The sequence below is a fragment of the Sander lucioperca genome, chromosome 16, assembly GCF_008315115.2.
Source record: "Sander lucioperca isolate FBNREF2018 chromosome 16, SLUC_FBN_1.2, whole genome shotgun sequence".
Classification (NCBI taxonomy): domain Eukaryota; kingdom Metazoa; phylum Chordata; class Actinopteri; order Perciformes; family Percidae; genus Sander; species Sander lucioperca.
Window position 1 is genome coordinate 3270183 of NC_050188.1, and position 72089 is coordinate 3342271.

At 41.2% G+C, this 72089-nt stretch overlaps 4 protein-coding genes across 9 annotated transcripts in view; 2 read left to right on the plus strand and 2 right to left on the minus strand.

Moving 5' to 3' along the window:
• Window positions 1-27345: 27345 nt before the first annotated feature.
• On the minus strand, window positions 27346-40720 carry e2f3 (E2F transcription factor 3). 4 transcript variants are annotated; one of them, XM_035992835.1, is made up of 8 exons: window positions 38882-39040; window positions 38605-38735; window positions 38350-38461; window positions 37056-37296; window positions 36511-36642; window positions 36096-36210; window positions 35639-35834; window positions 31968-32731 (listed from the first exon to the last, which is right to left on the minus strand). In XM_035992835.1, the coding sequence occupies exons 2-8, from the start codon at window positions 38605-38607 to the stop codon at window positions 32451-32453; spliced, it is 1080 nt and encodes a 359-aa protein (XP_035848728.1). In that variant the 5' UTR covers window positions 38608-38735; window positions 38882-39040; the 3' UTR covers window positions 31968-32450. The 4 variants fall into 4 exon arrangements, with proteins under 4 accessions (XP_035848727.1, XP_035848728.1, XP_031143075.1 ...); XM_035992834.1 differs by lacking the exons at window positions 31968-32731; window positions 38605-38735; window positions 38882-39040 and adding exons at window positions 27346-27434; window positions 40250-40720; XM_031287215.2 differs by lacking the exon at window positions 38605-38735 and having other exon boundaries at window positions 38882-39039.
• A 66-nt stretch (window positions 40721-40786) lies between these two features.
• Window positions 40787-45633, minus strand: srfbp1 (serum response factor binding protein 1). Its single transcript, XM_031287213.2, has 3 exons — window positions 45510-45633; window positions 44675-45151; window positions 40787-42803 (listed from the first exon to the last, which is right to left on the minus strand). The coding sequence occupies exons 2-3, from the start codon at window positions 45137-45139 to the stop codon at window positions 41550-41552; spliced, it is 1719 nt and encodes a 572-aa protein (XP_031143073.1). The 5' UTR covers window positions 45140-45151; window positions 45510-45633; the 3' UTR covers window positions 40787-41549.
• Window positions 45634-45643: 10 nt separating this feature from the next.
• Window positions 45644-58127, plus strand: maco1a (macoilin 1a). Its single transcript, XM_031287212.2, has 11 exons — window positions 45644-45893; window positions 46939-47080; window positions 47841-47967; window positions 48532-48655; window positions 48839-49017; window positions 49971-50520; window positions 51986-52144; window positions 54230-54412; window positions 54955-55075; window positions 55429-55603; window positions 57136-58127. Exons 1-11 carry the CDS (start codon window positions 45814-45816, stop codon window positions 57336-57338), a joined length of 2043 nt encoding a protein of 680 aa, XP_031143072.2. The 5' UTR covers window positions 45644-45813; the 3' UTR covers window positions 57339-58127.
• Window positions 58128-61600: 3473 nt separating this feature from the next.
• ldlrap1a (low density lipoprotein receptor adaptor protein 1a) overlaps window positions 61601-72089 on the plus strand; it is a 17507-nt gene continuing 7018 nt past the window's right edge. For 2 of the 3 annotated variants that reach the window (XM_031287219.2, XM_031287217.2), the window contains exons 1-4: window positions 61601-61844; window positions 67855-67997; window positions 69259-69371; window positions 70286-70400. In XM_031287219.2, the coding sequence (XP_031143079.1) occupies window positions 61760-61844; window positions 67855-67997; window positions 69259-69371; window positions 70286-70400 (456 nt within the window). In that variant the 5' untranslated portion in view covers window positions 61601-61759. Of the gene's footprint in view, window positions 61845-63711; window positions 63830-67854; window positions 67998-69258; window positions 69372-70285; window positions 70401-72089 lie in introns of all 3 variants that reach the window. The other variant, XM_031287218.2, reaches the window with a different exon arrangement.

Here is a 72089-nt window from a genome sequence, read left to right on the forward strand (position 1 = left end):
ACTTTCCCCCTCGCGGCTATAAAACTCTTGGGGTGAATGTGAGGTCACCTGGGCTGGATCATCGACCTTTTGATGAGTGTGTATCCTGAGCCGACCTTGGCTCTGTCCCTATGCCGGTTCTGTCTCTCCCTGCTCAACACTGCCCTGGGCTCAGTCCTATCTGTCTGGAATGGCAATGAGCCCAGCTATTTTTGAGCTTTGTTATGTATCTGCAGGCAGACCTATAGACCTCTGCTCTGATACATACAGGCACGGACATTATTCTGCACTGAAAGAGCCAGATACCTCAGATGGGATGAAAGCGCTTTTATCTACAGTAAAAGGGGTTAGGAAGTCTGTGCTTTAAAACTGCATTAGCTGGAGAGAGAATGGTAAAGTCTGTTTTTAAAGCGGCGGCTCCAGTGCAAGCAGGGCCAAGTGTTGATTAAACACACCAAAAACACAGCGGGAATAAGCGATGAAACAGATAAGAGCCTTCCAAATATAACAACACACACATACAGTACACTTCACACAAGGACACCGGCAGAGCAGACAATATCTACTTCTGCAGCATTTACAGGGTTTTCAAGCCAATGGAATTACAAATTATATCTATTTAACTCTCAGGGCCACAGAGAGTCTTTGTCGAGCCAACAGAGTTCAAACAGAATGCAGCGAGGAACAACAGGCAAGGCTGATTATTCACCACCGACTTTATCAATGTGAGGTCACAGTATTTCCTTCACATGCAGCAGCACTATTATAGAAATTGAATGGGAAATCTGTTTGACAATAAAGTCAAGAATACACAACAGAGAGGCAGGGAACGCGTAGAAAATACATTGGTCGAGGGGTGAGTGAGGGCAAATCAGCCTTCATAGAGAATTATTTTGTAATTATTCAATCTTTTGAAGAATTCTAACATTTACCCGGGCCACGTTAATGTGTGCGTCCTCCACTAGGACAGTTCCAACAATGCCTGCCTGTGTTGTGTTGATAAATACTCTTTGCTTCTCGGGCCATACAGCCTTGAAGTACACCATGTGAGAGCGTCAGTGCTGACGCTCCGAGCCGCATTCCCAGAAACAGCATTGCATTCCACACAAGTCACCCGGGATCAGTGTGTGCTCTGCGTTTCTCCGTAGCGAATTTGACATAGCTCAGTTTATTTATTTATTGCTCGAGTCAGTTTAGCCTGTTGCTGGTATATTGAAGTGACAGGCCTGGGTCACATCGGGGTGAACTATGGCATCGAGAGGGCGACGGGGGTAAATTCTCCATATGGCTTTTTGCAGAATTGCTTGATACGCAGCGCGGCATCATGCCATCTCATCTCCACATCGTCCCGTTGAAGGTGATTAGGTTAGACAATTGTGTGAGCAAACGACGCACGGTGGGCTAAAGAATGGTTTATCATTTTCCATTGGAGCGGACGAAGCAGAGAGGAGCATTTTTTACTTGAAAGTGGCTTGTTGCAATATTTAGACTTAAGTAAGTACTACTGAGCCTAAAAAAATAATGTTCGTGGCCATCCACTACATTTATGTTCCATTTAATTCTACACAATCTGTGGTGCATCAAAGCAGTCACATTGGTTTGTTAGTTGCTAAAGGCAGACAGTACAGATCACTCACTATGTTGATCTAAAAACGATATGCATTTGCAAAACACAGATTGCAAAAGACTAATTACCTTGAGTACATCTCCGTTTATTAAACAGACAGCTGGCTTCCAAATAACCCCATGTTTGTGTAAGTGTATAGGACTTAAACACCTATTTGTTTGTCTCTGTCTTCCTGTTTGTCTGTGTGCATGTTTACTCAACATCTTATTTGTTAAACTCTACTCACTTTATTCAAATGCCCTATTAATGCACATTTATGCAATGCACTATGCAAAACTCAATCCAATTAACCCAAACCCAAATAACGAACGAAGAGGAAGGTTAAAGAAAGTTACGTTCCATGAAGCTTCTTATTGGCTCTCCTACATTTTTCTCATACATTACCAGGAAGCAATGGTATTTGGCCAATCTTGACTTTTGCATTCACTTCAGACTATGACCATCAATGCCAAATGATGACGCCCGGCATGATTGTGGTTACACTGGACAGCTCTGTGGTGTGAATGTGTGGAGAGAGACAGCAATGCTCATTTGATATCTTGTCAACTTACCAAACCTCATTCGGTAAACGTCAACTATGTGTATGGTTTGAAAATGTGTGACTTTGGCGACTAGTGTTGTATTATCAGAAAGCAATGGATGCTAAATGGCAAGCTGTGTCATTTGACCATCAAAACGGAGGATATGTAGAACACTGTATTAAAGATGGTAGTACCATTAAAGTTAATACGTGATTGGGTTATGTGATTGTCTATATAAACACATGCAGGGAAAAGGAAAGAACAAATGATGATTTTGTATAAATGGCTGTCCCTTTAAAAGGTCCCACATTGTAAAAAGTGAGATTTCTGTCTTTTTTGATTATAAAGCAGTTCCAGGTGCTATATAAATACTGTGAAAGTATCAAAACGCTCAATCCACAGAGAAATGCAAACAGCCCATATTCAGAAACTGAGCCTTAAAAAACAAGCCGCCAGTACATTGAGTGCGGTTGTGATGTCACAACTATACTATATATTCCCCGGCCGCAATGACAGTGCAGAGACTCAGTGTGCAGAGATGCGGAAGACCTTGAAACGCTGACCAATCAGAGCAGACTGGGCTTCTTTTGGGAGGGGGGGGGCTTGAAGCGACAGGCCCTAAAACGGAACGTTCCAAACAGAGGGTGAATACAGATCTATTCATACAGACAGTATGAGTAAAAATAATAATAAGTTTTTTGAACATTGAAGCATGTAAACATGTTCTAGTAGAAACCCAAAATACAAGTATGAACCTCAAAATGAGCATGATATGGGAGCTTCAAGAATCAGTGTGTAAATGCTAAATAGCGAGTACAGTTTGTCACAATAGGCTGTTTTAGGGCGAGTAAACCATGGCCGGTAAAATCTGCACGAATAGCGTGAGGGGAACATTTGCTTTGAATTTGGTTTAAATACTCCTTACAAACAAACCAACCACACCATTTTGCAAAACCTAATTCACACAGCTGTTATGCTAGTCCAGCTAACAGTTGGAGCAGCTATTGACTAAACATGCAAAACCACACATAGAATATTGATTCAGCATCATTATTTTGATACTGATTCCATTACAGCTCAATGATACCATACATTTCACAATGTGTTCACTTTGTGTAGCAACTTCTGCTCAGAGCACATTGCAATAAGCTACATTTGAACTTAAATCATTTCTGCACCAGTAACAACAGCTCTACCCATGAAAAGTTTCCCCACAGAATTGCTTTAGGACATATTTGTACTCTCTCCAGCCCTGAATGACACACACACACACACACACACACACACACACACACCCCAAACGAGGAGAATGCAAACTAGAAACTGCCTTTTAAATCCCAGCAACACGTTGAGATGAAAAACAGTGATAAACACACAGAGACAAATAAAAGATTAATCTAATAAATCTGACTTATTGGTGGCTTAGGCCACCACACACAGAAGACCACTGCTGTACAAACAGGCAGCGGTAATTGTGTCTGTTTGTGTGTGTGTCATGGCCTGACAGGCAGAGAGAGAGAGCTGTGGAGCACCAAAGCTGCCCTCACCATCTGGCCTTGGCAAAATGAACAGTGGTGTCTCTCTCTCTCTCTCTCTCTCGCTCTCTCTCTCTCTCTCACTGGGGGATTTGATACTCATCCACCCAGAGAGATTAAGCTCTTCCATATTCCAGTCATATTCCCCCGGTTGTTTTGCTTTCTAAAAACGGTGTTTGTATGCCAACATGTTTGTGGGATATGTGGGTGGGTTAGTAGCCGGGCAAAAAAGAGAGAGTGAGGATTGGGTGGTAAAAAGGAAGAGAGTGGGAGGGAGAGAGGGGATGGGAAACGGCATGAATAAACATCTCAAAAATGGGTGTAGCGCAGAAACCGCATGATCAAGGTAAAAAAAGTAGGTAGGCTGTGGGTCATGTTTCTATAATGTGTATTAAAGGTGAATATAGTAAGTGTACACATTCATGGCTCCACGGGATACCTGCAGGGAGCCTTAGGGGTGTTAAAAGTGTGTGTGTGTATTCATTTGTGTGCTTTGTGCCTCAGGGTCTGAGGTTAGACTGAGAGTTCACAAGTTCAGGGACTGACATCAATGAAGGAAACATTTGTATCTACTGTATACCTGAGGACATTTCACTGACTAAGTAATTTCTGATCAAAATCCTTCACTCCAAATCCGAGTCATAGCCCTTTAATAAATCATTTTAGTACAAATCCAAAGGATTTTCCTCATCTTTGTTTCTTTGCAAGAACATTTCAAAGAAAACAAAAAACAAGCACAAAACCCCAAATCACTTGACAGGATAGTAAACACATAGCACTATAAGAGGCTTTACCAGAAAAGATCTGTCTTTTTCATATACTCCTCTAACACCCCCCTCTTTTCTATTTGCTTTTTTTTTTCCTTCTGTCAAATTCAGAGAAACTGACAACAGGATTAAAGAGTGCAAAGTGAAGCCAAATGAGCTTTTGGTTAATCTCACTGGACTGAGTCCTTTTGATGTACATCTGTACATCCTCTTTCCGTAAACTGTGACTCATATAGACGAACTGTTGAACCATACTGTATGTGTTTCTACATTCTATGAAAATATAAGACAAGAACACGCACGCTGATAAAAAAGCAGTGCACTCTGCTCTGCGGTCTCCCGTGATAGCCGGGGTTAGCGTTCACTCTCAAATTCCCCCATGTGCTAAATTATTCAGGAAGGACAACAAGACTCACCCCATCTCAGGTCTTAACCCCCCTGCTGTGCCTCATCCATCACACACTCACACACACATGCAGAACTGTATTTACGTGTTGCAGCAAAGGAGAACAAACCCATCCAAGGACACATAACACTACTAAATATTCCATTGTGTGGAAGTGCATGTTTTCCTTTATTCAAAAGAAAGAAAGTGCTCATTACTGAAAAGCATAATGATGATGAAAAACAGATTGGGAGGCGTAAGGGAAAAGACATAATTACATCAAAGGGTTCAAAAGCAGAAATCCACATCTCACAATGAACAACAGAAGCGTTCAGTCCTTCGGTGTTTGTTTCGACACCCTTTAGAGCTGCATATTTGATGGGAACGCTCGCCAGCTAATTTTTTATTCAGTCGCAGAGTGATTTTCCGTGTTTTTGGACACCCATCAGGAGAGATGGGATTTATATGAAATGTCACTTGGTCCAGTTACTGATCACTAAAAAACTAGAATCAATAATGTGATCTAATGTAAGGGGTTTTTCTTTATTGGAAATATAACCTGATTAGTTTCAGTTCATTACTGCTATCTATCCACTTTGTATAACCTGTTAATCCTATTCAGGGAAATTGTGTTTCTGGCCACCCGATGAACGCAAGTCCAATTTGCACTCTCCTTTTAGCTCTGTTTTTGGTCTCCACCAACTCCTGAAGTAAATATCTGGCTCTTTAGCTGCTAAATGCTACACTATGTTCAGTATGTATCAGTATTCACTATGAGTCACTCACTTTGTCTGTCTGATTGTTTTGTGCTTGGGAGCTGTGAGAACCAAAACAGTTCACTTTTTTGGGCCTGAAAACCAAAACAATGGGCTAATGAGATGCTAAAACGCTCCATAGAGGGGAACTGAAGATTTGGTGGTAAAGTCCTGAGGGCTTGTCTCTATGAGCGACCTCTTTCACATTACATGCAGTCATTTGATCCAGCTTTAAGTTTTTGCTGATGTTCAGTAACCTACCACTTCCATGCTCATTTTGGCAAATAAAAAACAGATCTCACGCTAACTTTGGCAAAACATTTTCAAAGATCTTTTCTCGTATTGTTAAAATCTTTCCTGTAAGAGGCTGACTGTTACCGTGGTGCCTTTAATATCTAAATATTTTGTGTCAAATATACAGTATATATCATACAGTATATTGGTACTTCCAAAAAAGCTTTCAGAAGCTATGGTACCATATGCTACCATTCATTATCCAACCAATGTTCTTAATGACGTTAGAACAGCTACAATAGATAATAATTTGGCTAAAACTGAGGAAAAACTAAATACACTGCTTTCCATTTTGGGCAAATTAACATTAGTTGGCAATAGATCTAAGAAGCTCTGGGTAGACTAAGGCTAATTAGCAACAGTGAGATCTAACAAACCTGAAGAGAAATAACATAGAGTGCAGGAAAGTCCTTCCAGGTTCCTTTAGCAGCTGCATATAATCAGTATCAACAGGAATAGAGAGCAGAAAATTCAATATTTACATGTTAAAGTTGTTTAATGTATACTATTTCATTGAAGGGTTTTTACACACTGCGGCATGCCTGATCATGTGTCACTTACTTACTTACTAACATTAAACAATGAGCTTACTAAAAAGTGACAAATGATTGCACTGTGTCCGTAGTTGTGCCAGATTCAATTTAACATTTAGCATTTAACCTTAGCATCATCCCTGAGAATGGGACCCAAAGCTCCCATTGCTTTCTGCACACAGGTGGCCGGTCCAAGAAGTCTCACTTGTGGCTATGCTTGTCTCTCACACATATACACACACACACAGTTTAACACACAGGCTGTGATATCTCAGCCCACACCAGATGACCAAGCGTTTGGCTGCCTCTTGTCGGCCAGCCTGTGGTTCAGAGATCACAATAGCTTCCAGACATTAACATGACCCATCCTTCACTGCAGTCTTGTGCATGTGTAAACGCGCACACACACACACACACACCTCATCACGTTTGTAGGGGTGACAGTCTGGGAGTGGGAAAAGATAGGGAAAATAGAGAGAATTGAAATATAAAAGAATGGAAAATAGATGATGAAAAGGGTAAAGGTTGTGTGTGGGTCGTTCGGACCTCAAAGAGTCTGTTACCTCATCTCCTTTATTCAACTTTCCATTCTTCTGTAATGTTCAGTGCTGAAGGACCTTTCCAGTGTGACAGAAGATTTTTGTTAATTTTTGGCATTCCTTTTTTATATTAAACCTACATTGTGTAATTTTTTGAGTTGATTCTTAGCAAAAAACCCCTTTGTTCTTTCACAAATATGTGCTCATTCATGTGTAGTTACTTCCACCAACTAATCAAAGTATTCTCGTAAGCGTAGAATCTGCCATTCAGAATCATTCAGAATACATACGAGCGAGTCGCTGGAATGACGGCCACCATGTTGCGCCTCCATCTTTAAAATACATTAGCCAAAGAGGGACATACCTCTGCCTGTCGCCCTCTTACACTCAGTGGCACCGTGACGAATGCCAGGGGGAGATTACTCGCCAGGGAAGCGAAAAAGAGAATTAAAACGACAACACGACAGGCAAAGCAACAAGACCAAAGTTAATATTGGAGTGGTTAGAACAGCTGCGTGTAAACGATGGAGATACTAAGAGCTAATTTCGAGTTCGGCCACCGTAGGAGTTAAAACGCGCTCGGAATGGGAAGGGCTAGAAAGTAATATTCAGTTGGTTGTCATATACAATTTCACCGCTAAATGGGAGAAATTCTTACACAATGTAGCTTTAATGAACGTCCGTTACATTCAAGCCATTGCCAAATGAGTTTCTACAAAGCTAATTAAGACTATCAGCTCCACACAAATCTCTCTGTATCTCTCAGTATGGCTATGTTCAGAAGATTGTGTCGTCCGGCGACTTTCGCACGCAGAAACTCAAGTGAAGATAATTACCTCTTCTGAAGAGTCCATCTTTTTTTAATCCTCCGTGTCCTCCTTGACTACTAGCAACTGCGTGGAGGAGGGCTGTGGGCTGTGCGCGGTCACGGAAGGCTTGCATCATGTGGACGCGCCGACAGTGTTGTTGTCATTACTTAGAATTCCTCGTGGGGGTGACAGAAACTACGCACTATAGCTTTAAATCACCTTTCTGCACTTATTATATTTCCTACTTTTTATTTAGCTATATAGCTGTTTTTTATCAAAGAAAACAAAAACAAATGTTACAACAAATTAAATTCATTTAATAACATGTAGCTTTCATTTCCTTTCCATTTCCTTTCATGGATCACAGCAGCCAGAAGTAGTGTGCTTCCTGTTGGCTAGACTAGGTTTTGATTCACAGAGGTAATTAAAGTGAACATGAGGTACTAGTTGAAAGATTTCCTTTGGCAAAAAAGAAAGCAGCAAGTGAACACGCATTGAACCTAAAACTTCAGCAGAAACCAGATGCTGGTCTCATCTCAGTTTAGAAACATTCAAAATGTCTGCATCAATATGCAACGCTGCCTGGAATCACTGTGAGAATGGAAAAGACCAACACTGTGTTAATGTAATGATGCAGCTTTGCAGTGTCAATTCTGGTTTCTGATTCACACAGTTTTGTTACTGACTTAATTGGAAGTGTGCAGAGCTGTTTTCTGTGCTTACGAAATTTGAAAATGTGTAAGTGTAAGTTTTTTGTGTTGCATGTGTTTTACAGAATGGACATTAAATGGATGAAAACATTCCATCAAAACAATTCGGACAGTAAAGTGTCTTTTCTAGAGTGCCCATCGTGATTATCATGAGACAAACATCTAAATACATTATTACAACATTATAAAAAAAAAAAACACTTTAGGAATGTCTCAAGGGATGGAAATGTCAGTCAGTCCAGAGTGAAACAGCTCAACACATTATGATTGTCATTACATTTTGTACAGATGTTCATGGTCCCCAGAGGAAGAATCCTTAGAACTTTGGTGTTCCTCTGACTTTTGATCCGACACACTTTTGAGTGCAGTTTGACCAGAAAAAGGATTTGTTTTAAGAAACTGCTTACTCTTGCCTGTAAATTGAAATACAGCACAAACAGTGCTCCGCTATCATCGCACAAATTACACTTGATTCAAGAAACTTCTTGAGGGAAATTGATTTGTTTTGGACATTATCGAAATTATCCTGACTCTGTTTTTTGATTCATTCAAATTCATCTGTCCCTGCTGTGTGCCTTCAGTCGCGAGAGGCATATTTTGTCAAATCACACCAGTAGGAAGCCATGCAAAAAATAAATAAATAAATACTACTACAATAATAAAACATCAAACGGAGATGTTGTGCTGGTTTTAATCAAAAGCAACAAAACAAAAATATGAAAAGACTCAGTGGTAGACATGGACAGTTTTGTGGTGGATAAAGCAGCAGAGGAGAAAGACGGACTAACGAAAAGACTGAAGGCGTACACACACACACAATCTGACACAAGTCCGAGGACTAGCAGTGCAGTTAAATTGAGGCTGATTGTATTCTCGGCATAGACTTGTCTTTGTCCCTAAGCTCTGTCTAAATATTGAAGCAGATTGGTAAAAAAAGAGCCGGCTATCCAGAGGATTCAACTCAATCTGCATATTCATCACAATTAATTAGGATTCCTCTCTCTGCCATCATTTTTTATCTTTCCTGCTTTATTTCTCGAGAGGCAACTACAAGACAATGCTGGAACGGTGATCGGAATCAGTTATTGGGGGGGGTAGACGTAAGCAGACACACAGACATGCACACACACACACACACATCTTCCTTCCACATTTCAGACAGAGAATGATTCCGTCTGCATCAGATATGACGAGTGCTACACAAGCAGCGTTCATTTCTCTGTTGAAACAAACTTCCAGTGCTGTCTCTCACTTTGTCTTTTCCCTCCTTTGTCTGGGCCGACCGTACATCGTGCCTCCGCCAAACAGACTAGGAGCGGCCATTGTCTGGCGAGGCATTCAAACGAACTGCCGCTCAACAGCCTTCTCGCAAGGCTAACTCTTTTAATTGCTCAAAGAAAAGGAGCAGAGGCGAGAGATGGGGAGAGTCCTCGGGCTGAGAAAGTAGAGAAACTAGTATGAAATCCGTCTTCGTCGTGCTGCTCAAGGTGCTAAAATAAGAAATGTGTTTATTATTGTCTGATTATTCTACACCATGTGCGCAGGTGCTTCATAATCTTAAGCTACAATCGTAATTAATTAGCAAAGCAAAAAAAATAGACGAGCAGAGGAAAAGAGGAAAACCAGCAGTATCCTCTTTTCCTCCATTCATAAGGACTTAGGGAAAGACAACATTTTGAGCAAGTTTTTTTTTTTTTTTGGAAATGCTGTGTGGAGATTAATAAAATCTTGCACTAACAAAGCCATTGTTGTAAAGTAGAGCCATTAGCCACACAGCCAGGGTCTTACTTCTGTACAAATTTGCCACTGATGTTTAAAATGATACAGGCATCTTGAAAATGGTCTGTAAAAAGCCGGGTGATAACTTTGCAATTTTGGTACCCCAGGGTGATAAAAGTGTTGAAAGACAAAAAATAAGGGGGTAAAGAAGTGAGATAGTGTGAGACAGATGACAGAAGTTGTCCATTAAGCGAGCAGAGCAGTCCTGGTATGAATATTGCATTTCCATGTTTACCGCAATTACAGGCCAGTTCACTGGTTCACCTCCTACAGAGGGTAAAAACCGAAGAGAGAGACACTCCTGTGGGGAGATGAGAATATTGCCCGCCCAGTCCTGGATGTGAGAGATGGGCACACGCACACTCACACACCACTGCTGTCACATCTTCAGTCTCAGTGGTTAGAGTGATCCTAATCTGTATCTGTGTATTGCAAGAAGCAAACAGTCACTTTGTCTGGTCACGTTATCTCAAAATATTTTAAAGCCAAGTGAAAAACTACCATTGATATACTACAATTGAGTTTTTAGCATTTTCGTCTTTAAATCAAATGGCGTGCTCTTGATACCAGTGATGTTACAGGTGAAACAAATACAACTAAATCGCCCCATAAGCAGCATAGTTTTTGTCAGACGAAAACAGAATTTTAGACTCCACCTGTGTCTGTCCATCCACTGCACTTCCTCAGTTTTCTTCCTCTGCTAAAGAGGACGGTCTATCAATCTGACTACCAAACAAAGATTGCGTGCGGAGGAGCGGCGGAGTGAACATAATTAACATATGTATTGTCCCTGAAAAAGCAACAAAGTTGCGGGCGCTGACATGCAACATCCAACTAATGTGGCCGTGCCGCAGGAGACAGCCGGGTCGAAGGTCAGTCAGATGACAACTTTGAACCACAGGCCGAAAACAAATAACCTCTCCGATGCTCCTAATCTCATCTAATGATGTCCCTGTAGGCTGACATGCCTTATACTAACAGTATTGTCATTACAATGCTCTGTTTTCCTTACTTTTACTCTTTTGTGTGACAGAATGAATGTTTCATGCCATTAAATCTCTGTCACAGTATCTTTTTTCCCCCCCACATCTGCTCACAGTGATGTTTATTTTTCATTTCCACTGTGTGGACATAAAGTATGACAAAGACCCCATAATGTAAATGAACTCCGGTTGCCTGTAGTTCAACATTCTTATCTCCACTTACTGTACGCATAAAGTCCAGATTATATATGGATATATAGATTAGATAGTGTCTCCAACTTTAAAATCGACCTGAGGATCTGAGGATGTTAAAAGTGTACCGTCATTTCATATTAGCACTCCGCCTCATATCTATACAGGAGCTGTCATGTAATTATCTTTTTAATTATCTTTGACCTTGCTTTCATGGCAGTTTCCTTAGTTTTATCATTCCTACCTTTCTGTCGCTAACTTTTTTTTGCAAAGTAATTTTCAGTTGCTTGTAAAAAAAAATATTTATATATATATTTGCCATTGACTGTGTGTTGAGCAAGGTGTTGGGCCAACTTCCAGAACAGCTTATGTAACTGCTCTTTGGCATAGACTCCAAGTCTCTGAATCTCTACTAGACTGTCCTCCAGGGAAAAAGGACAGCTTCAGTTGTTTTCACAAATGCTTAATAATGACATATGTCCAAGTGACAAAGACCTCATCAGGCCGTAATTGCGTGCCATTTATTACGTAGCGGGAAGGGCGGGGAAACCTGGTTAAATGAAGAGTAGTTGACAGGTATGACATTTAGTGTAATTACATGGACATGAATAACCTGTTCATGGGGGTTATCCCGGTTATGATCATAATCGGGATATGGTGTATACGTAAGTACATAGAAATCATGTTATTCATATTCCCTGCATACATGATAAATACTAGTAACCTGGTTACGGATTACTGCATTCTATTTGCTCAGGCGCTGTGGTGTTAACAAAAAACTAACCGAAAATGAGAGAGACAGGAAATCTTAAACCCGACATTGTACATTTCCTACTACTTGACAACTTAACTAATTTCTTCTCTGCTCCGATCGCCAACACCTGTCTGCTCTGAGCTCATCCACCGTCACTCTCTCAACCACACACACACACACACACTGCATACGCTGCTCTTATAACAGTGTCCTCAACAGTGGTGTCAGCCTGTCACTATCACTACCACGACATAGGCCGGGGAAAGCAGTGGATGAAGATACGCAGCCCCTTTCATTACCGGAAGACAACACTCGGTTTCTTCATCGCTCCAGAAGCTGTCGCCATTGTTTGTATTTCTGTTACGTCACTGCACAGACAAACCCTGCACAGACAAACGACAACGCTCTATACCTGGGTTAAGGTGTATACATGCAACAGTATCCCAGTCTCTTTGAGTATTCCAGCTAGTAGGGCTGCTCGATTATGGGAAAAAATATAATCACGATTATTTCGGTCAATATTGAAATCACGATAATTTAACACGATTACTCGCTGACTTCTGGAAAGATGTTACAATTATTGAACTTAAAAACAGTGGAAAAAGTTAAATCAACAGTAAAAAAAAAAAAAAAAAAACCCATCCAACTGTGAAATTTGCCTTAATACTTTTCCTATTGAAAGTTTATTTTTTTCATTCAGAACACAAGAGGAAATAAGAGTTTACTTGCAAAACGTAATGAGCTAAATAGGCGCTGTTTTTGTGATCATTGGGAGCCGAAATCATAATCACGATTACATTTTGACTAATTGCACAGCCCTACCGGCTAGCATATTCGGGTTTCTCATAAAGGGTTAAAGGCTTGTCCGAAAAAGGATAGTGTTTACATGCTCAAAGACATAAACGGGATACTCCAAAAACACCATCATAAATGGGAATGTCAATGTTAACGGACTCATTGAATCTCCATCAGCTGATAATCAAAAACCAGCGGGCGGTACAGATGCTGTGATGAAACTTAATTTAAGGGAAAACCTCATCTTTAAAATGATCATTTGTATATCAATTACTCGCCCTATGTTACATTCAATTCTTGTTGGTGTACCATTTGGTGTATCGATGATTGTAGTGAGAGAGCTGTATAACACGTTGCTCCATAATAATCTCCCATAGGCTGGATTGACATCTGGTGACTGTAAGAGGTCATACCATATGATTCATGTGATTTTCATACTCACACAGAAGCATCTACATCCTTTATGTTTCTTCACTCTTTTATCCCGGTTCTTCTTATAATTTGCCACCTGCCTATACATTATATGGGATGTGAAGTTATCGTGACACTGGGTTAATACCTGGACGAACACCCTCGGACATCAACTAAAGGATGTTTGACTTCACGTGTCATAGGAAAGCTTTAGCATCTCATGCACATGTGTCATGTGAACAAATTAGGACACCCATGCTAAATTTGACTAAAAAGAGGAATAAAAAAAAATCATCTTTAGGAAATTGATCTTAATGCCTTAATTTAAAAAAATTAGGAAAAATCTAATCTTTAAGGACACCAATTTTTTTTTGTGAATGAATAATGTATCATAAATAAATAAATGTTCTTCCTTAAAATACGGGGGCATAAGTACATACACCCCTATGTTAAATTCCCATAGAGGCAGGCAGATTTTTATTTTTAAAGGCCAGTTATTTCATGGATCCAGGATACTATGCATCCTGATAAAGTTCCCTTGGTCTTTGGAATTAAAATCATATCACATACCCTTCACCATACCTAGAGATTGGCATGGTTTTATTTCAGTTAGCCTAATAGCTGGTTTGATTTGCATTGAGAGATGATTTTATGGAAAGTACCCCATGCCAATCTCTAGGTATGGTGAAGGGGATGTGATGATGTGGGGCTATTTTAATTCCAAAGGCCAATTCCAAAGATTAATTATTCATTCACAAATAAAATTGGTGTCCTTAAAGATGGAATTTTTCCTCATTTTTTTAATTAAGGCATTAAGATCAATTTCCAAAAGATGATTTTTTTTATTCCTCTTTTTAGTCAACTTTAGCATGGGTGTCCTAATTTTTTCACATGACTGTAATTACCCCTTAGGTCTAAAAGCAGTTATGTGAAGCAACAAAGTCCTAATGGTTCAGTCAAAACAACACCGGGCGGATGTGGCAAACTCTGAGCAGTTCTTACTGTAAGATGTTTTCAGTTTGACATGACCAAAGCTGAAACCACATTTTGCCACTGGGAGCAACAAACAGGACTTGTGCTGTGGTGATGTAGCCGGAGCCCGAACCCAAGGGTGGAAGTAATAAATTTCAATTACTCTCCTTAACTGCAGCCGACTGGCTTATATATATATATATATATATATATATATATATATTTGAAGTTTGTAATCTTGCTCAGAGGTATGTTTGTTTGAGTATTGTTTTTGCCACGTTTCAAATTGCTTGCAGGCTCTTCATACACGTCATTGGCCAGCTGCAATCACATTGAGTCAATTATGCTGATTCCAAGTTATGGTCATTTATTCAGTTTTTTTTGTGCTTTTTATTGAAAATCAGCTACTTGAAACTCAGCCCTGTTGTCCTCGTTGCTTCGTGTCTTGACTTTGTATTCCCAAAATGCATATTTTTCAGAAAATAAACTGCCATGTTTTGAGATCGATGTTGTGAAAGTTGTTACGGTGTTCTCAACTGACAGAAAAAGCAAAGTAATAAAAAAAAAAGTAGTAGAGTCAAAGCATAAAGGCCTTTTGAACTACAGGTTTTCATTTGCCAAGCGTGATGTAAGACTTAGTTTATTTTATTTTGTGAAAGGAGAACATTTAAATGGGAACTCCACTGATTTTACACACCACGTTGTGTTGTCAGGTCTTCAACACCTGAATCTCTGACCGATCTGTCTGCAGCCGAGTTGCACTGTAGGTAATGTATGTGTGACGCCATGTTTTGAGAGGGAAGAAGAATGTTTGGAATAAAAAATATGTATATATGTGTCATTTTTGAAATTCTGGGTGTGCAATGCTAAATTAGTGGAGTACTCTTTTAAGTATATTTTCAATAACTACATCTTACTCTGCAACATGTTGAGGCCAATAACTAACAGTTCTAATTAATGAACAGTTCACCAAAGCATCACTTCTACAGAAGTGGGACATTTTTTAGCTGATGGTCTTTCCACCCCTGCACACCAAATAACACTTGGACGGCTCCAGCTTCACAGTGTGCTTCCAGTAAAGGAACTGGTGGTACCAGCCACTTTCCAGTTCTCTCACTCTCTCTCACACACACACACACACACACACACACACACACACACACACACACACACACAGTCAGTTAAACCACAACACACTCGTGTTGCCAGGAAGGGGTCAAATTAATGGCTGACTTTGCAGCTCTCGGGCAGACGCTCACACACAAATACACACTTGCAGTCGCACACGCACACACATAGAATCATTTCCATTCCACTTCTCCCCCTTCTCCGCCCTTCCGCTCACTGCCACCCTCTGCTTTTTTCCCTCGTCCTCTCTCTAATTTGCATAATATACTCTCTCCCTCTGAAGCTCAAGATGCATGCACACACACACACACACACACACACACACAAAGCTGACAGATGGCACCACTGGCTTCAGACACAGCACAGAGCGGGAATGTGAGGGGAATGAAGGGAAGAGGAGAATGTTCTGGTAAAATAAACACATATACAGACACACAGTGACACACACACACACACACACAATCATACCATAATTACCCTGGGCACTGGCCTTGGCACTAACCTGGGGAAAACCCTGATGTGCCAACTCACTGCACCCGATGACCTACCAAAACCAGCAGGGGAGAAACACTGCACACACAGGCTTATATATGCAAAGACATGCATGCATACACAAAGTCAGTAGAGGAGAAAGGAAATCGTGTGTGCACAGACAAAATAAACTTATCAATGCTTCTTAATCAATCCCCTTCCTTTTACTCTTGTCGCTCTTTCTATTTTTTTTAGTTTTAGACGGGGTGGTGAAGGTAGTTAGAGCGTGTCTATGCTGTCGAGCTTAGTTATCCTTGTAAAGCTCTGGGCCTGATTATCCTGCGATGACTCATCCAGGGAGGGAGAGAGAGAGAGAGAGAGAGAGAGAGAGAGAGAGAGAGAGAGAGAGAGAGAGAGAGAGAGAGGTGAACTCAGTGCACAAGAACCCAACAACCAGGCCACTGGTTACATAGCCATAGAGAGAGAGAACTGAAAGAACTGGGCCTTCAAAGTCATCAAACGGTGCAATCCCTGGCCCAGGCATGCGAGAGCTCAACTAGAACGAGGACAAAAACAGACAGCAGACTGTCATTTAACCTGACTCTTTTCAGCTTGTTTATGGTAGCCATGCAAGATGCGCTATCGTGTGCCGGCATGCCCGAAGCGATTCTCACCAAGCGGTACATGTCTGGTCATATGATTAACTTGCTAATGTAGTCGGTAATCACAGAGAGAGAGAGAGAGAGAGAGAGAGAGAGAGAGAGAGAGAGAGAGAGAGAGAGAGAGAGAGAAATAACAAAAACAACAGGCTGCCGAGGACAGATCTGCAGCCGGCAGGCTTTGTTGACACTGTGGTCGTCGGAATAAAGTTGCATAACATCTCCCTCGCCTTGCAAAGGGGAGGGGGGGTTGACATTTAAGACTGGCCAGACGGGGGGTCCGAAATGTCGATAAACACGTTGACATACACGCGCACATACATGTATGTGCCTTTGCGCACTCAGTTCTCCATGTAAGCATTCACTCTTTGAGTAAACTTTATTTCAATAAACTTGGAGCCATATTTCTGGAGAATTTCTTCTTTTGCACACACATTATTTCCCATTCAAGCTCTCAGGCCTCTACACACTCTCATTTCAGTTTAGAACTTGAGAGTGGGTTTTATGTACACTTCCTACTCATTCGCATGATACATTCACAGCATATATATACTTGCAAACATATGCAAACACCCACAAGAATAAAGAAACATTTGCAACAGTCAAAGTTTCTCTTATTTAACTTTATAGGCTTGGAGTGCTTACAAAGTTCTGTGCATGAAGTTCTTATGTTTTACTCAAATATTATTTCCCATAAGAGCACTCACACTACTGGTTAACTTATAGTTTACCAAAGTAATGTTTGCTCTGATTGAGCTGAATATTTCACAAGGCCTCCCGGCTTATGGACACACACACACACACACACACACACACACCTGTTGAGCCTGATTGAACAGGACTAGGCAGCGTTTTCACAGCACTAACTGTCACCACAGTGAGAGGTCAAACAGAAACAGTAACACAGCTTATATAAGTCACAATAACAGGAGCAGGGGGGAGAGGACAAGAGGGGTGGGGGGGGTGGGTGTGAACATGTGTAGAGAGATTTTCAGAGTAAAAAAATATTTTATGTAAGCTTCTGAATAATTGTCTTAATAATCGCTGAAAGCAGTTATTACACCTAGGCATTGATACTGCTTTTCCATAACTTCTAGTTGCATCAGCTTTCATGTTCAAAAACAGCATTTGAATTATCCTTCCTATTGTGCAAGAAAATATAAACTATAAAAAAGTACTGTGGCTATTTTCATAATTTCTTTTTTTTTTAAAGAAAACCTTTTCATTTTTGGACAAAGTTTGGAAACGGTGAGATTCAAGCCTCTGGCTGGGCATGAAAAGTGTTGACTGTATTATTTTATTTCATAACAAGTCCATTTTTAAAAATTCGTCATTTTGGATGAGCCGTCACATTAAGGCTTTGTATTCCACTCAGAAAGTGCATGCTAGCAAGCTAGTTGCACACATGATCAGGATTGTGCGATCAAATCTGATTTGGCTCTTACCAATCCATGACGTGTGCGCTCTCAAATGTTGACTTGCAGACTGAGTAGTGCTCAGAACTTGTTTTGCACTCTCTCAAATCTTTGGTCGACAATTGACTTCCATGCTGCTGAGTCATCGCCAGCCAGTGTTGATGAGAAATGACCAGACTGACCAGGCTATCAAAACTCACAGCAACAGATGGACTCTGTTACAACAAATAGCTGGTACCGACAGGGACTAAAACAATGAGCAAAGAGTGCTTTCACTGCAGAGAAATGAATAAAACTTAGATATCTTATTTGTGGCATTTACAATATTAACTAGATAGGTACACAAGGCAAAACAAACACAAGGATGTATATATTGATTTTTTTTCATTTTTATTTAAGTTTGGCTTCTTGCCAGTAAAGTAAAGTAAAAAATACATCCCATACATACCCAAAGAAAATGTACTTTGTCAACATTTATCTAATGAGGGCAATCAATCGGCAGATTTTGTGTTTTGATGCATCAACTTCAATCCAGTGTTTAAAAAGAAAAATAAATCTAAAATAAAGTTTTTGTTGATCGCTACAAGGTCTAATAACATTGCTGTTAAACTCAGGTGTGGATAGACAAGACAGTCAAAATATCAGCATGACTTAATAAGCACAGACTTGGTTTGCAAGAAAGCTGTTCTGAAAGGACAAAACAAACAGGATCTGGAAGGTCCAAGACTGGTTTAGAAAGACAGTGTACATGGGAGGGGTAGTGGGTGAAACGTCACATCTCAAGAGGACACAAGGTCGACAGAGGGCAAGAGAGTACTGTAGAGGAGAGAGAGAGGCAGGGAGGGTGATTTTCTATAAGCAGAAGCTAAAGAGGTCAGACTGCTAGTTTCTGGGTCAGAGCGCATTAAACAAGCAGTCGCGCTGAGCCGTCGTCCTCGGCCCCGTGGCGACGCAGCAATGTGGACAGGCTTCTACCAACTGTGACCACACATTAGGCACTTACTGCGAGCCATACAGGCACTGCTCAGGGCGTCAACACATAAAGTTGCCCTTTATTCTAATCCACAGCATAAAGGGACACACACAGAAATACATCTAAGAAGCCGGCAGCCGGCAGTGGAGTGTGTGTGGGCTGACTGGCACGGATGTTAACCTCAACTCTCATCAGTAATGTTCCCAGGAACACAGCTGAAGGCGTAAACATTGGGGAGGTACCACATACAGGACACGGTATGGAATATACAGTCTATGACACAAGAGTGATTTCCAAATCAGAGTTTTCAGCAGGCTAGACCGCATGTAGTTTATTTTCATGGCACATTCCTAAGGTTGTTTAGCCTGCGACTAGCCTGAGAAACAAGTTTAGCCCAGTTACGCTCATGCTCAGGGGTTGACGATCACGATGTGTGTGTGAAAGGAGGCTGACCCACTCAACACCCGCTGTAAGCCAAATCTACCTTCGGGTACTAATAAAGTTACCTTGATGCAGCAAAGAATTACATGTTGAGGGTTCTTGCCATATTGTCCCCATTTAACATGAAACAAACTCCTGATGGTTTAAAGGGGTATTCTACAGATTAAGTATTGCAATACCATAAAGTAGGAGAGCTTCTGAAAGACAGATTTAAAAAAAAAAAATGAATTGTCAAAAAAAAATGTAAGCTAAGAGAGGTCGAGATATCATGACATTGAGTCCCCAGTGTGGTTCAAGCTAATGCTGGATCCTACAGTTCCCAATGATGCATCCTGATTGCATGTTTTTGTCAGACCTGTCTCTTACTGGTAAACTCAACGCCCCCAGTGAGTATTGTAGGCTTTGTGTGAAAATATATCTTCTCAGACTTTACAAAAACTTTACAAAACTCCTTCAGGCCTTATCCAACTGACATAATACAACACAATTGACGGAATTCCCCTTTAAAACTGCCTTAGGTTGGACTTATCATAGAAATAAAACCCATTAGAATCCTTTTTATTTCTATGGGATTTGTGGTTCTCCAAAGATACTAATAAACATGTCTGCCGGTCTACACAGAGACCACAGATGTGATGGGTAATCGTAGGTTACATAGGATTAATGCATACACCTGCCATGCACCGTGCAGACAGGTGCAACAAGCGTGTGGACTGGTTGGGAGTAGGGTTCAAAACGGAAATAAGAACCATAGACTGTATAATATTAATGGACAGAGCATGTGTGACGTCACCCATTGGTTTGTGGAGATCTGCTATGAGTCGTCAAGTTTGCCATTACGGGCGCAGCCATCTTAGTTGCAGATGTGACGATTTTAGACGAGAGGGAGGAGTGAGAGGAGCCCTTATACACTTATAGATTACGAGACCATAATTCAAAAGATGATCATTCTGTGTTGCAGAAGACTTAAAACTAGCGATTGAGACCATAAACTCAATTATGAAAATGTTTATTGAGGTCATGAATCAAGTGAGAAGTGGGTCACTTTCTCATAGACTTCCATAGAAACCGACCTCCTTTTGCAACCGCACGTGTCGCCCCCCGCTGGAATTCAGATAGAATGCAGGTTTAAGGGCGCGCAGCACTTTGCCGAACCGGACGCGATGTCCATTAATATTAACAGTCTATGATAAGAACACAAAAGCAAACAAGTATAAAGGCAACTGCCCTTAAAAACATCTCCAAACTACATCTGTGTGTACTGAGTCACGTTAAAGGAGAATTCCGGCCAAAAGTATTTGTAGCACATCCATTTTATGTGTGATCGATCTGGTGTTGGTGAGTAGGAGGCTTGTCAGTGTCGATCTGTGTGGTAGTTCCCTTAGCCAGGCAAGCAGCCTTCGTCCCCCTCCCGCAGCCGATAAAAATCCCCCGAGCGCCCGGTGGTCTGGTGGATGTCCTCCAGAGGACAGATCATGCCTTCGCGGAGAAAAATTGTAGTTTATTTCCCCCTCAAAAATAGTTAATTGAGCCCTGTAGTGGTTATGACCATATCAGTGACTATGTAACTACATGGAAACGGGATAAACTATGTCTGTGGCTTGCACAGTAATAGCGTTACCGATCAAGATTAACGTAAAAATTGGCCGGAATTCTCCTTTGAGGGAAACATATTCCAGCGTTTAGGCAGCTTTGCACATTATCAGGTTATCGTGGTAGCGAGTAACCTTTTTGTTTTTTCTAATACGAGAATTCCTCTTATGGGGCATCAATATTCATTTAGAGATTCTAAAAATGAGGATTCCAAAGTAGCAAAATGTTCAATCAGTGGCATTTTTTTTATTTACTATTATGTCCTTTTCAACAAACTATCAAGATTAAGTTAAGTTTTGATTAATCAATTGTTGTGGCCTACAGTGGCTTCAACAGACAACAACAGAACCTCCAGCGGAGACGATAGCATTCTTGTTATGAGGGAGGTGAGTATGGTTGATTTTTTGTTTACTGCTGATTTAACGTAATAAAACCAACATTTGAATGGCACAACTTCCCTTTGACAACTCCTGAATGGCTTGCATTTATCAAGGCTAAATGGGACTGATGTTTGGGTAGCAGCTACTACAGAACTAAACGTGCCACTTTCACTTCATCCATAAACTAAGCTCTGGGTACGGAGGCAAAATATTCCTTGGAGAAAAGAATAATAATCTTTCAAGGACAAATAATAGACCCGGCTGAACTGAAAGCAGCCATTAGACAAAAGAGACAAGAGAGAGCAAGAGAAAGAGGCAAATATCTTTCCAATTATCAGCTCTAGTGCATGTTCTTAAGAGTGAGCTGAAAGGAAAGGTTATTAAGCTTTAATGCATCACAGCATAGGAGCCATTCATGGCCTTCTCCCCCATTAAACCTTCCACCAACTTCACAGTTTGTGTATGTATGTACATGTTCATGGCTTAGCACCTCACACTAAACACTGGTAATGAGAATGAGTGCTAGCTAGTCTGCTTACAGAGGAAATAATTGCAGATTTAGCCAACAAGGGCATTTTCATTCCCCTCTATAGATGGGATTAGCGTACATACATAAAACAGGAGTCACATTTTCCTAATAAAACCACTCAACAGGAGAGAAAATGCTGCTGGAACCATGCCCAAAGAGTGTATATGTATGAAAGCATTTGATAAATCCTTAAGGAAAAGAGAAGGAACAAAAAGATTTACTCACATTTTTACTGGATGTACCATTCTTTTCATGAAAGAAAACTGAGGTAGAACTGGAGGTAATGCCTATAGAAAAACCCTACTGAGCAATGGTGCCACAATTCCTTATGGAATATGGGTCTGATTTCTGACTTCCATTATGTGCGTTTTTCTTTTTTTAAAGCAAACAAACATGATGAAATTTCCGTGGATGATGTATTGCCCTGTTTGAGGTCTGTGTATTTGTGTGGGTAGATTCTACAAACAAAGCCAGAATTGATTCTCCTTATTGAAATTCACCACATAATATCTGTGGGAATCCGTCTGGCCGTGAAGCTTTCCTGCCCTCTATAAATAAAAAGGATCAAATAAAATAACAGGATGCAAGTGGAAAGTCTCTCTGGAAAATGAGGCACCAATGAACCTGGGAGGATGCAATACCTAAACGACTTGGCCCGCGGGTGAAGCCACTGGGCGTGCAGGGACGTTTACGCAGCCAGGCACCGCCAGGCACAGCCATATGAACACATTAGCAGGACAAAAAAAAACATCTTAACATCCAGTCCAAGTCCCTAGGATCAATGAAGAAGTATTGGCTGTGGTGCTTCTGCTCAGTCAGCCACTCACTCTCCTTCTGTCCATTCCTGCATCCAGTGATCATCACCATGTGTGCACACTGTGGCCCTGAGTCTGACGAGGATGATTTTTTCCATAGATGGGATGATTAATGCGCCTGCTCTAAGATGCTGAGTGAGATTAATGCTGCCCGCTATCCCCTCCATGCCTAATCTTTCATCCTTACAGTAAATATGACACAATGTCCATATGCGGGCAAAAACAGCCTGATTACAAACAGCTTGCAAACCCTGGTCCCTTTTAATGATTACATCCAAAGGCACTCTCAGTCAAACGGCTGTTTCCCTTAATGAAATTAGCCGATCACACTATCTGCCTCCTTTGTACGCGAGGTAAGGAGTTTCCACGGGGGTCACTCGGCTAAGTAACCCTCGTTAAGCAACTCTAATGTAAATCAGATGCAAATCTAGCTAAAACGGAACACTGGTTAATTTGGCCTCCTGACATTGCAAACAATCACAGGGGGATCCAATGCAAATTACATGCAAATGACAACTAACCGTCTTTGTCTCTATTGGCTAAAAGGGTAGCAGCCTATGGTTTGGGTTCACGGCTGGTTTTGTCTATGCAAATATTTGATGTATCCAAGTGGAACTTAAAAAAAAAAAGTAAATACCCACTGGAGAGAGGGGTGGAGTGGCGGAGGAGGTTCACAACAGGTCAGGAGGCTGTCATCACAACAGCTGAAGCATTATACACCCACACCGCGCAGCCCGGTGCAAGAGAGGAAAAATACAAACCTCAAACCAAGAGAACAAGAGGGAAGCAGACATTGCATTCCGACCGCTCCACATTTACCAAAGCCGGGGCCCAGCTGTGTGTGTGATCCAGCCAACTTCTACATCATCTGGAGCCATGCCTCATATATTCACTTCTGAGATGGAGCCCTTTAAAGCCCACATATAAATATGGCAATCTGGTCAGAGTCGTATTAACACTTGGCAGAGGGTATACCTAAGGCCAAAGCATCCTGTGAAGAGGTCAAACCTTTGTACAGACAAGCCCCTAAAGACCATGATGTAGGAAAAACACTTTCTCTAATGCTCAGTCCATACACCAACCTACACTATGGATTACTGCAGACAGGAGCAGTTCATTGATTCCACTCCAATCTCTCTCAACCATCCACAGGGGTGGATGCTTGTGCTTGAGCTACAGTACTGCTATTCTTGTTTGTGTGCATTTAATCCTACACTTTCGTTTTTCACACTTTGAGCTCTATACACACTCAAGTTTTACTGTTTGACATTTCATTTCAGTGTTCCACATTGCAGGTTTGACCTCCATCGAAGCCCACATTTTAACAGCAAGTATTTTAATGACAGGTTGCAAAGTCTGTCCTAATCCAAAGACACCTCTGAATACTGCAGTTTTGTGTGTGAATTTGGAGGACACAACCAGGTTTTAAGTAACCCAAAGCTGGTCAATTGTATTAATTATGCAAAAGGAGGGCACATGCAGTGATGTTACAGTAAATCCACTGTAAACTCCTCCATGGAAGAGGCGCAGTCTAAGCCTACTTGCCTTTAATTCTCTGAAGGCCAACTCCCTGAAGTAGTACAGCTAAAAAGAAGGAGTCATGTGATCAGTGGTTCCCAACCTTTTTTCCTTGGCGCTACTCATGTCTAAGAAAAGCTGAGCCCCCCCCCCCCGAAACCGAAGTGGAGGTAACTCTCGAGATAGAGCCTTACTTTCTTTTTTGATACAGAGGAGTTATCAGCACTTTTACGTTTCATTCATAAAATAGTGATGCCGTGGCGGCAGGAAAAACGAGGGTGATAGCAGCTAGCAGCTGACCTGATGACAGCAAGGGCCACAGGTTAAGCGGTCCCGGAGGTTTGGCCTACTAAGTAGCCTGCCTACAATTTTAAGCAAGAACAAAAATACATAGTTTTTATACAGACTTTTGTATAAATTATATATTCTAGTGTATTATCATAATTTGTTTAACATTTGCACATTTTTTTTTTTTTTTTACCTCAACCTCAAACCAGACAAAGACTTGCGCCCCCCCCCTGTGATCTTTGCCGCCCCCCTGAGGGGTGCCCGGACCCCAGGTTGGGAACCACTGCCTTAGATAACATGTACTGAACTGAACTTTGTGTGTACTACAGTAACAAGGGAAAATCCACAAGCATTGGCCTTGTGCAACCTCCATTATCTCTACAGAGTGTTTCAGTGCGATAAGATGATATGCTTTGAGAAGAAGATACTGAGGAAAAATGTAAAACATTTATTACGGTTCTTTCAGAACCATGTATTCTTGGACTATACTTAAGGCCCTCAAACACTAGCATTTAAACTTTTATTTAACCCTCCTGTTGGGAGTGTACACAGCTCCACAAAAGGGGAAAATTTTGCATAACTTATGAGACCCGATTTGATGACAGAAATATGTCTCCTGAATGAACTTGTCTTTGTCGAATGAAACGATGTACAATCGTGGGAACAAAATGCCAGGGGGGTGTAAAATATGTAAACAAAGAATCTTGGAGCGCTATTGTGACTAACTAGCAATAGCATATCCCAGCTTGGGAATGTATTAGTCATTAGCTAACCAGCTGCAGTTGTTGACCAACTAGCTCTTCAAGTAGTCCCTACATCACCAAGCCTTTAGCAATGTATATTTGGTAAGGATGCTTCTTTCTTATGTGGCTGGCCTTTCAAGAGAAACGTTTTTTTTTAAGGTTATCTTTTGACATTTTGCATCAATTAGAACGTTTGACAGTAAAGTTGGACAGGAAACTTGATGAGAGCGCAAACAGGATGACATGCAACAAAGGTTCCAAGGCATAAACGAACAAGGGACACCACAAGGAATGCATTCTTCACCGTAAGGCCACATGGACGACTCACTCAAAGAGCAAATTATGTAGCAACCCATTTCAGCTTGAACACCCCTACTATACATATTCAAAATGCTTTCAAACCCAGAAACTCCAACACCCACGGTTATCCCAACTCCCTCACAGCCCGTATCATTCATGGTGTTGCACATACAAAAAGTGAGCGCTTGACAGGGAAGTTCAAATATCTCCTTCCCACGCTAGCCGAACTCTGTGTGAAGTGGGTGTCATTGTCAATTTCAGAAAGAAATAAAAAAAAAAAAAAAGAACTGTATGATGCATCCCCCCCACAATTCCAACAGTGGAGAGGAAGGGGTTTTATACGCTATTTGAGACAAGCACTTCACTTAAAGCATACTGAAACCTTTAGTTCAACAATGTAAAATACTAACTCACAACCCTCACTTTGCATTGTACTTTGGGGATGTGGAGGACAAGGCAATGTCGCAGATTTGTTTTGTCTAGAGGGCAGCATTGCTCGGTCTTTTTTCTGGAGAAAGGCCAAAAACTGCTGTCGCAATTAACATGATAGACTGGAAGCAGAATCAACTGATAGCATAATAAAAATGACTGTACATCCTAAGAAAGTCTGTAACTAAAGAAGCTGCTCTTCTACATCCCAGTCTATCAGTGCTAATCAGGCCACAGGTTGGCACTGAAACATCTGTTTAGACTAAAGTTACGTCTTTATGTGACACTACAGACAGGTAGAAGGGTGCCTGCAGGTGCTTTCTGCATGTACTGTCCAAAGTCATCTGTGGATCTCTCCCAATATATCCAGAGGCCTTTCAGTCAGGCTGCACAGTGAACACGTGCACCTATCTCTTTGGCATACTTCGCACACTACGAGCTACGGGTGATGAATCAAACCACTCCTGTCCTGCACTCTCACTATTCATTTCATTCATAAACCCAAAATATTGCTAAGGCAGCCGATTGGCTGGGAGCGCGCTGCGCAAAAAGACGGCGTGCTCTCGGTAGCCAATGAGAGGCGAGTAGTACGCTCTCTGCCTCTCTCTCTTGCTTTCATGCTCCCTCTTTAACCCTCTCTTATTTTTGTTCTCTCTGTCTCTCTCACACTCCCTGCCTCAGTGCATTACAGCAGTCAAAACAACAGGCTGGCTGAAGAGCGCGCGGTGTAGAAACAAGTGCTATGTTTTAGGGAGAGGAGACAGCTGGACAAGCCTATCGAGCTTCACTTTCAGAGTGGATTGCACTTGCTCCAAGTCACTCCTAAACCCCCTCAGGGGCCAAGTCTTAAGTGGTGACTTAGTCCGGTGTCGCCCTTTAAGCCCAGCCATCTGTGTATTTTGTTCAGCGCTTTAAAACCTCCTACTGTACGTCATTTGCTTGTAGGTAACAGGGAAAAGCACTCTAAAAATGACACTTTATTGAGCGATTGATTGGCTGATTGACAGCTATATTGACTGATCTTTAACTGAGCCCTCGTGAGACGGGACGGGGCTGACGTCAGGCCTAATTCAATATGACCCAATTCAATATTCACTTTGGTTTATTTATTTTTTTCATGTGAAAATCTTTGCAGCACAGAGAGGACAGAAAAACAACAGAAACGCACATGAATCAATAATAGCAGTGATCCAGTGACTCTCCATGAACTCAAAGTGTGTGTGCTCACAGTTGGTGGGGAACTGGGTTGACTGGGTTTACGTGGGGTTTTGAGGTGCAACACTGCCATCCATGGACGAGTCTGGATGCTGCAGGCTGCCGAAAGATTACATCATCAGGTTAAGGGCGCTGATGTGTTTTTCTAAGATGCTGTGGCTCAGACAAAGGGAAGCAAAAATGGAGATAGTTGTATTCTACATAGGAAAGAGATAGGAGAAAAATTGCAAGCTGTGTATCTGGATGTATACAGGAAAAATTGGAAGTTTTAAGTTCAGACTTTTTTTTAATATTAAGAATATTTTACATGCCTTTTTTGCATTATCAACTGGCAATAAATGCCATCTGGGCTAATGACTACATTCCCAAACAAACAACCAGTCTTCTGCTGAAAAGTATAGATACAGATCTCTTTATTCAGATTCATATAAATTTGAATCTGTGTCCTACTTACACAAATTATAGCCAAATACTGTATATCCACCATAATGTGTCAAAACTATCCTATACACTAACCTGTATATGTACAGTAAACAGGCTAAAGGAATGGTAATCAGGTCAGCAGAACCAATGATGTCAGTAAAACCTAGTTTTTCCAACTTGTTTTCCAGTCTTCTAACTGGGTTCTCTATTGCTGCCTAAAGAGGCTCTCTTTGGTTTATTTTCAGCATCTTTTCTTCAGCATGTAGACCTGATTCTTCTAGTTCATCAACAGCAATGCCTAAAAGGTTTGGACATCAATGAGAGCACAAACAGTCACATTACATCACCATGTCAGCGGGTGTCTGTCCTGCTGTAGCCCTACAAGCTCAAGAGGTGATGTTGTGTAGCTGAAACCAAACGTTACACATTGGCGTTTAATTTAATTTTGAGAAGCCTACTTCTTTTTTAGACTTTCTCCACTGATGTAGTTGAACATTAAACATGTCCACTGTCATGGAAAAGAGGATGAATCATGACTAAAAAAAGTCATTAAAAAAACTCACTCAAGGCACTCAAGGTTGGCTACAAAAAGTGATAAAAGGCCTTTAATTAACAGGGCAAGACAAACAAAAAATACACCAACGCACATTGGCTTGAGCCTTCCTCTGAGTCTAATAATGAATTTGAACATTAAACATTCCTATTGTCATGTTTTGACATGGCAGCCAATTATACTGATACATGTATCAGTAATTTCTACTTGATGCCAAACTCATAATATTAAATTCCCGGAAAGAGATGGGTAACACTTCAATCACATAAGTTTGAAAACATCACAGTTGTGACTGTGGCAGGGATTCTGTGGGATCACACTGCCTCCTAGTGTCTCCATATATATGGCAACAGTCAGCTAGATTCACTGCAGGTAAGATACTGTAGGTGGTAAAGTCTGTAGGACACTTGGAAATGTTAGAAAGTGGGATTTTCACTAATCTTTTCTAGCTGTAATATCTAGTCAAGTCAAATGCTTTAGATGTGTTCACGTAGCAGTGGTTAAACTGCACCTGTTAGTGTGGCCAGGCTGGTTCAGTGGTAGGGCCGGCACACATATACTGAGAGGTTTATGCCTCAATGCAGAGGTCCAGGGTTTGAATCCGACCTGTGACGATTTCCTGCATGTCTTCCTCCTCTCTCTCCCCTTTGCAATATTACGAATCCCACTATGGCCACGCCAAGACCCGCCCTTCAATAGCATTGGCCAGGAGTTCATGAGATCGCAAGGTAACGTAACCCCATTTGTACAGGTCCTGTCCCCTGACCAATCAACTATCCTAACCTTAACCACTCGAGCTGCTTCGTAGGGTGGGTCTTGGCGTGGCCATAGCGGGATTCGTAATTTCGCCTCCCCTTTCTCACCTAGCTGTCCTATCAAAATAAAGGCGGAAAAGCCCAAATAATAATCAAAAACACAAAAAAAATTATTAATTTGATTAAAAAAAAACGAATCCGATTTTAAAAGGAAACACTATCTAAAATTAGGAATTCCAATGTTATTTCCATGGCCTAGGAAAGTTCAATTAGTATTTGTGAGCATGAGCTACTCCCTCTCTGAGCCAGAAACCAGAGAAGTAAGTCTCAAAATTGTGATGTCATCAAGTATTACGTCTAGAGCTTCTCCATAGACAATGAATGGGAGACTGATGTTTTCTTTTTTTTATACCCAAATAAGCTTGATTCTATTATATTGTAGTGTTCTCAATTCCAAAACAGAAAATGTACCCATTGCCCAATATACTCAACACAGGCCAACATATTACCCATATACTCAAGCACCCTGGGTGCTCTCAGTTTCATCCATTATCCACCATTAACATTTCTTTCAATTCATTGTCTATAGAAGAGTTCCACACTTTAAACTTAATGACAAAGTTTTACCACTCTAGTTTTTGGATTTGGAAGACTTGTTCATGTTTACTAATATTTTGAAGTGTCGTGTAGGAATAACATGTATGAATTTTGAAAATGGGCACAGCTCCCCTTTAAGATTGCAATGTGCATGTAAACCAACATCTAGTTAATAAACTAATCATAATAATTTACAATTTGCTTTATTATATTATCCATTATCCTACTGTACATTTATTCTTTTTTTGATCATCTAGTAATACATTTGCCTGTCAAATGTATAAAGTAAAACACATTTGGCAGTTCAAAAAGCATTTCCTTCAGAATAATTGGTTTTTCTTTGCTACTTGCTAGACTTAGTAAGAAATGTCCTACTTTTTGACGGCCACATATCACGGTTTAACACTAAACATTTCAGCCAGTAAACTGCTATTAAAAGAAAAAGTAATCCAACCACCTTCTCACTCAGCCAATCACCGCTGGTGAAAACAATGCAATGCTGTTCATTACCCAACACATATTTTATAAATTTTTGTTCCTATTGTTACCACAAAAATTTATCTTGAGAGTAAATTGAAGAACACAAATGTGAATCATGACTGGTCAAAGATTACAGATTAGTCTTGAGGTCAATGTAGCACGGTGGTCAAAATACTACATTAAAACTGCAATGTGAGTAGTGGAAAACCTAACTTTATGAGAAAGGGAAGAAAGGAGGAATCAGGGCGCCTGGGTAGCTCACCTGGTAGAGCGTGCACCCTATGTACAGAGGCTCAGCCCTCGCTGCAGCAGGTTTAATTCCAACCCGCAGCCCTTTGCTGCCTGTCCTTCCCCCCCTCTCTCCCCTTTAATGTCTAAGCTGTACTATCAAATAAAGCATTAAATGCCAAAAAAAACCTTTAAAAAAAGCGGGGGAATCAACACCATGATTAGTATTAAAAACTAGTATTTAAAAACAGCTTAACAACAATTATTACAGTATGAGCTCAGGTACATCTCCATTTATTTCAGTTTGATACAGTTCTTACTTTCACCAGAACTGAGAATTAAAGCTACATGGAAGCTAATGAGCCCTAAATGTCTTCATCCCCTTTAAAAAAAATAAAGAAAAGTGCACGAGGTACAAATTGGGCGCATATTTGTAATACAGAGTGTTTTTTTCAAGTAAGGAAGCATCTAAGGTCATTGAGAGCAACAGGAAAATGGATGACATGAAAACTCTAGACATTTTATGAAAACGCTTACGGTCTACATGTGTTAATCTCCATAGTAATGTTACTCCCAACGGTTTTAACCACAAACAGGCCAAAGTCCAGAACTTTAGAGAAAACAGGAACAGATTACACTGGTCTGTGGCTAAATAGGAACTGACTGGGGTAGATAAAGCTATTAAAATAATACATTTAAAAAAGCTTGGATTTCAACAGTTAGCTGTTCAGCTCCTCGCAGTGGATCTTAATTGCTAAGATCAAAAGTGGCAGAAATCTTAAACTGCATGCTGATAATGTCCACATTTGGTTTTGAGAAGAAATTCTAAAAAAAAACTGGATAAACAAAATTATCCACAGCAGTTTCACAAATACTGACTTGAGACCACTAAATCTTATGCTTTATTTTCAGTTTGATGGCCTCAATGAACACCTACCTAAATTGACAGAGCTATGCTCACCTGACACGGATCACACAGTTCAAATTCCTCCGCAATCAAGGACACATACAAAGTAGTGTCAGTTGTTCAGTGTGTTGTCAGTAGACGATCCATGCCTTTAAACAGCTACATGGTGAAGACAATCTGCCTTACAGTACCTGCACAAGTCACTCGCCTCAATGTTAAACAGGTACGTGCAACTTGAGATTAAGTTTTCCCTTAAATCAACAAGTATTGTTACAATCTAGAAAAACCACTCCCCACAAAAGAGGAATTTAAAAAAAAGGTTAAATGACAAACTTTGGGGAACTCAATGAAAGTTTTGTGTGAATCAAGTCTGCATCTACAAAAGTGCACTTGTTGTGAAAGCCACTAGAGCCCTGAGGAAACCATGACGCCACAACTGGAACTGATAAGATACTTACCATAATAAATGGAGCTTGTACCAGCCGTGACCAATCAATATTATATCTTATGATGAGTGTCAGTGTCATTATCAAATTCAGTGTATCCAATGTTCAATTATTCACACATTCATTCAGTTATTCCGGTGCCACCAACTCAGTTTTTAGTGCCACAGCAATCCCTGGCTTTGTGTTACCTTACATAAAAATGATTCCAGGGAATTCCACACATACAGGTTAACAGATTGTATACTCCGTATCAGCAGATACAGAGTTTAGGTATTAAAATTGGTATCTGGTGAGAAAAAGTTGGATTGGTGGATCCCTTGTAGCCGAGTCAAGACAAGACGTGGGTTCTTTGCATTTTTTGTATGCTTTTAATCAACACTTCTTGACACTAAATGGGTGTCTCAATCATCAGGCTTTGTTGTGAAGGCTATGTGATCACAATACAAAATGGCATATTCCCACTGACACGGCCAATGGTCAAGAATGAGTCCTGTGTTCAGACAGAAATGCTCAGACCTTTGAGAAGGACACTTAAGGACACCCAACCATGCAACAGATTAAAGCTCTGAAACAAAGTATTTTGAATAACAGCATGCATGTCAGTCCAAGTCCTAAAGACAATAAGGAAGCCATAACAAGATCTCACTCCTCCACATACCTGAGCGTCAGTAAATCCCAGTCCCGTCTGTCCAGGATAGGCAAATGTAAATATAGAAAACTTACATACAACTCAGCCCTTTGTTCTTTTATTGTATCCCCTTGGTATCCAGTTTGTGAGAAAATGGCAATTGCCTCCAAAATTATTGAATTTCCAAAACAGCTGCTTAGAGAAGGGGCATATCCAGGGGCAAATGTTCCAGGTCATAAGAAGAGAAGAGATCAGTGATGCCCTCATCCTCAGCCAGGCTCATGAGGTACTCATCCCCACCAAGAGAGAAACCTAGAGGTGGAGTGAGGCCGACAAAGCTCTGCTGATCTTCAGAGGGGGGTTGGAGGGAGGTGTGCATGGGGGAGACGGGGGTGACAGTAACTGGTGAGGAGTGTTGTGTCGGCTGGTACAGCGGGTTGGAGGTACTACCGATTCCGAGAGTACGGTTATCATTGTCTGGGAAGATAATGGGGGGTGTGGATAAGGTGGGGGTGTGGATGAGGAGACATGGAGGAAGGAAAAAAGATGAGCGGTGAATGTTTTAAAACCCCAAAGCAAATGAGAGCCAATAATCTAGTAGGCTTGAAACTAAATACATCATCCAGTGTTTCCCCATACATTGATACCCACCCAGGTAGACAAAAATCACATTTTACATTACATATTTTTTTTTTCCCCCATCAAAAGGTGTAATTTTACAGCACACACAGACCAGCATTCACAGCATCAATAATTCACTTCAGGCTCTTCAGAGCCAGGCTTATGTTAGTAGCACGTTAAGCGTGATTTATGGTTGTGCGGAGGCTCCACGCAGAGCTTTAGCCGTTGCCTACGTAAGTGAAGTTTGTACTTGTGCGTTGGTGTGTGCGTCGAGTTGGCGTGTGTGTGTGTGTGTGTGTGTGTGTGTGTGTGTGTGTGTGGTAGAGCGAGGGAGAAGTGAGAGAGTGACGGCAATTAGCTTCGGAGCGAGTAGCGATTCTAGAGTCATAGTGAGAGAAACAAAGTGTCTCCCCTGTGCTTTCTGACCACGGTGGGAAATCTGGAGCAGGAAAAGTTAACCCTCTCCTTGAGCTAATGCCGTTTATGGAGAAGGAGAACCAGGAAATGAGTCAGGGAAAATGCAACGCTACCAAGCCACGGCCGAGCAACGTGCATCGCTGCGACGTGTTGTTACATTTTTCGTGAGGTGCACATTAGGCTATGGCGTAGGGTCCGGCGTAGGTTTGTATCTCCACGTACCTACGTACGTAGCCACAGCGTAGATTTTACGCAGAAGTATAAATCAAGCTTTAGTAGTAGCGCATGCTACTTGTGGTGTTGAGGCTTCGTGTGGTATTAATTGTACTGATAAAACAGTCAAAACGCTGGGGCCACACCCCAAACGTCATTTACAGTCTCTCCGCAGAAGTGTGTTCCGCTTGTTATATTTGGAGTTAACTGGAGCTAATCGTCGCTTACTGAGCCGTGGCCTTTAACTGCAACGTTATTTATGCACTCCAGCCCGAAGAAAACCCGACATTTTATTAAGTGTGCTGTCAAAGTTTTAAACTACAATCCAGAGTTATTTAACAGACAGGAAACTATTCAGATGAGAACTTAATGAATGCAACACAGTAGGGTTGTGACGATGGAGCGCCGACATCACGATGGAGAGCCACCATTGTGAATGTAGTTTAATCTCAGTAATGATGGTATAGTAGGTTATTACTGTCGCTCTGTTGAAGGCAAACATCCCACTGTATGTAATGCTTTTATATAGGCCTTAGTGGTCCCCTAATACTGTATCTGAAGTCTCTTTTATATAGACCTTAGTGGTCCCCTAATACTGTATCTGAAGTCTCTTTTATATAGGCCTCAGTGGTCCCCCAATACTGTATCTGAAGTCTCTTTTATATAGACCTTAGTGGTCCCCTAATACTGTATCTGAAGTCTCTTTTATATAGACCTTAGTGGTCCCCTAATACTGTATCTGAAGTCTCTTTTAAATAGGCCTCAGTGGTCCCCCAATACTGTATCTGAAGTCTCTTTTATATAGACCTTAGTGGTCCCCTAATACTGTATCTGAAGTCTCTTTTATATAGACCTTAGTGGTCCCCTAATACTGTATCTGAAGTCTCTTTTATATAGACCTTAGTGGTCCCCTAATACTGTATCTGAAGTCTCTTTTATATAGACCTTAGTGGTCCCCTAATACTGTATCTGAAGTCTCTTTTATATAGACCTTAGTGGTCCCCTAATACTGTATCTGAAGTCTCTTTTATATAGACCTTAGTGGTCCCCTAATACTGTATCTGAAGTCTCTTTCCTGAAATTCAGCCTTGGTGCAGAATTACAGCCACTAGAGCCAGTCCCACAATGAGCTTTACTTAGTATGTGCCATTTCTGTGTCTGTAGCTTTAAATGCTATTGAGGAGGAGAGGGGGGGGCTAGGTGGAAGTTGAGGGTGTGGTCTTGACCAGCTTGCCATGGGCAAAGCAGAGAAAGGAGAGGTAACCCCTTATGATGACATATTGGGAAGATTCCAGATCGGCCCATCTGAGCTTTCATTTTCTCAAAGGCAGAGCAGGATACCCAGGGCTCGGTTTACACCTATCACCATTTCTAGCCACTGGGGGACCATAGGCAGGCTGGGGGAACTCACATTAATGTTAAAAAAACCTCATAAAATGAAAGTGAAGTGAAATTTTCATGCCATGGGACCTTTAACATTATTAGGATCCCCAAAACAGATTAAAACACTCAAAATGAACAATGATCAAGAACAACCAAAATGAACAAGAATTAACTTTGGATAGCCTTAGTGTAATATGATTTAGAGGAGATTTAGGAGGAGAAATGACGCAGGCATAGTGTTGAGATTTACAATAACATGTACCTTTCTGTATGGATCACAGTACGGTTTTAAGGTTTTTAATACAACATGTCAGCTCTGGGTGACGTTAATCAGGTATTTTATCTGCCAAACCATACATTTTATTTGACAAACCAACCAGATTTAGTTGAAAAAGCACAGCTACACTTCATCTGTATCATGTTCTAGCTTGGTTTGTTTAATATGTAAATAGTTATGTCTTTCTAAATTATTTTATGTAGTCATTTTTTCCAATAAATAAGATCATAAACCTTTGTTTGACTAGTTTATTACTGAACCCAGCTATCACATGCCGTGCCGTCACATCCCGCGCCACCCATCACCACAAGTAAATTCTCAGCCTTATAAAATCTTATAAATCTTATAAAAAGGTTCCTTATTGGGCAAAAGCCCGTGGGTTGTCGCTTCCTTCTCTGTGGCAACAAAGTACCATTTTATAAGGAGCAACCTGTTTGAGACAGACCGTGGGATGTTGAAAGTGCTAGACTCACCTTTGGAAGACACCTGGACGAAGCACGAGTAAGGCACAAGGGGGGTGGAGCTGTTCCCATTTGCGGGCGAGTCCAAGTGGCTGCTATTGGCACCGTTGGCCACAGAGCTGTCTGTGGCTTCCATAGGGATGGGGTCATCAGAGCAGAGGAACACCTCAATGGGTCCCTGTGTGCTGCTGAGGTGGACCTGAAGGCTCTGAACATAGCGGAAGCAGACAAAGTGCTTTTACTGAATGGTCTATGAATACAGTAGGAGCTAGCAGCAGACACTTACAGTGAACAGTGTCTTGGGAGGATATGGAAAGAACATAATTTAATTTGAGCCAATGCTGCATCAGTAAAACTAAAGTATTAAACCATACTGTGTTGTTTGATTGGAATTTCAAGTCAAAATATGTCACTGCAAAAAAAAGATAATTAACTGATTAACTAATCTGTTTTTTTTTTTTAAATATACCTCTTCTGGGTGTGGCACCTCCAGTTTTGTCTCTGCAGGGGCTTTGATCACGATCACAGTCTGTTCTCTCATGCTGGGAATCCTTTGGACATCCTCGTAAGTCAAATAGGCAAATGTGATCCTCACGGTTAAGGAATATAATCAACCTGGATGTGTTTGTGTACAGCTGGGGATACACTCAAGGACTAAACCCAAAATTCACATCATAAGCACAACAGCGGTGGCTAGGGCGGGAGGCATTCATCCTTCCAATGTACACTGAAACATAAATGCTATTGGTTTGGACTGGCCTTCAGACCCCCCACCAATAATGCTTTTCACATAATGCTTGGGGAACACCTGTTTGACCTCAAATCAGTCAATTTGGGGTACAACAACAGTATAAAGTGAAGCTGAAATTATAACCCAAGGATATTTCTGACTGCTCCGGTTCTCACACAGCTGGTGAACCTGCCGCGTACAGCTGTGGATCAACTCGTCCAGCCTCCTCTCCTCCTCAACGAGAGTCTTCAGCTCTTGATCTAGGTCCACGTTCATTTGACCGCCCCTGTGCACACACATCCGAGCAGCAACACAGGATTAACACCACAACACACCTCACTAAAGACATCAAATCGATGATCAAACTTCACTGATCATGAGGAAATTAAGACGAAGACAACTGAGAAAAACAATACGGCTAAATGTACATAGAATTATACAGTCACACGATAAATGAAGTCTGACATCTAAAAGCTGAATGCCAAGTATTCACAGGCAGCTGGTACCGTCTTTAAAAGGTAGAATTACACAACACTCGTACAAATATACATAGTAATGTATAGATGGACCAACATGTTTGTTAAATACTGATTCATTCTCAACAAAACATACCAACAAAGCTTCAGCCGCCATAATGTGCACATGTGCATCGTACAACAAGCTCTTTTCCGAAAAGCACACACTACCGCTCATACTTACAACCACTCCACGAAGTTTTTAGACTTCTTTTTGATGAGTTGGATCCCTTCCAGGACATTGGTGACGTCGTAGACGCGTCTCTTAGGCGCATTGAGCTCCTGGGCGACTAGGTTGAGGTCCAACACCCCGTCAGCGGAGCGGCGCAGCATCTCCGCAAACCTCTGCGTCAAGAAGCCGAGGGAGGTGTCGCAGCGCGACTTCTCAAACAGGGACTTGCGTGCTATGGGATTGGGGGCGGGAGCTGCAAAAACGGGGTGAGAATTGAGAATTCTTTTAAGAGCCTTTAATGATTTATATATCTGTTCTAAGGGTTACCCTATGGTTTCAAGTTTTAATGCCATATGATATTAGACATTGTTTCACCATCATGAATTCCCTAATTTTATTTTAAACCAGATACTCAGTGAGAATATTATGTAGTGAAGGTTATGCAAATGAAGAGCAGAACCATAATTCAGCAGTCGACCAATGTTTCACTGGCAATATGGCGAGAGAAAGGAGACGAAAAAGTGTACTGGGAACCTCTTGGAGGTGACGTGATGAACACATTCAGGGTAAACAGAGCAGACTAAAAGCAACTTTGGAAAACTCTAGACTATAAGTATTTCAAAAACAACACTGAAACGTGGTGCTGGATAGTGCACATGAAGAATCAAGTGAACTTTGAGCTGCACAAACTACAGCAACAAAGATTAGTCGATTAGTTGTCAACTTTTAAATTAATCGCCAACTATTTTGATACTGGATTAGTCGGTTTGAGTAATTTTGTAAGACAAAAAGTAAAAAATTCTTTGATTCCAGCTTGTTAAATGTGAATATGTTCTAGTTTCTTCTCTCCTCTGTGACAGTAAACTGAATATCTTTGAGTTGTGGACAAAACAAGACATTTGAGGACGTCAGCTTGGGAAACACTGATCCACATTATTCACCATTTTCTGACATTTTATAGACCAAACAACTAATCGATTAATCGAGAAAATAATCAACAGATTTAATCGACTATTAAAAAAATAGTTAGTTGCAGCCCTAGCACAAACGCAAATCAGCTCACGAGGCCATTTAACCCGGTCACCACCACTTTGGAGAATATGTTTAAGACACCACACTGACAAAACATCGAAAACATCACAGCATCATTGCTCTACGAACTTGACTGTGTGTTTATTTGCTTACAGACCCAACACTATATGTCAACTGCTTGACAGTTTGACACAAAATACCACAGCGCAAGCTGGTATCTACTACTTCTTTTGGCCAGCAATGGAACATTGGCTCTTATGGTAAAAAGTCTTACCCTTTTCTCCTGTGTGGGACAGAGAGGCCATCGGCTTTTTGGCTTGGGCGGTCCAGCCACCATCCTGAAGGTCCTGGGGATCTGCGGCTTCCAGCTCCAGCCTTCTCTTTGCCTGAGTGAAAAGAAGCAGCATGTACAGTTAAAATGCTTTGTATTACAATAGCATGCAACTTAGACTTTTACTTTGCCATTATCTCACTGAATCATGTGGCTAACAGGGCAGCCATTTTGGCCAATAATACAGTATAAACTTGCCATGAACCCATTGTATTCACTTGTGACTTGATCTGCAGGTAATTAGAAGCAATGCATGTGTCTCTGCATTAACTACAGTTTATCTTGTCATCTAGAGCTGGTTAATCATCGTTATTGAAGATTGTCATTACCTGGGGGTTGGGACAGAAGATAGCTTTCCTCACCAGTGTGTTTAGCTAGTTAGAACAACATCTCCCCATCCCCCTCCCATGCTCACCCAAGGCCCAAGTAGTAGTTTGCTAATGGCAGTAATGAATACAGTGGAATTTACAGTTACCTCCTTAACAATGTAATCCCACAGAAACTCGACTGTTACAGAGCGCTGTCAGCGTGTGCACTCGAAGACCAAAGTGTGCAAAAGTATGTTTTCGACCAGGCGCGGTGTGATGCCTCAGCCAAGGTAAAACAAGTGTAAAGTTACCGGAAACACATAAATGTAGTCGAAGCTTCACAAATTCGCCTTCAAAATAAAAGTAGGCAATTCAACGTTTTGTTTTTTAAGTATACATTCATAGGATGTATCGAAAGTACCAAAAAAAAAAAAAAAAAAAAAAGATCTACAGTCAGCTTTTCAGTCAAACAAAAATTAATTAAGGTATCCAGTTCTATGGACCTAGAATTATTGAGTATCGTTTTTCTATACCAGTGTTATATCAAAGTTTAGAATTATGTTGCCATGATAGCATTGTGGTCAGTGCTACAATCAAACATTAATACAGACTTTTTTGTCTGGCCTAATTCCAGGTTGTGGCAAGTTTTTGTTGTATTTTAAGGAACAAAATTGATGTTTCATTAGCATTTCCCCCCGAAAAAAAACAGCTTTCACATAGTGTTGTGCTTCGGCTTAATTAAGAGCTGTATTTCACACATCAATGCTCTATGCCCTTTTCTATGTGTCAAACCCACTGATACAAGAAGGCCACAGGTATTATTATCTTGCCACTGCATTTAACGTTTATCGTTTAAACAGAAGCAGTCGCTGTTTCGTTACCTCTCAATTTACTTGGAATGACAATGCCTTTATTCTGAAGACAGATTTAGCGCTTCCGTTAACAACCTGGGTAACCATCGCGTGCTTGATGCAGCTAACTAATGTTTCATTTCGGGTTACCAGTGGTGCTAAAATGTCACTGAGAAAATACATCGTGTCCTCAAGTCCGGGTGGCTAATTTTACAAACAGCACACGTCGCTAGATATGTTACCAAGCGTCCAACCTAATTTGAAAAAACATTAACCTGTCATGAGGGACAAGCTCGGAAGGGTTAACGTTAAATAATAAACACGTCCAGATGTGTAAATTTGCTAGCTATACCTTAACGTTACATTAATTGTTCGAAGATGAAATGGGTGATGTCACGTGTGAATAAACAGTAACGTAACCCAGCTAACATAACAATAGCTAGTAAAGTTATGTACATTGTGTAACATTACATACGTGTGGACACATGTAGGTAATACATAAAAACAAAATAACAAATGTGACCACACATTGGTGGGTGTCACAATTAATATGGCACATTAGCCAGCAACCACTTGGCATATCAGCATTCAATATAACGTTAACTTTAGCTATATATCAAAGTTGACCCAGCTCCCCACGCATTTTGCATCTGGTTAATTCTGCTTAACGTAAGTTAACGTTACCTGAACTCGTCCGAGCTTAAATGTCTGCCTTGTCCCCGTTGTTGAGAGTCCGGAGGGTGTAACGTTAGCGTACTTGGGACCGTGAGTCGACTCGGAGAGTTTCACTTTAACGGCCCTGACAACGTAGGGCGAAGGGCTGTCGGTCCGTATGGTCGAGCTATTCTCGGACCGACCCACGCTAATGTCGACATAGACCTCCGAGACCGAGGAAACCCCTTTTCTCATCTTGTCCCGTATTGACTGCTGCCACTCTTATCATTTCTGCCGCTTGTACAATATAAAACTGGTCATATCCACCTCTATCTAGTTCAATTATCTCCTTTACTAACGCAGAAAAATATTATTTTAGGTAGCAGAGAGTGACCGCTGACACAAGCGCGAGAGGATATTCTACGCGCGATACTCAAGATTCCCCGGGACAGTTTTAAACCAGATTTGCATGTAAACTACTGTTGGCCATCACTGTGTACGCAGCGTCGTGTACGTCTGACGCAGCTCTAACCGACCAATGGCTACAGAGCTCTGCAACAAAGTGGATTACTTAGCCTTTATGTGTTGCATTTCTTTTTTTATGACAGAAATGACATTTAAAATTACATTGAACATGAAATGAAGTTTTCTTGGGAAAAAAATAAGACAGCTAAGTACATTAAACTATAATAGTATATAAACTGCATGCTGTTAAAACACATACATTGGTGAGGGACAAGTACCAAAAACAGGAAGAAGTTATTCGGTTAAAGATCTTGCTGCTAAAGATAATCATGTGTATCATCACACATCAATTTCAGACATGGTGTACTATATAAACACGGGGCCCCAATTACCATTTTGGACAAAGCAGTGAAATTGCGTACAGGTTTATAAATATAAAAAAATAAACAAAAACTAACAATATTACTTCCAAAATCCCCACCTACACGTTTCTCGCAGGACTGTCATTTTTACAAATGAGTTTTTCCTCAAACTGTTGTTAACTGGTAAACCTATTTTATGAAAACTGTGTCCCAATTTAGAATTAAATCATGTTCAGGAATAAAAAAAATAGTTCAACAACACATTTCTCTTGATGTTTTGTACAAAAACCTCCAGGTTTGTGGTCTTTTACCAGCCATAATGGTGAAAAAGCAGTTTACACAGGAACACATCATCGCTGAACTACACAGAATAAGTGACAACCTTTACACATCCCTAGTGGGCCAGATAACCCAAATAATATGGCGTGTAAGACACTCGACCCAAGGTGTGTATTCAGCATTAATTAAACACACACACAAAAAAAAAAAAAAAAAAAACTCTTTCAGTCATCATCGTCAAACTTGATCTTCTTTCCCTGGAAAGCCAGGATTTGTCCTTGCTGCTCCTTCCTTTTCTTACTGGCCTCCCAGGACGGATGCAGTGCCTGCTGTGGTGCCTGCTGGGAAAAGACACCCCCACCCCTGCGATCACTTTGCCTTGCACCGTCACCTCTGCCTCGCCCCCTCCCTCTGCCGACAGAGGGAAAGCCCTTCTCCTTGCTGTACTTTGACTCTGAATTCCTTTCTGCTCCTTTCTCTTGCTTTTGGAACTTGGATTGTTTACTCAAATCTCTGTTTTGACCACTCCCACCCCTTGGTGTCCCTCGGCCCCTAAATCTATCTCCACCTCTCCCTCTGCCTGCGCCTCTGCCCCCGCCAGGTTTCGAGAGGGACGAACAGAAAACGGACTGAAGCGAGGTCGCTTTGGACTTCAGCCGGGACTCCAGCTCATCCAGTTCACTCCGGACCTGGTCTGATCTTTTCACTTCTCGCCCCTTGTCGGCCTTCTCCTCCTCTACACTTTTCTGCTTCTTCTTCTTCTTGTATTTGCTCACTTTCCCAACAAAGAAGCCGCCGTCGTCGTCGCTCTCCTCGGACTGGGAGGACTGCTTGTTGAAACGTTCCTCTGTGCTGTCATCAAAGTACTCTTTCTCTTCATCTTCTGAGGACTCTACATCACTCTCTTCCTCAGCCTTCTTTTTCTCAAGCACCTCGGGTGCCGACGTAAGATCAGGTTTCCTTTCTGCACCTCTACTTTGAGGTTTAGTTTTGACGCTGTCCTTTCCTTCGCTACTTTTCAACAAGGCTGGTCTTACATTCGTGGACTCCGGCACTGCTTTCCTTGGACCGTCGGCGTCCTCAGCTGGAGGAGTTGCTTTTACCGTTTCCTTTTCAGGTTCAGCAACGGTTGCATCTTTAGTGTCTTTAAGAGTACCATCTCCTTCCTCGTGGTCTACGATTTCCTTTTCTTTACCTGAAATGTCCTCCTCTTTCTCACTCTTTCCCTCTACCTTTTTCTCTGCTGACTGCGGAGTCCCCTTCCCAGCTTTATTTTGCACGTTGTCCTTCCCCCGCTGCTTCCCCCCGTTCATCCGCTCTGCTTTGAAGGCCTGCACGGCAGCTTTGATGTTCTCAATCTTCTTGCTGAACTGAGGGTGGGTGGCGATCCGCGCTGTGGCCCGGTCGGAAATAGTCGACTTGGGGTTTTTACACACCTGTTCAAAGTTGAGATTCTTTTGCAAGGCTGTCTTGGTCACCTGGCAACAGGGGGGGGGGGGAATCAGTTCATCTAATTAGACATAGAGCTGAACCATATGGAGAAAAAACAATATCACAACATTTTTGACCAAATACATCGATATTGCGGCGATACTGTAGGGTTGACTCTTGGTGCTTTCACAAAATATTTACACAATGAGAGTTTTGATAAATAATCACCAATACTGTGGATACAATGACTAAGGGAAATAATAAAACAGCTAGTAAGTCTGTTAAGTTCAGAAAATGACATCGCTGTACTGAGTTTACTGTAATGTAGCCTTTGAAACCAGAAAAAGACAACACTTGTGTCATATCATGATTAGGGACGGGGTCTCGAGACCCGGTTCTGTTAGGACCCGGTTCCAAATATCTCAAAACCCGAAAATCAATAAGGTCCGAGCTTATCGATACTGCCATCGAGTAGGGCTGCACGATATGAGGAAAATATCTGATTGCGATTATTTTGACTGATATTGTGATATGATTCACGATATTGGAGGGAATGATCATTATTCTCATTTTCATTGAAAATTATTAACATTGAAAGAAATTAAAATGATTATAGTGTGATTTTTTGGAGGGTCTGTACCAAACAAAGATTCTTTTTCTTTAGTCTGTAGTAGAGATGTTCCGATACCAGTATCGGTATCGGCTCCGATACTGCCTAAAACGCTGGTATCGGGAAGTACTGGAGTTTATGCACCGATCCGATACCACGTAATAAAGCCCTAAAGAAAATCTACTAGTTTATTTATGTTCTTTTTCCGTTATAACTGACTGTCAAACTGGAGAATAACAGAAAGTTCTGGGGCGTTCATTGTTGAGTTTGTTCATGTTTCACAAAGAGTTTACCCGGGCCAGGCCGACAACAAAGATAGAAATAATACCACATCCATACAGGGATAGTAGTATACAGCTGTTGAAACATAATAAAATATATGACACACTGGTATCGGATCAGTACTCGGTATCGGCCGATACGCAAGTGCAGGTGTCGGAATCGGTATCGGGAAGCAAAAAATGGTCTCTCTAGTCTGTAGGATAGGACGTCTCTGCAGCACCACACTACTTTATTTTAGAATTACAATTGCGATTAATTGTGCAGCCCTACTATCAAGACTAGTGGATCATATAACGTTATGTCTAAAAAATAGATACGTGCGCGAACTGGAAAAATTATTTACGAGCACAGTGTGTGTGTGTGTGTGTGTACCAAGACCATAAGTAAAGCCTAGCACCCCCACCGCAAATCATTGAAAACATAGTCGGACTAGTCGGGGGCACGATATTTGTTAAAGGCAAAATATGTGTCAAACCATTCTAAAATAAAGTAGTGTGGTACTGCAGAGACGTCCCGGCCTACAAATCCTATCCTACAGACTAAAGAAAAAAGTCTTTGTTTGGTACAGATCCTCGCAAAAGATCACACTTCAATAAATTATTTTTTTATTTTTTATATTTTTCAATGAAAAGGAGACAAAAATGATCATTCCTTCCAATATCAGTACCGTAATATCAGTCAAAATAATCACAAATTAGATATTTTCCTCATATCGTGCAGCCCTAGTATCGATAAAGACACGGATCGTTAAGCAGTCTCGAAAATGGTATCAATATCAATAAAAATTAACGATCCCCATCCCTAATCATGATATTACGATATCCAAATGTCAAGACGATATCTAGCCTCATATATCGACGTTGATATAATATTGATATATTGCCCAGCCCTAATTAGACATTTCACCAAGTCTCACCAGTTTGAGAAAGAGTCACCATTTTCAGTACATCTTTCACTTATTTGAATTTGTACTTTAAGAATATTGAGGAATAAAGCATTCTAAATAGAAGGTGTTGAGAAACCTACCAGGTCTGGTGAGAGGACCTTCATGGCGTGGATCTCGTCCAGCAGTCTGGCGGCTCTCCTCTGATTCCTCTCAATTTCCACATCCGTCCCTTTCTTCTTCTTCAGGGTACTCATCTGTCGTGTCAGCTTCCGGATGACCAAAGCCCTCACTCTCTTCACCTCCTTCCTCATCCTCACCACCTCATTGTTGAGGTTCAGGCCCTCATTCTGCTTTTTCTCTTTTTTGGGGGGTTGAGCAGGCAATGGAATGGTTTTCTCAACTGTATCCGAGGCCTGTGGCACGGCTTCTTCTTTCTTTTCCGTTTCATCTCTGCCTTCCTGTTCTTCATCATCCCCATCTTCTTCTTCCTTATCACCTCCAGCACCATCTTTTCCTTCTTTCTCCTCTTCCTCGATCTCTTCTTCCTCCTCCTCCTCCTCCTCTTTTTCCTCAGCAGATGGCACCGTTTCCTCTACCTTATCCATGGTATATATTATCTGTTGAAACATAAGCCCATCCTTTGAGTGATATCTGACTGTAACTCACTTATTCTCACCGAAAACTATCTATATATAATAACTAACACAGTAAAAACAACAGAACAAATATGTGTGTGTGTGTGTGTGTGTATATATGTATATATATATATATATACATACATACATACATATACGAGGGAGCAGAATGTGGTTAAATGCCTGACTGCCAAACAAACGTGGTTGAGCCAGCATGGAGAACTTTTACCATACGTCATGTGTATAAAGGCTTATTTTACGTATCAATGGCGTTAACATAACAAGCTGCGGGCGCATTAACTTAAATAAGATCCATGTCACCCGTTATTGTCACACTTACCGTTCAGAAGTAAATATAAAACGTTTAAAACTGAGAGAAACGTCTCGACTCTTAGGGGGCAGCCATGTTTGTTTCCTACGCCTCCGTCCGATGACGGCATGACGTCAAGCGTCAGCAAGGGGACGCAGCTTGTCGTGAAAAGGGGAGGGCCTTCAGCGGACTGTTTTTATTTATTTCTTTGTTTCATGTGCATAAAACAACAACAATGGTGGATAATTGAAGAAGTGTGAATATTAGGATGAGCGAATGACATTTCCAGTTCCAGTTACCAGACCGATATCACAAGTGAATCAACAGGGGGAGGATGAAGCGGCGCAATGCGGACTGCAGCAAACTCCGACGGCCGTTAAAACGGAACCGAATCACCGAGGGTATATATAGCAGGTACAAAAAGGGGCTGGAGGGACGCTATTGTATAACAATGGCGCCCCTCTGCATATGTCAAGACAGGGCTGCCAGGCTATGCTACATTCATATTTAGGTACGCTTTGGTTGTTGCTACACAACGAGCTAATGTTAAAGGAATATGCCCGCATATTGTAAAAATTACAGGCCTGACGTTAACGTTACTTGTGTGGTATTTCGTATATGATTGTTTCTGGCATGATAACGTTTAGTTAAATTCAAATTCTGGCTAAATTAAAATGAACGGTGGCCGTGACTCTCGTGTGGGATTTAATAAGTATAAATTGCAACACATTCCGCAAAATGGAAATCTGTTCAGCTAAAAAAATAAAATGAAAATAGAGCGTGAACTTGTGAGAATGAAGAACAGCAGCAATATCAGAGGCGCTCGTTTTGATGTCCGGGGTGATGCCGACGGCGGGGGTCTCACCTGTGCTTTGTCTGGCAGAGGTCTACATTTAAATAACGTTAACTTACACCAAGGGAGCAATAACCACCAAGTAATCCGGTCTAGCTCGAACATGTAAATATTCCAGCAGATAAGATGTAATATCAAAATAGCATGCCTTTTCCTATAGATTGACTGACTGATGATGGCAAGAAAGCAAAAGAAACCAGCTGTGCTGTAAGCAACATGTCCAGACATGACACTGTATATACCATGATACATACTGGATCTATCTATCTATCTATCTATCTATCTATCCTCATCTCTCTCACTACTTGTGTTTGATAATAGAAACACATTGTTAGACTTGTTGGGAATATCTAGATTTGTATTTATGCTCAATGTTGCAGTGTTGAGTAGGCATTTATCTGCCTTTTTAAATCTAGTAAGAACTTGAGGTAACACTCTGCAATCACACTGGAGACGAGGCATGAGACTGTTGTATAAACCCAAGATGCTTGTCATGATACCAATGGTAAACCTCATTTAGTCTCCCTCTTTGTTGCTTTCTTGTCTTTCTTTTTAACCTTTTTTTTTTCCTCCATCTTTATTTCTTTACCTTGTCTTCTCCCACAGTACCTTCCTGTACCTCAAGTTCCTGGTAGTGTGGGTTTTAGTTCTGCTCGCCGACTTTGTGCTGGAGTTCAGGTTCGAGTACCTGTGGCCTTTCTGGCTTTTCATTCGAAGTGTCTACGACTCCTTCAGATATCAGGGGCTGGTAAGAGCTTGTTTATATGACCCCTCTTTCTACCTGACATCATTATCTAAGCTGGAGGTGATTTGGATAGCTAAACAAAAAAGATGAACCTATACAATTGAAATAACCTACAGTATGTACTGTACATGGATGCAGCAAAGAAACCCTTAAGCCATTTAGGATTAAGGTAGATGTAGGAGCCACATATTATATGTTGTTTATGGTCTCATTTATATTATTTATTGATTATTATATTGTGCACTTATATTGTAGGTGGTGGGCTTGAGCGGAAGTGATAACGTAGGCTATTTGTTTGCTTCACCTGTTCACCTGGGTTTTTTGGGGCTTTGACAGCGAGGGGGGGGGACCCTGGGAGCGAACACTTTGTGTTGACCGCCGCACTAAAGCACGTATTTAGACTCACAAAGTAACTTTACGTTTAGTAACTGTAGTACTAGTTGTATTTTACGTGTGGAGGAATAAATCATTGCAGTACAATCTGGAGCGCGTCCCAGTGTGTCCATGCATCTCTCAGTGTTCAGTCCCTCGCAGCAGCACTTTGTCGGACCGCTTACAGCCGCAACAGTAGATGCTTGTCAAACATGATAGTGGTGGATGAGGGACCAGCAAGACAAGCTTTTTTGAGTCTGTTTAACAGTACACGTTAATGTCTAAGTGTAATAGGGGCATGCATGTACGCACATGCCTCTACATAAACTACTGTATTTATGCACAGTTGTTATGGCATATTTAATTGTCTGTCTCTGTCTCCTACACCTAGGCGTTCTCTGTGTTTTTTGTATGTGTGGCGTTCACGTCCGACATCATCTGCCTCCTCTTCATCCCTGTCCAATGGCTGTTTTTCGCTGCCAGCACCTACGTATGGGTCCAGTATGTCTGGCACACAGGTTAGTTGAAGGTTTTTTGTGGACCTTTTTATATCTCTGCCAGCCAAACGGCCACTTTCATCTAGGGCTGCGCAATATATGTTTTTTTTTATCGTCATCGTGATATCAACTGGTGCAATAAACACATCGCAAAAGGATGTGACATATAGACACTCTGAGTATTTTTGTGTTAGTTAAAAGAAAATATCAGCAGAAAACTACACTTTAAAATGTTACTTTTTTTTATTGGTACCTTTTTATATTCAATTCAGTGTTCAATAAAAGAATGTTGGAAATGATTTCCTTTCATTTGTTATAAATCTAGCAAGCAATTTGTTGCATTTTAGCAGAATACTGAAAGCTGCAGAACTGAGTACACTTTAAGATCTGTTTATTTATCGCAATTAATATCGTTATCGCGATATGCAACGTTGTCGCAGATTGCATATTTTCCTCATATCGTGCAGCCCTACTTTCACTTGAAAGACGCACAAGAAATTCATTGCTGCCAAGTTTCTTTAGTGCCAGACTCAAGAGGGTTCATATTTTTTTCTTTTTTTTTTCTCATCTCTTACTTTCACGCAGAAAGAGGAGTCTGTCTACCCACTGTATCGCTGTGGATCCTGTTTGTGTACATCGAAGCGGCCATACGGTTCAAAGATCTGAAGAACTTTCACGTAGACCTGTGTCGACCCTTTGCTGCTCACTGGTAAACGTCATAGTAGAGTCTTTTGTCAATGCCCTATCATTTCTTTCTTTGTAATGCCCATGATAAATAGTAAAGCAACTCAGGATAAAATGGCAGATGCTCCAATATTTATTTCCTTAAAAAAAAAAAATAAGGATACCCTTATAAAAAAAAGTTTGCTTTGTGTTTCTCTTCGCCTCCAAGTATCGGCTATCCAGTGGTGACTCTGGGCTTCGGCTTTAAGAGCTACGTTAGCTACAAGATGCGACTGAGGAAACAGAAGGAAGTGCAGAAGGAGAACGAATTCTACATGCAGCTCCTACTGCAGGCTTTACCGCCAGAGCAACAGATGCTGCAGAGACAGGAGAGGGAGGCAGAGGAGGGTGAGATATATACACACACACATGTGAAGCACGAAACTTCTTACGATACAGAAAATTAGAAATTCTCCATCAAAATTGTGCTGGCAGCGGTACGCTCATGGACAAGGAACAAAGACGATGATGATGGGTTGGCTATCTACTATCACATAATCCTGTGGTTGGCCTGCTCTGCTCTCAAACAACAAACAAACATGGAAGCAGATCAGACTTAACCTTTTCATGAGATCTCGGCCCCGGATGTTTTGTCCGCACTAGAGTTCGATCACCAGCTGAAACAACCCGAACCAAACGCTCAAATGCATCAGAATTAAGTTGATTGCGCCAAACAGGTTATTTGTGAAAGGACCCCAATAGGTTTTCTGTCTATTTAGAAGGAACACACCACTGTTTTTTTTTTTTTTTTTTTTTACAGGATAGATCGACCCATATTAGACCTTTACTCACACAGAGTTGCTTCTCTGCACCCAAGTAGCAGTGCTTCGCCCCAATATAGTCCCAAGTCAGTATCTGCCTAGGAAATCGCCTAGTCTTAATCTGCATTGCTATTTGTACTCGTTATAAATACGCAGGCCACAAGAAGTAATACAGGTTCTTTTTGGCTCACTTTTTCTCACGACTATCCGGCAACAAAGGATTCCATTCGCTATACTAAGCGCTGGCGGACTAAGACAATGCATGCGCTGAGACAAAAATGTGTTTGCCCACCTATCTAAATCTAGGGGAGACAGTGAATAACCCCTATTTCAAAAAACGGTGTGTTCCTTTAATAGAGTATTCCTGTAACAGCCTGCTGGCATGAAGCTGTGGTCAGGAATGTGCTCTGTTTTGACTCGCACTTAATCAGTCTATATTTATGGTCATAAATGCTCCCAGTGTGCTGTGGAATTTGGTTGATTCTGTCCAGTATGTTGCTTGTATGTCTTCTAACGCTGCCTACATGTTCTCTCCTTCAGCTGCTTTAGCCAAAGGGATCTCCGAGGTAGAACCCGCAGTTATAGCCCAAAACGGAGCACCTCCTGGAAAGAAAAGCACGTCAGTCCCGCTACCAGAACTGGAGTACCGGGAAAAAGGGAAGGACAGTGCTGTTAAAGAGCGCGAGGGCAAAAAACAAAACACAATCGGAATCAATAACAACAGCATTATACACACACTGGACTCCAAACTACAGGAGACAGAGTACATAGAGAACTACGTCGGCGCAAAGAGACTGAATAACGACCTGGCAGGAGAGAACACACACGCCGATGCCAACACCAACACACACTCCGCTTCTAAAGAGGAAACTGGGGGGACAGGGAAGAACTACAAAAATGGCAGCGGAGGTGGGGGTAACATTTCCAACTCGTCTCCACGGAATCACAGTTCTTCAAATGGCAGCGTGCCGCCAGGTCCCTCAAGCAATAAGAATGAGAAGAAGCAGAAGGGGGCAGGGAGGGGGCAGAAGGACCCAGTGGAGAACTGCATCCCCAACAACCAGCTGGGCAAGCCGGACGCTCTCGTACGGTAAGACGCACACCGTCGTACTGGTTCAAAACACCCACTATTCTTCTGACTGTGCATCTTGTTGCTGCTCTGTGCAGTTATAAATAGGGCTGGGTATCGTTCAAAAAAATGTTTATACAGATACCAATACTATGACTTCGATACCGGTTCCTGAACTATACTTTCTTCGATACCAATTTTATAAAATCCTAGCCTGACAAGCCAGACCCACATCAAGATGTTTGGTCTGGGAACCACCAACGCTAGTTGATGAATTAAACGTATCCGGTCGGCAAAACTCCGAACACATCTTCCTTTTTTAAGAAGGACTTCAGTGTCGTTCTTTGTTCTTTTCTCAAAGAAAAGCTTAACTCCAAGTCTTCCAGAAGACCGCTGTTCCCAGCAGCAGCAGCTATAAGCCCGCCCACCAACTCTATACACGATGTAATTGGCCTGACTAGACTTTGGTTTTTCCAGCTCGCAAGCCAACGGAGAGTGCCTAGACCCCCCCGGCTGCAAATTAAATTTGCTGCCGCAAGGGTGCGTCTAGATTTCTAGGCTAATAAAATCCTTTATAACAAAAATAAATTACAACATTGCACATTACGGCACAACTCTTTTTATTTATTGGTCAGCTCCTACTACGTGAGCCCAGCCTGTGTGCGTAACGTAGAGTGTTTCCTGCCTGCCTCGACGACGTGTAACGTTAGACAGCCAATCACCAGCATTATCAGATCGTGGTAGAAGCACGCTGCATGCTCATTGGCTCGCTGGCGCTGATGAGATCTGCTCCTTAGGTATTGAAATTTGGAATTGAATGACGAGGCATTTTCCGATACTCGATACTAAGGTAGGGCTGGGCGATATGGAAAAAATCAAATATCAGGATATTTTTGACCAAATACCTCGATATCGATACCGCAACGATATTGTAGTGTTGACTATTGGTGCTTTCACAAAATATTTACACAATGAGATTTTAGATAAATAATCATCGGTAATGTTCATATAATGACTAAGTGTGTAAAGGCAAATAATAGAACAGTTACAACAGTCTGGTAAGTTCAGAAAATGACATAACTTTACTGTAATGCAGTAAAACCAGGAAAAGACTACACTTATGCCATATTACGATATTACCATATCCAAAATCTAAGACAATATCTAGTCTCATATCACGATATCGATATAATATTGATATATTGCCCAGCTCTGCTAAGGAGGCAACTCGCACGGTGCCTGAAAAGTATCCAATTCGGTAGCCAGGCCTAGTTATAAATGTCATCCAACATCTGTTTTACTGTATTTTCTTGCTTTCTTTTTCACTTTTGCACTTTATTGACGGATACAAGCCAATACCACTTTGCTAACTCTTGTGGTCATGACCTTCCATCCAATAATGAAATAGTTCTTTCTATCCCGGACTAACTACAGAAGAATTGTTTGCCTTTTGATGAACTCGCCTTTCCTTTTTGTTTCCCGAAAGGCTGGAGCAGGATGTAAAGCGACTGAAGGCAGACCTTCAGGCCAACAGGCAGTTGGAGTCGGAGCTGCGGAGTCAGCTTTCCTCTCTGAGCAGCCAGGACCGCAGCCTACGCTCTGAACTGGGCCAGCTCCGCCAGGACAACGAGCTGCTACAGAACAAGTGGGTACACACACAGTATGCTGTAGGCTACTCATCTAAACTCTGACAACAGTCTTACTTAAGTTGTTATGCAATAAATATCATTTCTCGACAGTATGTTGAGGTAGGCAGCTGGTGAGTTCAGGGCTGTGTGGTGGTCGGGAGTCCTTGGTTTTGTAGATTTGTGTGTGTCCTGTCTGCCAAATCCCTCGACAATCCAAAACAGGTGGATCATTTTATTTTACCCTTTCGCTGTATTTTCATTAGGGCTGCACAATTAATCGCAATTTTATCGAAATCGCAACATGGACTAGTGCAATATCCAAATCGCAGGGGGGGGGCGCGATATTTGTTAAAGGCAAAATATGTGTCAAACCATTCTGAATGAAGTAGTGTGGTGCTGCAGAGATGTCCCGGCCTACAAATCCTATCCTACAGACTAGAGAAAACAATCTTTGTGGGGCGACCTCTAGCTCACCCAGTAGAGTGTGCGCCCCATGTAGGCTGAGTTCCCTTGGCCTTTGGAATTAAAATAGCCCCACATCACATACCCTTCACCATACCTAGAGATTAGCATGGTTTTATTAACCTAATAGCTAACTGAGATAAGATCCATATCAATGCAAATCAAACCAGCTATTAGGCTAACTGAAATAAAACCATGCCAATCTCTAGGTATGGTGAAGGGGATGTGATGATGTGGGGCTATTTTAATTCCAAAGGCCAAGGGAACTTTATCAGGATGCATAGTATCCTGGATCCATGAAATAACTGGCCTTTAAAAATAAAAATCTGCCTTCCTCTATGGGAATTTAACATAGGGGTATGTATAATTATGGCCCCTGTATTTTAAGGAAGAACATTTATTTATTTACAATACATTATTCATTCACAAAAAAATTGGTGTCCTTAAAAGTTTAGATTTTTCCTCATTTTTTTAATTAAGGCATTAACATCAATTTCCAAAAGATGATTTTTTTTTATTCCTCTTTTTAGTCAACTTTAGCATGGGTATGAATACTTATGAGCAGCACTGTGTGTATGTGTGTGTATATATATATATATATATATATATATATATATATATATATATATATATATATATATATATATATATATCTCTATCTTTGTTTGGTATGGATTCTCGCAAAAATCACACTATAATCATTTTCATTTTAATATTTTTCAATGAAAATGAGAATAATGAGACCAAAATGATCATTCCCTCCAATATTGTGAATCATATCGCAATTGCAGTATCAGTCAAAATAATTGCAATTATTTATTTTCATCTCCTCTACGTTTTCTCTTGATGTGCTAGCTTGAATGGGCTATTGCTCGTGGCTAATTGTTCAAATATAGATGTCATTAGTTCACAGTATGTTTTTATTTTTTTTATTTTATTTAATTTTTTATTCTTGACACAATGAATCCTGTCACTATTTGTATGTTTAACAAGTACGACATTGTGAATGCCTTTGAGGAAAGACTGTAGAGGTGTTCAGCACATGCATGTAACGTAACAGATCTTTTAACACGACATCATCAAACTCAACCGACTGGACGACTGGACGGATCAGTTGTCCCCAGTTGAGCTCCCCTCGCTGGTGGCTGACAGCGCCGTCGTCAGCTCAGCTATGATTCACAGTACATTATTACCTGCTGAAAAGTCCTAGTACAGACCACAAGAAGCCACAGAAGCATATCTGATGGGTCAATTCCGCCTGAGCTATTAACCTTTATAGCAGTGCTTGTATAGGCTAGTTTTAACGTAACAGTTTGACTCCGCAACAGACTGAACTTACTGAACTGAAGTCGGTCAGAACACCTATAAAAACGACGACATATTGCACAAAGTACTGTTTGAAAGGGTATTAAGTCTATGACCTGTATCTCTGTCAGTGACAAGCCTTGGTACACAAACATTGCTTTCTCTGTTAGTGTCGTAGTATTGGTGTGTTATCAGTAAACATCGTAGACAAGTGACGTTTTATGACTACCACAACTACCAGAAGGCAGACGGGGGCTGCATCAGTGGAAGAAGTGCAAAAGTGTGTTCATCTTACGATCCAGCCAGGGTTGACTATGTTCTTCTCCATACTTTAGGCTCCACAGTGCCGTCCAGGCCAAGCAGAAGGATAAGCAGACCATCTCCCAGCTGGAGAAGAGGCTAAAGGCCGAGCAGGAGGCTCGCGCCCTGGCTGAGAAACAGCTGGCCGACGAGAGGAAGAGGAAGAAGATGGAGGAGGCCACTGCTGCCAGAGCCGTAGCATTAGCTGCCGCCACCAGGTACTCATTAGATAAGCGTATTACCGCTACAGCTAGGGTTGGGCATCGTTTGGATTTTAACAATTCTGATTCCAGTTCTTCCTTCCGGTTCCGATTCTTATCGATTCTCCGATTCCAATTCTTTGAGGGGTGGGGTTGAAATGGGTCACATGCCTATTTTCGCAAATAAGAGGAACGTTGTATTTTGATTCAGTGGTGAGTTGCAGTTTTACAGGGCTTTTTCAATGTAAAATAAAGCCACACTAGAGCGCCGCTTACTGTGCTCCGAGGCTGCAACACAACAAGCGCCTGGCCGCTATGGAAAGCAAAAGTTGCGCATGTTAAATTGGGAAGCGATGATCGGATTTGAAACCAAATCCTCTAAACGATTCCAATAAAGAAACGATTCCACTGGAATCGTAAATTTTGAAACGATTCCAAGTAGGCAATCGGTTCTCGATGCCCAATCCTGGTTACAGCCCTAGTAAATATCAATGCAAGAAGTGAAAGATCGGATGCCTTTTCCACTATTAAAAGTGCTGCTTTTCTCTTCTGGCCGACAGAGTGGAGTCGACGGACTCTCTGCGTGGTCGCATCAGAGAGCTGGAGACTGAGTGTAAGAAGCTCAGCATGGACATGAAACTTAAGGAGGAGCAGATTAGGGATCTAGAGGGCAAGTGTCAGGTGAGAAGGAATAACACGACTCATCTTCTGATCAGATAATGCTTTGAATTGCTAAATGTGCGCTTCCTAGGTCATTAACGATATCGCAAAATGTTATGTAAATTCTGTGAATGTAATTGGCGAATAAGCTCTCATTAACATGCTGCTGCTGTACAACAACACATGTGATCACTTTACTAAAATGATATGCCATTTTAGCTAGAGTAATTGATGTAATTAAATAAACAGACGCCCTGTGTCTTCTGGTGCATCAAGCATTTAGCACAGCTTATTTTGTTGTTGAAAATAAGATGGTTAATTATAATCATTTTTGATTTGTTTAAAATGTCTCTTTCCTATCCTGTCACATACAGGAGCTGCGGAAGTATAAAGAGAATGAGAAGGACACGGAGGTGTTGATGTCAGCGCTGTCGGCCATGCAGGAGAAGACCCAGCACCTGGAGAACAGCCTGAGTGCTGAGACCAGGATCAAACTGGACCTCTTCTCTGCACTGGGTGATGCCAAGAGGCAGCTGGAGATAGCACAAGGTAGGGCCGCAGCTATCGTTGATGCTGTAATCATTATCATTTCAGATGCCGTAGTAGCCTGGAAATCCAGACCCAAATCCGAAAGATTAAGGGTCTGGCAATGAGCAATGAACATGGCCCAACTCGAGGGGCGGCGCCAAGCATGCATTTGAAAATCTCACTGCACGCAATTGAAATCTGACCCTAATCAAATGTAACATATTCATGTCTAAACATAACTATTTCTGCTTTTAGAAATGAAGTCGATAACCCACAGCTATTACCATTACACCACAAAGCCCCAACTCACTACAGCACTAACCATAGCTCCATGGGATCAAGTGATTACCCTTCAATGGTTTTACCCACCACATCTGAATGTTTACAGAGATCACATGTCTGCTTGTTTGTTTGCTTTGTTTATTTAACATCTAAACTAAAGTGGTGAAAATATGAAATATGCCAATTATAGAAACACCATATACTTTCTCCCAACTAGAATAAATAATAATAAATAAATGAGTCAAGTCAAGAATCCAAACGCTGAATATGAACATCACAGTATGGTGTACAACTTTAACAGGACTGGACCATATTGAAAATGGAAAATTGAGACCACAATGCATTATATTTCTTTCTTTTTTGCCGTATAATTAATACTAGTAGTGTGGTATGTTTAGTGTAGGATTGTATCCATATTGCCCACCCCTATGCCAATATGAAGGAAGGACTGTCTCCCCCACCCACAGGAAAGTTATAAGTGATCCGAGAGCTGTCGGGGATTCGATTTGCAAAGGTCACTTTCAGAACTCATGTCCCCCTAAGGGCTCTTGCACACCGTCTGCGTGGCGTGAGTGTGTCAGCTGCGTGGCGTGTCCGTTTATATTTTGGCTCCCATGTTAACAGGTTAGAGCTTGCACACTGCCTGAGTGACACGCACGTCTCAAGCGCGGCTCGAGCCGCGCCGAAAACGTGTGCATGCTAGAAATAGGACCGACGCCTATTTTTCACGCGACACGTAAGCGTGTTGGAAGCGTTTCCAGGCTAAATAGAATACGAAAAGATGTCATTTTGGCACGAAATACATTTAATAAATGACATGTTGATGTTTGAAAGTCTCTAGGTTTTGACATAAATGCAGATATAAATGTAATTTAAAAAAATAATAAAAAATAATTATCGATTTTCAAATATTGCACCTGTCAATACAGAACAAAATATTCTGTAGCCTATTTTGCCGTCAATACTGCTGACGTTATCTTCGCTGTAATCAAAAATCTGTATATATTTATGTTTTACATGGACATGAATACTACTGCTTGAGTGCAATACATTTCCATAACTCTCCCCATATGGAAACATACATGTGTATAGACAAGGCTAGCAGCAGCGCCGCGTCAGACACGTTTCTGGTGTGCAAAGACATAGAAAACGCCACGCAGCCGCCACGCAACAGAAACGCCACGCTCACGCCACGCAGCCAGTGGGCAGGAGCCCTTACTCTTCTCTCAACGCTGTGATATGAATGTCTTTGTTTGCTCCGTCTCACCCAGGCCAGATCCACCAGAGGGAGCAGGAGATCGCCGAGCTGAAGCAGAAGATAGCCGAGGTGATGGCAGTGATGCCCAGCCTGTCCTACTCATCAGACGGCAGCAACCTCAGCCCCGTCACCCCGCACTACTCCTCCAAGTTCATGGACAATAGTCCCTCCTCCCTGGACCCCAACGCCTCAGTCTACCAGCCCCTCAAAAAGTGACTCTGATTATCTACAGTTTTTGTCAGACAGAACTTTTGTTTCTTGCTTTCCTTTGGTGAAGCTCTCAGTTCCAGTTTGGGTTTATTTTTTGCGTGTACCAGCCCCCGACAGTTTTTACACTCTAATGTACGACATACACACACACACACACACACACACACAGTGCACACAACCCCTCCATACATAATGTGTATTTGGCTCCCTTTTTTTGGTTCTATTATGAGAACTATTCTTTTGAGAGGGTTGTGTACAATATGACTTTTTTTTTTTTGTGTGTGTTGAGTTTAGGGATTTAGCCATTAGACAGCGTGATCTGTTTGAACGGGGAGAAAGGAACACACAATCCTGTTGGCCAAGAGCCGCCATCCATCGCTTAATGTCAGTCTTCTTTTGGTGTCAGTGTAACAACACCCCTCCCTCCCAGAGCCATATCTTCTTCTATAGTGAACTGGAAAAGCCAAATCATTTAAAAACAATTGGCTTTTCCTGAGGGTTAAGACAGAAGACGGCTCAGTTTGAGGCTGAAACACCTGTAAAGTAAAGCCCACTGAGAGATACATGAATGTAAAACTATTCATGTTTTATCTTAAATCGGTGTTTGTTTGTTTTGCAATGTTTCGGTACAGTTATGAGAATGTACGTTTCTTCTAAAATGGATAGATATTGAACAGATAAATTGCTGTGTTCTTCAGATACTCCCAATACAATGTATCCTCTAAATGCTGGAATAGCAAAGTCTCCAGGATTATCAGTCAGTGGGAGAAGCAGATGTAGTTCTGTCCAAATATATATATATAAAAAAAAAAAAAAAAAAAAATGCTACTGCTAGATTTGACCTGGCACTGCCAAAATGTCAACGCTCACCTGTTTGCCGCAGACACCTTTCCTCTCCCTCTGGACCAAATTAGAAGCTGTTAGGCCATATTGTTCACTGGATTTATTGATGTCGAGGTAACTAACTGGTCGTTACCATTATTTGCAGATTTTACAGTGCCTTGCAGTTTTTATTTTTCAACCTGCAGAAACAATCCTGCAATCCTGGGATGGAAACGCTTCAAAGCCGTGTCTCTCGCTCTCTGGCTCTGATTTGCCTGGTGTTCATTCAAGAGTTCTCACATACTGATCCTTTCAATTCAGTATTCAAAAATGAAAGGTGCTGTAGGTAGGATTGTGAAGATCCAGGACTTAGCCAAAAAATTTGAACATCGACAACTTCTCAGTCCCTCCCCCCTTTCTGCTAAAGCCCAAGCGGTCTCCTAAGCCCCTCCCCCCACAAGGGAGAATGAATGCGTGTGCATTAGCAGTGATTGACAAGCAGTTAGACCCCCCCCCCTGGCCCTGATTGGTGTAAATGAACAGGGAACGGTGGATTTTTGCAAATCGCACTACAGGCTGTAGGTGGTGCCAGAGGAACCTGATTTTTTTTTTTTAATGACCTGCTTCATGTAGTTCTACTGGAACATAGGGTCAGTTTCAGCAAATATGACAGAACGTTAGTTTTATAACTCTTACCTACTGCACCTTTAAGTGTCACCTCAGACACATTCAAACTTTTTTTTTCTGACAAGTTGATCACAATGTCACAGGCTTAAAAAGGGAAAACGTAACACTGGACATTGTACACGTCATTTCATAGTGACACAGTCTTGGTACGCCAAACACCAACCAAACTGATTGTCTATTATCATGCCCTAGAGTTGGCATTTAGTTGTTTACAACAAATGTACATTAACTTACTGAGGAATGTTTTCTTTGTTTATTTCATTTCAGTTCTTAAGTGCCGAGTGTTGGTGTTCGGTTTCCATCCATACTTTTGATCGATGTAGCTAGCATAATGTTTGCAGAAGAGTGCTGTTCTTTTCATTTCTTTTTTTTTTTGTCATTGGAAAATATTGGAATGGTGTTGTGTTTACAAGGTTCTGGGCTGATCATGGTGAAGCAGCAAGGTGGTCAGTTGGACTAATTGTGTTAGCCACACATTTATTTATTTGTTACAGACTTTAAAAAAAAAAAGTGGCACCTCCTTGATATTTCCCATCATGTTCAGTTGATTTCCTATATTTTCTGCCAGGAAGGATTCTGTGAATGTGTTGTGTTGGGAAAAGGTAACCCCCCTTAAACTATTTGACCATGTTGTGCTGTCATGTTGCCTACCTGGAAGAAGGAAAAAAAAAAGAAAAAAGTATTATTTGTGGATCGCTCTGGTGTTGTGAATTCAGTTCTCAAGTTGCTTTTATAAGTTTGTGTAGAAGGAAGAGAAGGTTTAAAAAAAAAAGAAAAAAAAGAAGTGCTTTGTTTTAACTTTTCATTGTTCCACCATGTTTGTTTTCTTTACTCTGAGTGATGGTGGCTGTGTCACACTTTTCACTTTGGCCATCACTATTAAAGAAAGTCTTGCTGGTGGCAATGCAAGCTGTTCAATCTTTGTTAAGTGTCATGATCTGTGTGTCTAGTTTTCATCCTCCCCGAAATAATCACTGCGTGATGCACAACATTTGGGATGTCAAAACAAAGAAACTCAATTCCTGAGGACAAATTAGGAAAGACCTTGTGAGAGTACAAATTGACTTTTCTACCTTAAAGATGCCCTGCCACACAAAATCGTTTTTACTTGTATTTTTTTGAAATATGTTAGGTATGTGTTTGTGTTATGTCGTGAATGTGAAAATGAACTGCTACCTCCTCTTTTAGGTCTAGTAGCCACTGAAAAGAAATAAGTGAAGAAATCAGGCTAATTACAAAAGCTGGGCAGTCTGACATGGTGTTGCCTGAGCTCATTACTATTCATGAGCTCGCCCAGTTGCGCTTGGTAAAGGATGCTGATAGCCAGGCTCTCATTGGCTAGCTGTTAGCCAATCAGAGTCAAGCAGCTTAGCTCGTTGAATATTAATGAGAACTGGCACAAATCAAGCTGAGTCTGCCTGCAGGCTTTCTATACCACGCTAGAATGGCTTGAAACAAGGTAACCAAGGCATTTTTTTTTCCACAAAAAAATGTTACAGAGTCCATGGTTGAACTTCAGACATTACCACAAAGTAATGAAATATGTGTGGCAGGACACCTTTAATTGCCAGATTTCATAATTCAGAAGTTGCATGCATTTCCACGTAGCCGACAACTTATACACGTTTCAAGCATTTAGTTTATCTTGTCACCTCCCAGACCTGTGGCCCGTTTCAGAAAGCAGCTTTAGTGAAAACTCTGAGTTTGTTAACCCCGAGATAAGGGAAACTCTGGGTTTTCCGTTTCAGAAAGGGAGGTTAATCAAACCTGAGAGAGAGGGGTAACTCCAGCCCGTTTCAGAAAGAGAGGTAACTTAACTTCTGAGTCAGTTACTATGGTAACTGTGAACCTAACCTGGTCGGGAGCAGGTTTATGTTCTATGTTAAACTCTATGTTTAACGCATTCAATTGTTAGGAAGACAAAACAACCAAATAGGCCTTTTTTCATAGAAATCTTCAAATTATAGAGCTGCTTTGTCATACAGGTTGTTTTTTTTTTAAAGATTATTTTTTGGGCTTTTTCTGCCTTTATTTTGATAGGACAGCTAGGTGAGAAAGGGGAGAGAGAGGGGGAAGACATGCAATAAATCGTCACAGGTCGGATTCGAACCCTGGACCTCTGCGTCGAGGCATAAACCTCTCAGTACATGTGCGCCTGCTCTACCATTGAGCCAACCCGGCCACATCATACAGGTTCTATTTAGGCCTATGTGTCTGTCATAATGGACTGACGTAAATGTTAGGTACATTTTTCAGCTGCTCAGGTTCAGGAAGATAATGCTGTACAAGCTTTATTCATGTCATTTACTTAGACCAAAAGAGTACTAGACTACTTAGACTTAAAGAGAGAACGTAGAAACATACATCAATACATATTAAAGTCAGAAAATGCATGTTTTTTTCTTTATTATGCCATGTAATGAAATAACAACATTCTGAAATAATTGTCAACAAAGTAGGTTACAATAGAGGAAACGTATGCTCAAGCTGTGCTCATTACAGTATGAAGATACCAAACCAGTATAGCCTATAATGGATTTCTCCTAATCTACTTTCTGAGCAGCATTATTCCAAAACCAAGGGTGTTGAATACACTGACACAATGGTAATAAAACAAATCCACACGAATTAGGAAATAACATAATGAAAATGAATTTGTGGTGTTTACTTAGTATGTATGTTTTCGTATCACCTGAACGGTCTCTAATGTCCCATTAAATCCAAACGCAGCATTACTTCTCTGGTGGGCTTGTTGCTTGTTCACGTGCGCTGACCTCATAAATAGCGGGATTTCTGACAGCACAGGAAGGCACCACAAGTCCATCCTCCCCATCAGCAGTCTGGTCAACAACATTTCTCCTGCAAGACTCACGAGTAAACTTCACCGACTCTTCACCACCGCATTTTAAAACACCGACATGGATGCCCTCAAGTCGGCTGGGAGAGCCATTATCCGGAGCCCAAGTATGGCGAAACAGTCCTGGACTGCCGGCAGACACAGAAGTAAGAAGCAATTGTTAACTTGACAGAAAAACGTAGCTAGACACAAGGGTTTTAACCTTTAGGCTACATTTTTTTAGTTTCACCTGGGCCAAAAGTTGACTTCTGCTTACCGCTGTGCCCATTTTACTTTAAACACCCCAGTGACGAATATCGGATATAAATAACGTTACATTTGTGAGCTAACTTTACCAAAGTTTAGCGTTTTGTTTCAAAGGCGAAACGTTGCAAAATAGTATTATGTTGTTGCCCCCCCCCCCCGTGTTGGACTGTTGTAGCAAAGTTTCAAAGATTAATGTTGACATATTTTAACTTGCGTAGGTAACGTTACGTCTCATTTTGTTTGACAAAGGGATTAAAAATGCTACTTTTTAAGAAGCGATTTTTTTTTTTTTGTTCAGGTATTTTGTTCTGTTTTGTGCAAAATATGTACTTTATCCCATGGAGACTGAGTGAGTCTGTTTACATTGCGGTTTATCCTGTTTCAGGAATTTTCCGGAAATAATTGTTATTTCGAAACCAGGCAGACTTAAGTAGACCACAGCACCAACATAAAGTGTTTCTGTGACAAATATGATTTTTATTGAACATTTTTTAAGTTCTCTGACCTCAGTGGTCACATGTTTTAGGAGCAGTGCCTTGTGTTGCTTGTTATTTTACTGACTACAGCAGTCTTTTGGATTTGTGGCTAATCCCAACCTTCCAGAACACCCCTCTTTTCATCCAGCTTCCAGAGAAAGTGCAGAGTTCAGGGTCAGTAATACTAGAATTTACAGGGATTTTTTTTTTTTGTGTCTTGCTCAAGGGCCCTTCAGTAGGTCAGGAACTTGCCCACACTGCAACATTAACATGAAACTATTTTAAAGCACTCTGGTGCCCATTGTAGGACTCAAGGGCCACTTTGTAAGATAAATCTCACTTGATCCTGGCTGTAAAGTTCTGGGGAGTGACTGGGTGGCTTAGACAGCCTGAAAGCGCCCCTGCCTGTAACCATTAGGGCAAGCCAGGAATGCTAAGAGTCAGTCAGTGCAAGGTTCCTGTTAGCTTGAGTTCAAGCAGGTCTATTTTAAATTCCATCAGAGACCCCATTACAAAGCATACTGTATATGATCATTAGAAAATACAGGGTGGATTACATAAATATCCTCCGTTACTATATGTAACCTTAGCTCACCTGGAAAAATAGAAAGGCCTCGGGGAGTTTGAGATACACTCTTACATGCAGACTGATATCTTGCTAGCACATTTCTGTGTTAATGGATGAGGGTCACATGTTAATGTATTTACTTTACTATCAGTGCCTGCAGTTACATGGGCCAACCTTTGTCATTCTAAATGAGATCAATACAAATTGATAATTCCATGGAATGTATTTGCAATAATTGACCGATGTACTGTAAACATGTCCTGTTAGAACGCCCGACTGTAAACAATAGGAAAGCACAGTTCCTGCATGCCCAACCCGCGTGGAGCCCTTTGCACCATCACTTTTTATTATGAAGCAACACAGAATACTGTAATAACTGGGCATTTAAATGTTAAACCCAAACCCCTTTTTATTTATTGTAAAGGTTTTAAACCAGCTTGTAAAATGTCTCTAATTTATCCGGACTGAGGTGTTTTTGAGAGGCATTGTTACTTTTGTTGGGCTCTTACTTTGATAATTAGTTAAATTAAAAGCTTCCTGTGAATGCAGCTAGTGACCCACTTGTTATAGAAGAATTGTAGTATAGGTTACCAGGTCTTCTTTAGACTGCAGGGCACACATTCCTCACCAGCGCTGACCCATATCGCCCATGTCAGACTGCCAAGTCTGACTCTAGCCTATGGGACAAAGTCGGGATCAACCTACATTTTTGTATCTTTTCAGGGGCTTGACCAGACGGCAAAGCAACAGGGCTGTTGCACCTGAGGTCCAGCATTTCACACAGATATTGCCATTAATGGGGCTCTATTGGCTTAGACACTCAACTTCACGTCTGCCTACCGTGAGTGAGTTTGCATTGAGGAAAAACCTATTCAAGCGCATGGGGACTACGCCATTTTTTTTAAATGGTAAAGGCCTCCCCGCTCCTTATCCACTTCTCTGCTCTCATTGCCCGGTTTGGTCGCCCTAGACGACCCTCACCGGCACACTGCCAGTGTTGGGGACCAGCCAGAGGGTGCTTGTATGCAGCAAAAGAGCCTTTCTCTTGAGACCTTCTCAAATAGAAGCATGTGATAATGCCAGCACACACTCATGGTCCCATTGGCAAAGCATTGCCACAATGGCAATATTTCTATCTGATTTATGAAGTAGTTATATCACCTAAGCATGCCATTTGCTCTCCAGGTAGCTCTTTTACTTCGGCGAGGATTCTGCTTATGGATTAGGCTTTTCCCCTTCTATTTCCACTGTTACTCTCCCACTATCAGTCAGACACTCTGCTGGCAACGTGGTCTTTTTGATGGCTGTAACTTTGCCTCCATAACGTCTAGAACCAAAACCCTTCTGGCAATAAGAACCATACATGGGATTAATGTATTTCCCCCTGGTCTCAGATGCAGCAGGTGGTATCTGACGCAGTAGGCTAGATTATTCAGACTCAACCTTGTTTTCTGATTAGATGTGATTTGAAGGCCACCAGTCAGACTCAGAGACAGTAAGGCTAGCTTCCAGGCCTGGTAGGAGGAGTCTGTTTTGCATTGTAACAGTTGTGGAAGTTAGTCTACTTTTGAATTCAGCTCTGTTAACATTACAGCCTGATAAGTGAACTTGAGGCTAAATGCCTCTGAAATGTTTGTTTAACTTTTTTGCAGCTGCAGAGACTTCCACACAAACACGTTATCACTTTTTTTTTCTCTTTTTCTGCATCCATCAGTAGAATCCGGCACTTCAACTCAGATGAATTTGGATTCCTTGAAACCTGATTTTGGAGCTGTGTGTGATGTAGGTCATCGGATTTAAAAGAAAAGTTAAATGGTGACAGAAGTTTTTTTTTTTTTTTTATAAAATAAAAAAGGTTATGTGGCTCAAAGTCTTGGATCGGTCCTAAGTTGTAGGGCCACACTTGGTGGTTTCCACAGTGATTCAGTGTTTGGTGGAGACACACAAATCAGACAGAACGTGAATTGCCTGTCAGTTGGACCCTTTTGGATCAGCACGTTTGCTGTCGCAGTGTTCAACAAAGGCTTTCTTTTTGCACTTTGATACATGCAATGGATACTCATCCATTAGTGTTGGACTTGATAGATGACTAGGGAGCTGAGAACTGGGGTGTTTTATCTTTCCTTTTTGCCTTCCTCTCTTATCCAAGACAAGGCAACTCTTTTTCATTCTCCTAACATTAACAGATGGTGAGGTTGACTTGTATTTACAGCAGGGTCAGATGGTTTTACTTGGTCTCAGTTCACACATGAACACAGCTGTTTCCTCTCAGGTGTCCCAGTTGCTGACCTTTGATCACAAAGTCCTCCCTAATTCTCTGGCTGAGCGGTGCCTGGTACTGTACCTGCGCTGTTATGTTCCCACAGCCCCATGTTCCCACAGCCCTGTGTTCCCACATTAACACTAACCCTAACCCTAACATAGGGCTGTGGGAACATGGGGCCTAATTTTAAGAAAAATCTTAGAAATGTGGGAACATGTACGGTTTTTCTTACTGGGAGTTATATCAGTTGATGTTTTCAATGCTGACCAAAGATATATTTTACGTGTATTACTACTAATTGCCAAAAAAAACATTACTGCTAATTGGAAGTCTGTGAAATCACCAACTGTAACTGAATGGAAACGGAGACTAAAACAGACTTATATGATGGAAAAAATGACTGCATCATTACAATTGAAATCTGACCTTTTTAAATCAGATGGCACATGGTTAAAGAATATTTAAATCGATAAATTAAAATAATTTTTTTTTTTTATACATTATATATTTTATATCATTATATGGCTGTATATTATTGTATCTTGTTTGAGATGTGAACATTCATATTAGGTGCAGAGATAGATATATATATATATATATATATATATATATATATATATATATATATATATATATATATATATATATATATATATATATATATATACACACACACACACACAAAAAATATTATTTGTCTCTGTATTATTCTTGTTATTTTATCACTTGTCTCAGATAATGTTCCTTTTGTTTCGTTCTGTGAAAAATATAAATAAAAAGTTCTAAAAAAAAAAAAAAAGAAATGTGGGAACATAGGGCTGACCCCATTTTTTTCAGACCCATTGACCATTCAGCGCTGTCCTTTTCCCACTATGGTGGCTCTGACCTGACTGACCACAGTTATTTTGGGGTTTCGTTGTTCCATTAAGTTTGGTACGTTTTGACTCGTCTCTGCCAGTGACATGTCATGAAGTGACTTCTCATGAAATTTGGTACAGCGCTACCATGGCTGTGTAGACTCTTTTGTCTTGTCTTGTTCTGATGTACCTGTCCGTTGAGGCTTTCACAGTAGAGTGCAGATAGAAAAACGTGTTAAGCTGGAACTTATTCATCATGGACATGAAATCAGTGGCATCCAAAAATGTATTAACAACGCAGTTTTAAACTTAAGACATTTTTAATGGAGGGTTTTTCACATAGTGGTGTAAAAGTTTGATGGATTTTGGCCTTTTTAAAGAATCATCTTTCAGCTGCAGTCCTCCTTCCAGAGTTTTTCATAGGAAATGACTCATTCTGATACATTTGAATGCACCAATTTATGGTGGAAACGTCTTTATTTATGTGAAGGAAAACACAAAATTCAGGAGGCAGGTGACATTTAAAAAATAAAGGATATAAGGGAATATAATGCAGTAAGGGGCATTTGACATCAGGGACCTGGGCCCGGGTCAGAGTACACTTGACCCCCAAAGTACCGTTTGTTTGATTAGTGTGAACATTGCATACCGTACCTTGGCTTGGCTTGTAAACACCAATTATACCAAAACAAGGAAGTGGACTACTATTTAACGAGAAGTTTTTAACCAGTTATAAAACTGTCTCAACTGCGAGTTGACTGCTGGAAGTCAAAGACGTTTTGGTGCGGGTGATTTTCCTTTGGTCCTCTTTGAGGGGGCGCCTAAAAGGAAAGAAATGGAGGAAAAACCCTTCCTTCCTTCCTTCCTTCCTTCCTTCCTTTATAGTGTTTGTGTGTGTGTGAACATGTGTCTGCATGAGTATGTGGTATGCACCACATCCCAGAGGAGGTGAATGCTTGGAGGATGGATTTCTAGGTAATGGGGGGGATGTTTTTCTGCTCTTACCTTCCCTAACCCCTCTCCCCTCCTTTTTCGTTCTCTGAGGAAATCTCTGTAAACACAGCCAGAGGGTCAGGGCCAGCTGCCACCACACACAAACTGATAAGAAAGAAACAACATGGAGATAGCAGCTGTTCCTTCACCGGTTTACACTCCTCATTCTTTTTCAGGGAACATATCAGTGCTAACATTTGAACACAAAGGTCGAAAACCCCTAATGTACTTTTCCGAGGGACATCTAATGGCCTAGTTTGGTTTGGATTGATCTGTTATGTTACTTTGAGAAAAGGAAACTTATGCTTCCCTCTTATCACAGTCTTTCAGATTCCACGTATACTTGCTCCTAACTCTTTACCTATTTGTTTATTGTCAAGCCCTAAAAGTTGTTTTGGAGTTGAAATATTTACTTGACAGTACCTCTGACCTAGATACCCTGTTTTGCCTTTCCACTTCAGGGAGCGAGCAGATGAAATGTCTGAACTTTTAAGTTCAACACGGGCTGTTTACATTTCCTCCTAATTTGTGTTTTTCTCAAATGCCCTTTGAATGTTCTCACGATCAACGCTGTTTATTTTTGGACCTGAAGTGGAAGGGAAGGAAGGCATGTCGTAGCGTCTCTGAAAGTGTAACCAACAAACGTGATGTTTTTAACTCGATGCTTGGGTCCACACGAGAGCGTGGTTAGCAAACAGTTTTCCTGTCGATCAATTGATTGACCCACTTTTCCCTAAAAATGTTTCTCCGTAGAGCTCCCAGAGAATTGGACTGACACGCGGGAGACCGTCGTAGAGGGGATGACGTTTAATCTTCGTCACCTCGGCATGACGCTAGTGGACCAGCCCAAGGGAGAGGAGCTGTCCGCTGCTGCAGTTAAGAGGATCGTTGCCACGGTGAGAGTTAGGCCTCTTTCACGCTGGCTGCGTGGCGTGTCCGCTCCCATGTTAACAGGTTAGAGCTTTCACACTGCCTACGTTACACACGCGGCTCGAGCCACGCCAAAAACGCGTGCGTGCTAGAAATAGGACCGATGCCTATTTTTCACACGACACTCAAGCGTGTTGGGAGCGTTTCCAGGCAAAATAGAATAGGAAAAGATGTTTATATGTCATTTTGACAGGAATACATTTAATAAATGACATTTTGATGTTTGAAAGTCTCTAGGTTTTGACATAAATGCAGATATAAATGTAATTTAAAAAATATAATAATAAATTATTGATTTTCAAATATTTCACCTGTCAATACAGAACGAAATATTCTGTAGCCTATTTTGCCGTCAATACTGCCGACGTTGTCTTTGCTATTATCAAATCAGTATATGTATATCAATGGGAAACATACATGTGTACAGACAAGGCTAGCAGCAGCAGCAGCAGCAGCGCTGCATCAGACATGTTTCTGATGTGCAAAGACATTGAAAACGTCACGCAGCCACCACGCTCACGCCACACAGCCAGTGTGAAAGAGGCCCTAGTGTAACAATGACCATGTCATTCAGGATGTCATAGAGTCCACATTATGGCTGGGGAGTCTCCCTGTGATTTTTTTATATTTTTATATAGATAGATAGATAGATAGATAGATATGATTTTTTATTTTTTTTTTAACCAGTTTTGTTAATTTGGATTTCATTTACCTAAGCGTAATATACATTTTTGTTTTTCAAATTGTCAGAAATAAGATTCCTGACAAATCAGGCAACACAGACCCATTGCCTTTACTGTACGTGGACCTGGACCTAACTGTTGTGCCTTCCCCCTCCAAATAGCCCATTCCGAGCCAAGAAAAACCCTGCTTGGATTGGATGGACTTTTTTCAATACCAATTTTATGAAATCCATTTCAACAAAAAAGAAATTACAACATTACACATTGCGGCACAAATATTTTTATTTATTTTTCAGCTCCTGCTATGTGAGCCCTGTCTCTGTGTGTAACGTAGTAACGAGTTTTTCCTGCGTGTCTCTGTGACGTGTAACGCCAGACAGCCAATCAGCGTTATCAATTATGTCTGTTACATTTCTTCATTTCCCACATTTCTTCATTTCCCGCTTCTAAAGCCACTGTACCAATGTACTTTGCCTGATCCCATAGTTCAACACACTAACATTCTATTAAACAAACTCTTCTGTGATAATTGTCTCTGTAACAGGCTAAAGCTATTGGGAAGAAGCCTAAGAAGGTTGCTCTCAAAGTTTCCCCACGGGGAATCGTCCTGTACGACCGCTTGACCGATAAACTCCTGGAAAACGTCTCCATATACAGGTAAGTTAAGAGCAGCTCGGCGTTTGCAGATAAATGTCTAATTGACGGCGTCATTGCACTTCTGAAACTGCTAAATGCAAGTTCACAGCCTTATAAGACCGTCGCTGTGTAGTTGATGTGGCACGTTGTAGTTGATGTGGTAATTCATAATGCTTCTGCTCCTCCTCCTCCTGAAAATATTTGTTACACTCTGCTCTGAAAAAACAACACGGGTAACTAGATCAGCCACAAGGGCGAATGTAGTCTTCCACAATGCTAAACTGCATTTGGGGGGCGACATCATTCTTTTTTTGTGGCTATAAATCAGTGGAATACTCTTCCTACAGAGCTAATTTCATGTTTATCAGTCTTTCAAGCCCCCAACGTCTCCTTACAGGCAGCGCTGCCTGGAAGGCACTAGGATTAGGCAGTGGTTAGGGTTAGGTGCCTTGAAGTCAACAGTCGCAGTGCTGCCTGGAAGGAGACGTTGGGGGCTTAAAACACCATCGAGCTAATTTCATGCACTTAATTTCATGCACTAACTTGCACTCATTCTCACGCTTAGCAAAGCATTGGTTGTTAACAAAGCACCAGTGAATTGATGTGCTAAATTACTGTGTTTATGGGAGGTCTAGTTCTAGCTCTAAATGGGGTGGGATAGGGGGACAATAATGTATGTAGATTGTTATGACTTTATGTATCTGTATTGTATACTTTACATACTTTGTCTGTATTTTATTGCGCCATCTACCTGCCCAGGGACTACGGGCGGATACTTGTAATTTGCTACAACCTGGCACAAGACATCTATTAATGTTTTTTTTTTTGCACTGTCCTTGTTCAAATAAATAAATTACAATTACGTTGCTTAGCCTGTGAACTCGCCTTGACTTCTTGATACACTGTCCCTCTAAACTGTCCCCTCTGGCTTGCAGAATATCCTACTGCACAGTGGACAAACTGCATGATAAAATGTTTGCTTATATCGCTCAAAACACCCTCAATGGGACCCTGGAGTGCCACGCTTACCTCTGCTCCAAAAGGAAAGTGGTGAGTTGACTACAGTATCAGTGTTTTAATTCATAATGCATATCATTTAAATTCCAATGCATATTTTATATTTTTTTTTAACTTGGTCGGCATCAGTTTATTTTGAATTTCTAACTCCCATGGTCCCATGGCATGAAAATCTCACTTTGAGGTTTTTTAACATTAATATGAGTTCCCCCAGCCTGCCTATGGTCCCCCAGTGGCTAAAAATGGTGATAGGTGTAAACCGAGCCCTGGGTATCCTGCTCTGCCTTTGAGAAAATGAAAGCTCAGATGGGCTGATCTGGAATCTTCCCAATATGTCATCATAAGGGGTTACCTCTCCTTTCTCTGCTTTGCCCATGGCAAGCTGGTCAAGACCACACCCTCAACTTCCACCTAGCCCCCCCCTCTCCTCCTCAATAGCATTTAAAGCTACAGACACAGAAATGGCACATACTAAGTAAAGCTCATTGTGGGACTGGCTCTAGTGGCTGTAATTCTGCACCAAGGCTGAATTTCAGGAAAGAGACTTCAGATACAGTATTAGGGGACCACTAAGACCTATATAAAAGAGACTTCAGATACAGTATTAGGGGACCACTAAGGTCTATATAAAAGAGACTTCAGATACAGTATTAGGGGACCACTGAGGTCTATATAAAAGAGACTTCAGATACAGTATTAGGGGACCACTAAGACCTATATAAAAGAGACTTCAGATACAGTATTAGGGGACCACTGAGGTCTATATAAAAGAGACTTCAGATACAGTATTAGGGGACCACTGAGGTCTATATAAAAGCATCCAAAAAGCAGCATGTCATAGGACCTTTTTTAAGTGTACCTTTTTTAGTCTGTAGTTTGATGGGGCGTAAACCTCTCTTTATGGTCGGGGGGGGGGGGGGGGTTATCTAATCTAGTTTTAGTTTCACTTCCCTGAGTTTGTGACCTCTTGATCCTTTAAAAACCTAAGACACCAAGCATGTCCCCATGTGCTTTTTACTCATCCAATTGCTTCTTTCTCCAAGGTGAGTAGACATCATTTATCCTGCTTTAACAGTGCTTTTCCTCGGGGCCTCCCTGACACCATAGTACTCCTTTCCCATCATCCATTCTTAACCCCTTGTGTTGTCTTCCCGTCAACCATGCAACTTTTTGTTTTTCTGGGTCAAAATTTAAAATTGAAACTTTTTTTTTTTTTTTTTTTTTTTCTTTTCAATGTTTAGTGTTTTTGCGACACTTTTGTCGCTTTCCTCGATGTTTGTCACTTTCTGCGACCTTTTTTGTTACTTTTGCCGACGTTTTTGAAGCTTTTGCCGACGTTTTTTGGTTGTTGTTTTTTTTTTAGCTTTTTCTGACATTTGTCTTGTAAAGAGTGTTGTATGGAACCATCCATGTTGTTTTTTTGTTTTTTTTTGACAATTTGGTTGAAAGAAACCCAAATTTCTGATATAGAAACTTTTTGAAAAAAATGGGTCAAATTTGACCCGAGGACAACAGTAGGGTTAAGAGGAAACCCTAGACATCCCGCTCACCAAACCCGTCTGTCATCTTCCTGTGCTCCTGTGTGTTGAAAACCAAGAGGGCACTTTTCATCTCATCTTACTTGCTTCCACACTCATCCCTTTCTCTCCCAGAATAACATGATAATACCCTACTTCCTTAGTACTTGCCTCTCTCTTATCGTGGTTATGGAGAATGGCGGTA

Coding starts and splice junctions, on each gene's coding strand:
- e2f3 (XM_031287214.2), bottom strand. CDS start 40,474: ATGAGAAAAGGGGTTTCCTCGGTCTCGGAGGTCTATGTCGACATTAGC. Junction 38,462..40,249: donor TTAAGCTCGGACGAGTTCAG/GTAACGTTAACT, acceptor CTTTTCACTCAG/GCAAAGAGAAGGCTGGAGCT. Junction 36,211..36,510: donor GAGAACCGGAGCAGTCAGAA/ATATCCTTGGGT, acceptor CGTGAGGATCAC/ATTTGCCTATTTGACTTACG.
- srfbp1 (XM_031287213.2), bottom strand. CDS start 45,139: ATGGATAAGGTAGAGGAAACGGTGCCATCTGCTGAGGAAAAAGAGGAG. Junction 42,804..44,674: donor AGGTCCTCTCACCAGACCTG/GTAGGTTTCTCA, acceptor CCCTGTTGCCAG/GTGACCAAGACAGCCTTGCA.
- maco1a (XM_031287212.2), top strand. CDS start 45,814: ATGAAGCGGCGCAATGCGGACTGCAGCAAACTCCGACGGCCGTTAAAA. Junction 45,894..46,938: donor ACCGAGGGTATATATAGCAG/GTACAAAAAGGG, acceptor CTTCTCCCACAG/TACCTTCCTGTACCTCAAGT. Junction 55,604..57,135: donor GCAGCTGGAGATAGCACAAG/GTAGGGCCGCAG, acceptor CGTCTCACCCAG/GCCAGATCCACCAGAGGGAG.